The 71,183-nt window shown below is 39.3% G+C and overlaps 5 protein-coding genes across 6 annotated transcripts in view; 1 reads left to right on the top strand and 4 right to left on the bottom strand.

The window, feature by feature from the left end:
• Positions 1 to 20,669: 20,669 nt before the first annotated feature.
• On the top strand, positions 20,670 to 24,653 carry kpna7 (karyopherin alpha 7 (importin alpha 8)). The gene is made up of 12 exons (XM_008414456.2): positions 20,670 to 20,791; positions 20,866 to 21,003; positions 21,078 to 21,160; positions 22,251 to 22,419; positions 22,519 to 22,618; positions 22,702 to 22,784; positions 22,911 to 22,997; positions 23,090 to 23,266; positions 23,401 to 23,634; positions 24,015 to 24,197; positions 24,317 to 24,463; positions 24,537 to 24,653. The coding sequence occupies exons 1-12, from the start codon at positions 20,726 to 20,728 to the stop codon at positions 24,606 to 24,608; spliced, it is 1,539 nt and encodes a 512-aa protein (XP_008412678.1). The 5' UTR covers positions 20,670 to 20,725; the 3' UTR covers positions 24,609 to 24,653.
• A 796-nt stretch (positions 24,654 to 25,449) lies between these two features.
• xpa (xeroderma pigmentosum, complementation group A) lies at positions 25,450 to 28,497 on the bottom strand. Its single transcript, XM_008414574.2, has 5 exons — positions 28,111 to 28,497; positions 27,913 to 28,018; positions 26,915 to 27,080; positions 26,407 to 26,524; positions 25,450 to 26,330 (listed from the first exon to the last, which is right to left on the bottom strand). Exons 1-5 carry the CDS (start codon positions 28,391 to 28,393, stop codon positions 26,176 to 26,178), a joined length of 828 nt encoding a protein of 275 aa, XP_008412796.1. The 5' UTR covers positions 28,394 to 28,497; the 3' UTR covers positions 25,450 to 26,175.
• Positions 28,498 to 31,506: 3,009 nt separating this feature from the next.
• Positions 31,507 to 49,574, bottom strand: slc24a2 (solute carrier family 24 member 2). The gene is made up of 10 exons (XM_008414693.2): positions 49,398 to 49,574; positions 46,474 to 47,624; positions 36,282 to 36,317; positions 36,010 to 36,121; positions 35,836 to 35,919; positions 35,591 to 35,670; positions 35,260 to 35,397; positions 34,060 to 34,149; positions 33,589 to 33,755; positions 31,507 to 33,489 (listed from the first exon to the last, which is right to left on the bottom strand). Exons 2-10 carry the CDS (start codon positions 47,398 to 47,400, stop codon positions 33,240 to 33,242), a joined length of 1,884 nt encoding a protein of 627 aa, XP_008412915.1. The 5' UTR covers positions 47,401 to 47,624; positions 49,398 to 49,574; the 3' UTR covers positions 31,507 to 33,239.
• Positions 49,575 to 55,672: 6,098 nt separating this feature from the next.
• On the bottom strand, positions 55,673 to 59,277 carry nansa (N-acetylneuraminic acid synthase a). The gene is made up of 6 exons (XM_008414801.1): positions 58,998 to 59,277; positions 57,943 to 58,158; positions 57,758 to 57,857; positions 56,811 to 56,965; positions 56,019 to 56,285; positions 55,673 to 55,912 (listed from the first exon to the last, which is right to left on the bottom strand). Exons 1-6 carry the CDS (start codon positions 59,127 to 59,129, stop codon positions 55,703 to 55,705), a joined length of 1,080 nt encoding a protein of 359 aa, XP_008413023.1. The 5' UTR covers positions 59,130 to 59,277; the 3' UTR covers positions 55,673 to 55,702.
• Positions 59,278 to 63,373: 4,096 nt separating this feature from the next.
• Positions 63,374 to 71,183, bottom strand: part of clta (clathrin, light chain A) — a 9,643-nt gene continuing 1,833 nt past the window's right edge. The window contains exons 3-7 of one of the 2 annotated variants that reach the window (XM_008414925.2): positions 71,052 to 71,169; positions 69,948 to 70,059; positions 69,459 to 69,512; positions 66,390 to 66,425; positions 63,374 to 64,457 (exon numbers count right to left, since the gene is read on the bottom strand). In XM_008414925.2, coding sequence (XP_008413147.1) covers positions 64,286 to 64,457; positions 66,390 to 66,425; positions 69,459 to 69,512; positions 69,948 to 70,059; positions 71,052 to 71,169 — 492 coding nt within the window. In that variant the 3' untranslated portion in view covers positions 63,374 to 64,285. The remainder of the gene's footprint in view (positions 64,458 to 66,389; positions 66,426 to 69,458; positions 69,513 to 69,947; positions 70,060 to 71,051; positions 71,170 to 71,183) is intronic. The other variant, XM_008414997.2, reaches the window with a different exon arrangement.

The following is a 71,183-nucleotide window of genomic DNA, read 5'->3' as shown; positions in this document are numbered from 1 at the left end:
GGCATCACACTGAAGCACATAGAAGCATTCACCTGTAATGATCAACTGCATTTGAAGATGGGCTTTTAGACCAACTTTTGTTGTTTTCTTGGGAACTCATAAGTAATTTGGTTAGAAATTTGGTTTCCCAAACGGATTTAATCAACTGATAAAATCACATCTCCGCTAGGGTCCTGTGAGATTGTCAAATATTTTAAAAATATTACAAATAAATTGCAATAAATTCTTTCAAAAGCTGTGATTATTCCACAGATTTCTGTGAGATTATAGGGAAACAGAATCATGAATGGCATGATGTGATTTGAATTTTGTATTTTTGTCTGCTTTCCTGCATTTGGATTCATCCTGCCCCCTGAATCAATACTTTACAGAGCCAACTTTTGATGCAACTTCAGGTGCAAGACTACAGGGTTACATGAGTACTAGATTTACACACCAAAAGACAGAGAGAAAAAAATCACATTCTTCTTTGTAAAATAGAGGGAGATTGGTCAGGTTGGATGGAAAGTGTCGGTGAAGATCAGTTCTCAAATCCTGACAAAGATTCTGACAAAGATTCTTAGACCCAGATTTAGACTGGGCTAATTTAACACATGACATATGCATCTGCTTTTTGAATGTGCAATCAAAGTCTGATGTGGATCAAAAAGGCGAACTCTGGTGCGCCTGAAATCACGGGTCTCTGTTTGGTTGAAGTGAACTCTTGACACGGTTTCAATGTGAATGCCAAGCGGACAGGAGATCACTCCCGAAGTGGGAGGAAAGAGTTGACGAAGATCAGACATTTTAGCTAAAGCTTTTAAAAGAGGGTGTGCTTTAATTCTGCTATAGCTAGGAAAATAACGTGACGAAAGCACCTGTCAGATTGTTTCGGAGCAAACAACCGAGTCAAACCACATCACAAACGAGTAAATAAACCAAATGTCTGTGACTTGTAGCTCCACGCCCTGCTGTTCTTTTCTCTACGCTTCAATGAAAGAGTGTTACCTGACATTTCTGACACGCTGCAGATGGAAGATTCCCACTGCTGCGCATATTTTCAACCCTGTGATCACCATCAGCTCAGCAGCTACAGCTACATGACCCTGAGCAGAAGGCACATCCCAGGTCAGATACTCTAACCACCACTTTCAACTCAGACCACAAATTGCATAAAACAAGACGGTTTGGGCATAATGGAGGACGATTAACACAAGCCACATTAAAACGTTTACATCAAAAGTCCTGTCTCTCATCGTCATGAACATTACTGTTTAAGAAACATTTTACCTGCTCCCAAATTACAAAATGAGCTTGGTGCATTAGAAATAATCATTTTCTGAACACATCCAAAACACTGACACTGTAATTTGCAGCGTGTACAGAATCTTAAAATCAAAGTTTGCTTATGATCGGAAACAGTTTATACTTTAATTAACTCAGATGACTGAATTGTGTTGGCGGTTGCTCTACAGTTTGTATTCACTCCTACTTCTGTTGTAATTTAATCATTAATTTCTAATAATCTGTTCTTTGTGTAACGTTTCTCTTGGCTGCGCTGCTTCCCGTACGTGTCTGCAGGAACTATGGATGTTTCATCCAATCTGGTTTCAGTCTCTACTTGCTAAGCTAATCTGCCAAAATACGTCAAAATCAAAAGTGCGGTCATACTTCAATAAATCTTTTGCAGGGTTTCAGTCACGTGACCAGGATGATGTGCAAAATTCAGATGGAGGTCCAGAAGTGGATTTCTCCGATTCAAAACAAAGCAAAATTGACCACAACCAGTAGCTAATGCCCTAAATGGGCTGGAACAGTGGTATTTCGAAAAAATGTGCATCTATTTAGGATATGAGCTGTATTATCTCGGTAAAAAAGACTTCTCTTATAATCTTGAGGATTTACCCGAATCGAGGCGATCAACATAACTAACTACCTGGAGCTGCAGACCTCATATTATACGATGAGTCAGAAAAAGCTTTCAAAAGCCTGGATAATACAATCATTTAGTTTTTATTATTTTATGAGCTTGAATCTCCTGGTAAATAATTTATTTAGCTTCTGTAAACCTAAATTCATGCTGGAGTTGTATGTTAATGTTGAGTCGCTGTAGGATGCTTTACTCAGGTCCAATGTAAACGATTTGCACTGATCTACAGAAACCCCGTGTTTGTGTCTGTTCGTGACCAGACACGAAGCATGTGGGGGAATAGTAACGGCTCACTGTGGCTGTATGGCTGGATAGGCTATATTTAAATTATTTAGATTTTTCATTTTTACTTTTTTTGGCATGAAAGTCCCAGTGAATAAACATTATATTTTCTGTCTGTGACTCAGCACCTTGCTAGCTGCTAACAACAACATTAGCACTCTTAGGACAACCATGCTAGGGCATAAAAATAATCTTACCTTACATATGAATGCTTGTCTTTCTAAGTAAATGTCTGATGAAATATCTTAAAATTTAACTCCCTTGTGACCAACTACCGTCAAAACACAAAAATAACGCTTATCTTTCTCTCTATTTGAACGGTCGTACAGGACAGACTTTAGACATTTTGATGCTGGATCAACAGAAATAAATAGGCTGCATTTGCTTCCTGCCCTCCATCTGAATTGGGTGACATGCTACGTCATCTGAAACCCAGCAATACAGCAACGATTTTTTATTTATTTTTTAAACCAATCAGCTTTCAAATTTGCCTCATTGGGCCAGTTAGAACGTCCACATTGTCGTCAGAGGTTTTCTGGCCTATGATTGGATGGTCAGAGCAAAGCGAGGACCTGCAAATATTGCTAGGAAAGACCGTCCTTCAAGATCTGCGTTGCTCACATTAATACTTAATTAATTTGTTTTTATTTTATGTCCACAATGTATGGCAGAGAAGAATTAATTTATTTGAAAAAAAACATTTCAAGGTGGACTTTTTTCAGAAGAATTGGACATCGTTAATAAAATAAAGTTAAAGAAGCATTGAACCCTGAACATGACCAATAGTGAAAAGCGGGCCAAACTTTGTACAGAATGTCAGACACTGAGGGTGTTCTTACTTTTCTTGCTTAGTTTTGTTGTTTTATTCTGTTAAATGAGTAGAGCAAGCTTAATGTTTTTGTTAATAAAGTGCAAATGAATCCCTTTATTTAGCCAGAGGATAAAGAAAGCAACATTAGACAACAATATTTTTTAACGTTTCTGAAGAAACAACAGAATTTTTAATTGGGCGACTTTATTTTTTTTTAACTTGACTCACTTTGTTTTTCATTTTTAACTCCCCAGAGTATGTCAAAAACTTCATGTGATCATGAAATACCAATTCTCTTCCTTCCAGAAATAGTCTGCAGTCCCCTAAATAACAGCCAGAGCAGCACTTTCCTTATCGGTGTTAAGCCAACCGGTCTCTGGGGAAACACACGTATAAACACACACATGGTGGAAGTAATTAAAGAAAGTGGAGCTAAATTGAAGTATATTGAACTCATCTCTCACGCGCTTCCCGCTTTGTCGATAGATCACTCGCCAAGCGCTATTGACTGACTCCCACTGCAAAGCCCTCTATGCTCCCTGTCAGATGCTACGATGGGCATGAGATACACAAGATGTTTTAAACTACTAAATCACAGATTTTTTTTTGTTGTTAATTTCATGATTTCCTTTTTTCTGTTACCTGATTTTTTACGTTTTGCTACCAGCTCATCGTTTACCTGTCTCATTCCAAATCCCTTTATCTTCCCTCCTTCTTGCCGCGGTGGATAATGATTTTTGCCAAATGAAAGTCTTGCACTTCTCCGCCCCACTAGATTAGCGGATCAATGTAACTGCATTTGTGTGCTCACTGAAGGAGAGATGCTTCCACATGTTCAGAATGTACAGTCATCATAAAAACCCAATAACACAAGTGTTCCTACAGGGACAGGAGGAAAAAGTGACAGCAGAGATTTTCTCCAAATGGCAAAGGGGAGTAGAAAGTCATGGATTTTTTTTTTCTTTCTGCACGGAGTAATTGGTGTGGATTTTCCTCAGGGTCTTGACATGACAAATGTGTGTCAAACGCATCATTGATGGCGGAGGAGAAGAATGCCTCCGCTGCTCCTTTGAAATGCATTTCCCCTGTGTCTTCAGTCCCAACTGCTTGATGTGAATTCAGTTGAAGATTAATTGATTATCTCAAACGCGTAATCAATTCTAAGTGGGTCGACATGTTTGCCTGCAACTGTGTGAGTGTGCTGTGAAGCTGTTTGCACGCTCACATTTCAGCCTTCTAGTACTTTATAAGGGGATTTAAATGTTTTTAAATGACCCACAACTTTAACCCTGCCAAATATTAACTCCTACGCACCATTGTGTGTATGTTTAATATGTTCTTGTCTTATGCTAGTCGCTTTGTGCAGATTGTCTGGACTCTCGGCTGTTGACAAACAATTGTGTTCTGGATGCATGGACTCTGTTGAAGTTCAAAATTTTACCCAATTGCTAACACTCGGCCATGACATATGTAATGTTCCAGTTCACTGTGAAGCTTACCGGAAATTGCCAACCGTCCTCCACTGCGAAGAGAGAAGTCCTGAACCGAACAAGGCAGCTGCTAATGCTAATTTAATGTTTGGAAATGTGACCAACATGGATTGAACGGATTCTCCTGTCTGCTGATTTGAGACAAACGAGTGAAGGGGAGAAACCCCAGGATGTGTGGTAAGTGACACTTTTTCTGATGGGAATAGCACAGGAAGACAATGGCCAGACAAAAAAAATAGTTCTGTGAAATACATCTATTTCAATACAGCTGAAAAAGTGCAACAACATTTTATAAAAAAATTTAAAAAACAGGTTCCATTATGTGAATTTTTTTTCCCATAATTTCAATTTCCGTAATTCCGTGGTTAATGGAAACTCCTTGCTAAGGCAGGTGAGGCAGTGTTGTATCTCTATTGGGTTATACCAACACTTCGACCACTTCAGTAGCTGCTGTCGCGTTAAAACCCACTTGTGGCTATCAACATAATTAGCTAACAAGAGCTTTTTACTTTACTTTAACTTTACACTCACATTTCAGTCGTCGTTTGATCACCATGTTCTACAACTTCCAAATATCCATCTGTCTTTAAAAGCAGCACCTGACCCGTACCCAGATGCATCAACAAACGCTCGCACACACAGGTCCGGGCCTGCCGCTGACAGGCTTCTGCCCGCTGCAGAGGGCCTATCAAAGCAGCGCGGTTTCCTGCTGTTAGTGTGACAGCTCTTAAGCTTCACACATGAAAGACAGGCAGGGAAGTTTTTTTTTTTTTTACCAAACCCACCTCACCTCAAAGCAACTGTGGGAATGCATGTGCATGTGTGTGGCGGTGTTTATGAGGATGTGTGTGTGACTGTTCTTTTCAGAGAGGTGTAGACAGCGGTCAGGCTGAGAACCTGCCAGGTTTCTAAAAGCAAAACATGACTTCACAACAACAGCGTCCTCGGGGCATCAGCCTGCTGCTCTGTGCTAACACAAGAACGAAAAGGGATTGCTTCTCACACGCTTCTAGACAATCACAGGAGTTCAGACAGTGTGTGTTGTCTTATAGGCTGGTGCCTATCTCCAGCGGTCTCTAGGCGAGGGGCTGGTACACCATGGACATAAACACAATGCTGCACATAAACAATGTAATAATTTGTGTGATGACCGTATTTTCTGCACTATAAGGAGCACCGGATTATAAGGCGCATAGAATAGACGCTACAGTAGAGGCTGGAGTTATGTTATGCGTCCACTAGATGGAGCTGCACTAAAGTGAATGTCAACAAAACAATCCGACTCCGGTCTGCAAGGAGAGCCTTCTGAGACTGGGCCGGGGCGTGGCTGGACGATGGTCACCCTTCTCCGTTCGCGCACATCATGTTCATGGAGAACGTGATGCTAAATGACCTGCAGACGACCTGATTCTAGACGGTTGGTAGGTAGATAGGTCAGTCAAACTTTATTAATAGATTACAAACCAGCGTTCTGACAACTATCCCAGCATGCACCGCGCGCTTCTTCTACTGGCCAAAATGAAGTCGGCGGCTGCTTACCGTAGTTGCTAGACCTGTTGTTGCTCAATATTGGTCCATATATAAAGCGCACCGGATTGTAAGGCACACTGTCGGTTTTTAAGGAAATTGGAAGGTTTTTAGGTGCGCCTTACAGTGCGGGAAATATGGTAATCCAAAAATAATGTCTTAAAGCAGAGGTCCCCAAACTGTGGGGCACCCCCCCTAGTGGGGGCGCCGTGCCATTGCAGGGGGGGGCACGGGAAGCCGTCTGGATGGATGAAAAAGACAAAAACAACGCTGTATGCGCTCGGTTTTTACCTTAGAATGGCCAGCTCTCTGTTATTCCTCTGTCAATTTGATACAGTAGGGGCTTCCACACTTCCCATATCTGTGTCCTCTGTCACTTTTATCAGCAGTTAAAACTGTTTAATCCGTTGTTAATATGTGATAACCTGTTTTTCCGAGCCACCTTTAAACGCAAAATGAGCGCTACGACACTTGCGCTGGGTTTATACCTGTGCGGCAGCGATGGAGACCTGCTACTGCTGTGCAGAGCTACGTAGGAGTGTTTGAATTATGGCAGCAAACCAAGAGACCTTTTCACAGTTTTTCTCCCAAACTAACAGACTGAGGTGAGTAATGCTATTGGATGCAGGTAATGCTAGCTAAAAGATGACTAGCTAATATCAATACATCACCTTAAGCTTAAGTAGCCTGTAGGCTACCGATGTTGTTGTCTATGTCCAGCTACGTACATTCTTTTTTCCCCCAAAAGAAGTCGATTTCCCCCCACCCCGCTCATTCTTAGAGACAGGGAGTCTCTAATAATTCCCCCCCAAACAAATGTCGTTCAACCAGACAGCTATATGTAATCCGTAGGGGATCCCAGAAAATGTTTGGAAACCACTGGGGGGGCCCAGGAGAAAAAGTTTGGGAACCACTGTCTTAAAGGCTGCGTTCACACTGCAGCTCGAACTGACCCAATTCTGATTTTTTGTCAAATCAGATTTTTCTTTTGCCGTGGTCGTTCACATTTCCCAATAAATGCGACCTGTATTTGTTCTCCAGTGTGAACTGTAGAGTAGACGACCTGAAAGTGCCCTGCATGCGCAGTAGAGGGCGCAGTAACGTCAGCATTCTCAGTGTTCTGCCAACTGCCATAAAAAGAAGTGTTCAGTGAAGAAAACATGGAGGCTAACGGTGGAGCATAGCTTACTCATTTGAAGTTGTTGTCCGACCGGAGCAGCATATTAACAATTTAATCCTCATATAGCCGGTCATAGTTGTTCTTTTTCGTTGTTTTTCTTCCCGCTTGTGCATAACAGGACACAGAATAGTGACGTTTGTCGAGTATCAGTGACGTTCAGGTTGGAAAAAGGCGACATGGATGCATTCAGGTCGCATTTGAATCGGATATGTATCAGATACCCAAGTGGCCTGGGTCGCATTCAAAAAGAATCCGACCTGTGTCGTTCAGACTGTCATGAAAAGATCAGATACATGACGTATTAAAAAATCGGAATTGGGTCACTAAAGGCTGCAGTGTGAACGCAGCTTTAGATCATGAATTGGTTTGACTAATTTGAGGTGAATTTACTAAAAAACAGGATTTCACAATAACAGAGGTAGCAACATAGAAATACAGTGCTTCAGTTATATTTATTATATTCATTCCTATTATTCACAACTGTTCTCCCCCCTGATACTAATGTGAACTACTTAGGATTTAGCAGATTCTGTGTGCCCTCCTTACATTTAAGTTGGTAAAATCAATGTAATGTATCTAATTAAGTGCTACATAATTCAAACCAGCACATTTATGGTTTAAAGCAAACCTCTTCTACAATATATATATATATTTGGACTGGAAGTAATATTAATATTTTTGAGCTCCAACTTAAATCTGATAGGGTCTGTGGAAGAATGTCCAGATTACAACGATGCCAAGGAGGCCTTGGAGTTAATCTGCTAGCATAAATAATCAAAAATGCCAGTGGAAACGTAAACATATTTACATGTTCACTCAGTGGCATCAACAAAACACATAACCCATATATTACTTCGATTAATTAGTAGACAAGGGACTATATTTTCCAAGCATATCTATGCGTAGCTAACTTTCTTTAATTGTTTTCAACATTGTTTTTCAGTCTTTGTTTTTGCTCTCTGACACCACAATGCTTTTTTTTTTTTTAAAGAGGGTGAAAAAGAAACATTTGGTAGCTAAAAGATGAATGTGTGCCTCCATTAAAAGGCTTTCTGCACACAAAAATTGTTAAAACATTTTTAAGCTGGCTGCACCAAAAGTCTCTTTACTCCTTGCTAGCCAACATTTTGGACCGACGTTACATATAAAGTCCCAGATATTACACCAACAACAGGAATTAGAAGGTGACCTTAGTCAGAAACTGTAATAGCAATCATCTGGGATTTTTTAGGACTTTTTTGTGGAAGACATCAGGTTTATATGTGTGTATTTGTTTTTATGGTTGCTAAATATATGTTTAATGTCTGTCATTAGACATGTTTGTTGTCTCACTCACGCTCCAATTACCCTAATCAGCTCGTCATCCGCAGAATAACTGACATGGCAATAAAACCTGATTCTAAAATGTTCCTGTTCAGGACACTGACTTCAGTCTTTTTTTTTATTGACCAAACAGATTTTCACCTCACTGTGATCTTTGTTCTCAAGAATCCAGCTACCTCACAACAAAAACATAAAACACTCACACACACACACGTTTCACGTGTTTGATGGTGTCTTATTGTGTCACCAAGTGTTTCTGTTTAAATAGAGAGAGATTTGAAGGAGGAACCCGAGGTGTTTCTAGTGATGACAGTATACATACCTGAGGAGTTACGGCACGGGGGAGATGACACACAGTATGTGGAAAAGTGTCAGAGAGTTTGAATGGGTGCGTATGTGTGTGTATGTATATAGATATATTTTTTAGATATGTTACGTCCCATTATTAGTGGTTAATATTATGTTTATTTATGGGAAATATCTCTGTCATGTTTGGTGGTGTAGTATAACAAACGGCACCACTGAGAAGAATTCATTCAACAAGTCGTGCTTTCTTTAGCGGTAAGTGGAAAATAGTCATCATTTCTCTGAAATGTCTTGTTCCATTTAATAGTCATCACTCGTCCATCCATGATTTTTTGTTGTATATTTAACATCTAATGGATCCTTGAACCCCCCCCCCCATTTTTGGGTGACAACTTTTAGAATCAGGATGAATGTAATGCAGCGGATGAATACGGATGTTGGACTGAATCGGGGAACCTGGACAGAACCTATTCATACACGGGGAAACTACCACCGTGCAGCCCGTGCTTTTTTAGATGGAAGCATAAAACAACTAAAACTACTACTATTAAAACTGAGTAATATTTAGCTAATAATAACTAATAAAAATTAGTAAACACACTTTATAAACTAATTAAAGCTACCTGAATAAGACACAGAGAAAGTCACAGCTAAAATAAAACCAGATAGTGCTGAAAAACCCAAAACTAACTAGACTATCCTCAACTAGCCCCCAACTCTCTGATAAATCTAAGATATCAGACCATGTTAAAGTCTACTGTGGCTGCTGTCCTCTACTGTCTTTATACTGGCGCAGACGTGATGGAGTGATGGCTTTTTTAAAACGCCTCCACAGTGAAACCTTTTCTACCAGGTTATTCTCTTCTTCAGAGATGTCCTGCTCAGCCTGGACAATAACGCCTTGTGTTTCTGATCCTTGAGGAGAGATGGTTTTTATTTCAATTACGTCTCCAGAAAGTTGTACATTGTTGAAGTCTGTTGCACAACCTGTGCAAAATCAACAAAAGTGTTCTGTGAAATTCTCCACAAATCCTGCAATCCCATGAGCACCAAGATTGTCAGCTGCAACGCACTGAACGGTGCCCTTAATGTTTTTTCCAATCTGTGGAACAAAGATCCCTCGAGTTTCTAAGGTAAACAAATCATTAATAAGAGGGTCCAACACGTTCTCATACCCATAGTCTTTAATGTGGCTACTCTTACAGAGGAGAGCCAAATAGATTGATGACAATGAAGAGTGCTGACCTGGTGGTAAGTTGCTTAAAATCCAGTACGTTGCACAAAGCTTGTGTTTCTTTCTTGATGTATCCAGAGGGTTGCATACTTCAAAGTCATCAATGTAAAGGGTCAGACAGATTCTCAGCTCTTCTCCAGATAGGATTTTTTTTTTTTTTTTGAAAAACTCTCCATCCTGAAATGATTTGTATGTCTGTGGTGTGGTATCAGATGAACGGCCACTGTAGTTTTCTATAATGTCATCAATAATCTCATCTTTGCTAAGAAGCTGCTGCATTGATTGCAAAATAGGAATGTACTGGTAGGTATGACTACATTTATTATCTAAAATACACTCAACTGGTTCAACAACTTGGAACCTGTTTATGTAATACTGCTTTTCTTTTGGGTTGTGGGTTAGAGAGGTAAGGTGTGAGCTGGGTTTTTGGGCATGCTTAGGGGAAATATCTGGGTTAGGTGTAAATGCAGTTCCTGAAATGAATGGTAGTCAATATAAAGTCCTTATGGGTAGAAATGCAAACTTGTGTGTTTGTGTAGATATTATAGAGGACTAGAGTCAAGGTGGAAAACTGTTGCTGCCAGTCAGTCTGGAGACGGTCATGAGGCCATTTCCAAACAATTTGCACGAAGCCCGTCATTGTACAATGAGAAAGACCGTCCACTATTTGAAAACGCTTAAGACAGTGGTTAATCTACCCAGGGAATAGTACCTAAAGGTCAGACCATGCCACGCCCAAAATACCTGCAAGGAAAAGAAGGAACTAAAGTTGATCTTACACTCCTCAGAAGGCATGCTAACCCTTGACGAACAAAGGTTGTAGAAACAAATCAAACATAGTTTGTTTGGAAGCATTGTCAGGAGAAAGTCTGTTCTCTCTGGAAAAAGTGGCAGCACTCCTTAGGTTTGCAACATTGTGTCAAAATTAGCCACCAGAATTATGGAACAAGGTCCTTTGGACAAGTGTGACCATGATAGAGATGTTTGACCAAAGACCAAACAAAGCACATTGACACAAATATCAACTGTTAAGCTTTGTGGTGGAGGGCTGATGATCTGGGCTCGTTTTGTAGTCAGTCACTTGACGTGGACGCTCCTCTGCATTCAGGAGTAAAATGCGAGGCCATGGGTGTAAATGGGATAATCGACAGGAAAATGATTTGAAACTCTACAACTGAATGGCTGAAGATGAAAAGAAAAAGTGTTGCCTTGGTGTAATCAAACTGCAGCCCTCAACCTGGTTCAGGTGGAGGCCAACGGACCTCAACAAGCTAAAGCAGTAGCAGAGAAGAATTCGAACGATGTTCTCCGCAACAAAGTGACGCACTAGGGGAGTTGCGCCGCAATTTTCAAGTTATTGCTGCTAAAATTGGCTCTGCAAGCCTTTAAATGACCCTGACTGTACACAGACGAGCAGTTGGCGTAAACACGTATCTGAAAGGCATTAATTGGTTTCCTCTTTCTAGGTCCCATTTCTCCTGCAGAACGGCAGGAATCCCGGCTGATCTGGCGCATCGAGTCAGCACATGCTCGGCCCTCTGAGCATCCACAGCGCGCTCATGATTTATCTCTGAGCGACTTTGTACGTTTTAATCACTCAGAAGGAACTCATGCAGGCACACGTCGAGACTCAATGACAGGTGGGCTTGTGCAAGAGAGAGTGTGTGTGTGTGTGCGTGTGTGTGTGTGTGTCCCACATTGGTGCTTGAAGTCAGACGGTCCAGCACATCCAGGGTCCCCTTTGAAGGTGTGTTCATGTACACAGACACACACACACTGACCAGCTGTTTCTCTCTTCCACCGCGCTTTGATGTCTCAACTTTTTGAGTCGCTCTGTGTCTTCACCTGTTACTGTAGCTCCTTACATTCCCGTCCCCAAATATAACATAACAGCTGATTTGCCACCAATGCAAGATTTTTCTAAAGCCTAAAATCTTTTAAGAATTTTACTGCAAATGCCTTTATGCACCACATATGCAGAGTGTTAAAGCTCTTCTCCGCAAAAGTAGAGGAAATTCTGAAATCCTGGGAAGGACAGAGATGCAAAACCAAACTTCAGTGATCAAGACTGCAGCACATTGCTAACATGTTGATTGACTCTGCAACTGTTGGCCTTCCATGGTTTATATCGGTTTCATGTGGCCTCCCAACATGAAGTAGTACATCACTGCAAAATGGGAAGATGAAATGATTGGTTTACAGATTCCTTATTAACATAAATATAAACAGTGTGGTGTGTATTTGTATTCAGAGTGCGACATGTCATATTTCGGTATTGATCCGGTGTAAAGAGTAATACAGAGTATCAGTATCTGCGATACCGATACTGATGCTCTTGATATGTAATGAATTATCTGGCCTTTAGGTATTTTGTAGTTTTTCCTTTGAACTTAGGACAGAGCAACCCTCCCGACCCCACTAGGGAGAAGGGTGTATAGAAAATGGATGGATTTGGACAAAGTTTATAGGTGTGTCCAAAATACTTTAACAACATATTTTTTAACATTTTCAGTTTATGTGTATTTAATCAAGCACAGCACAGTGAATAATGTTACATGATTAAATAAAAAAACAAAAAAAAACAAGCAGCTGTTGTTTTGTACGAAGGTTTGTTAGCTACATGCTAATTTGCAAACTCAGTCCTTGGTTGGACCTTGATTAAGATGACAAATAAAAGCAAAACACTTGTGTTAATTTTTTCTTAATAAACAAAGTACTAAAAAGTTGATGGAAAGGTGAATGAAGTTGAAAGCAAGACAGTTCTAGAAAACAAAACATGTTAGAAGCTGCAAAAGACGGTTGTGGACAACTCTAAATATTCTCGTGGTAGAATGGCCTAGTCCAACTCCAAACTTAAATAAATCTGGAAATCTGTTTTGCATAAAAAAGTTCTGCTGTTCATCTTTATAATGTTCTATCTTTGGTAATAAATACCGAATCAACACTGAGCTAACTTTGCAACAATGTAAAGCAAACAGCAGCCGTTTGCAAGCTCACGCAGTCACAAACATATCCTCGTGTCACTTAAGTATGATAATTATTGTTTAGATTCGGCTCCGTGTTTCTGTGCCTGCATCACCCTAAGTTGTCTTTTCTTCCACAGATGCTAATGATGTTGTTGTATTGTCGCACACAGACGCGGCGGCTCTGCAGCACGGATCGGTTTCATGAACAAACTCTCGTCTCTGTCAGGAACATGCGCTCAGAAAAGTAGCTGACTGAACTGGGTTCAACCTTTCCCCCACCCACAACATTTTAAGATCAGTGAGTATTTAAAGTATTTGCACAAGGCTGAGGTGGAGTTAAATATGCCAGCTATGTTGGCTCAAACCCTGATCCGCATATTCTTTCTTTTCTCTTTTTTTTTTACTGTAGCACTTGAAATTTCTCTGGATATCCAGCGCGTTTGAAATGCATTTTAAAACGTAGCAGATGCTTTTGATATTATCAAGCTTAACTTTGTGTAATTGTACTGCAGGCGGATTGTTTTGCTAATAATAATACAAATTTTTTACAGAATTAACTTTTTCCAATTTGGCACAGCTTGTGTCAGCATTTTTTATTTTTTTTCCATTTTGCCAAATTTAGAAAAAATATTTGACTCCACACACATTTAATCTGTCTTTGCTTTTTCGTCACATTTAAATCTTTCACAAACAACATAAGACAAAGATAACCTGAGGAAATTTGATAAAGTGGAGTTTTTGGATGAGCATTTTATTTTTTAGCGCCAAAACAAAAACATTAACTTTTACTTTTTTTTGAGCCATTCAGAGATTGATTTGCAGGTGTGATTTGGATCATAAGAAGCAAAATTCATGGTTAAATTCAGTTAATTTATTCAGGTCTCGAAGCAATAAAGCAGCCAAAAAACCACCATGCTACCACTATTATTTTTGATGTAACATAATCTTGATATAATGTTCTTTTACCAAATGCTGTTTGGTAAAATAATATTATATCAGATATCATTAATAATCACACACTTCCCAAAAAGTCCTACTTTTGTCTCATCAAGTTAGAGAAATTTTTCGCAAAATTTTTGTGGGTCATTAAGATGTTTTTTTTCTTTTTTGAGACTGAACTTTGGGTTCTATCAGAACAGAGTGTGTTTCTTATTGTTTAATCCTGAACACATTTAGTTCTCCTCTTCGACGAGTCGTCGGTGCTCTCCGAGAGTAACTTTGGTACAATCTCCCGTCTTTGTGCGGTTCATCGCTGCTCTGTGTTTCCTCTGTCGATAAAGGCTCTCACTTTGAATTATAAAAGTTTAGGGAAAACCTTTACAATCCTGTCCAGACTGATTTATGTCAACAACTTGTTTTTCCAGCAGAGCTGAAGCTGTTAAGCCTGCAAAGGCTGGGCTGACATCATATTAAACCCTGCGGGTGAGATAACTCTCAACACCATAGGTGTATTAAGCCAAAGATTCATTTTGGTTTGTTGTACAAAAACCATTGCAATATTTTGCATAAAAATAACTGGAAGAAATAAAAGTGTCAAAAATGTTATAGTCACTTTTTTACATTAGTATTTAGGGGAATGATCAGTGTTATTACACTGGCTTCTCGGTTGTTGATAGTATTAGTAAACTAAATACATTCCTGCCGCCTCGTGTATTTTTTTGGGAATATGGACTTCTGGTGGGAAAAATGTCCCAGTTGACGACGACAACAGCTCAGGACGTTAGAAAACTGTGTTTTTAAAGCCAACATTTTCCCATGTAGCAATCTTCTTTTAACCATCTTCCCTTTGTCTTGGAGCCATTAAGTCCTTCTAATGTTACCTGGACTGTCTGTGGGCCGGTGAAGCTCCAGAGGTCCAGCCTTTGTCCGGGCCGGGGAGCCGGCTGAACAGAGGAAGCCCGTGTCAGGGGCCTCTCTGCTCAGATACACCTGATACCTGCCTCACGCTCCCCCACACCAGCATCCACTCGCCCTCTAGTGTTCTGTCTGGACCCCCGAAATCCCCCCGCTTCGCTTGTCTGCCTGCCAGCTGGCGTGTTTTTTTTTTGTTGTTTTTTTTTGCGGGAATGAAGGATGTTTTTGTGGACCGTGTCCTCCACTCTGCCCTCTCTCCGTCTCTTTTGTAGAGTCCATGTGGGCTCTTGGCTGTTGTCTGAGCTTCAGATTTGTCTGAACACCTTTGAAACTCCCAGCCCTTTGCATCTCTGCAGCTCCTCTCCCCCTCACCCAGCTCCCCCACCACTTTGATTCCCTGGATCTGGTTGATTCACTGTCAGATAATGACACTCAGCCGCTTCTAGGCCTAAATGTTGCTGAAGGTTCAGATGTCAACCCAGAGCAGGAATTCATTTTGGCTTTTTAAAGTTGAATTTTTTGCATTCTGATGTCTTGCAAAAATATTCATAACCCTTAAACTTCCTAACATTCTGTCATGTAGCAACCCACAGGTGACTTCTTGATTCATAAGTCTCCTAATTGTTACAATAGAGTTGATCTGTGTGTAATAACGTGAGTGTGAATAGAGCTGACCTGAAGTCCCTATAGGTTGGTTAAAAAGATTTATTTCTGTTGTAAAAACAAGTAAAAAATACTGTAAGTTTTTCTAGTTTTCATAAATGGAAATAAGATATCACACACCCATATGCTGCAATGCATTCTGGGTAGAGCAATCTGTAAGTCGCTGTTGACTCAAAACATAATAATGTTGATTCATTTCATTTCTGGGCTAAAAAAAAAAGCTTTTGAACAAAAATATGGAATTTGGAGTTTACTTACTGCATAAATTAAAGCAAAAACATGATTAATAAAAGGGAAATACTTTATGGACTTTTAAAAAAAATGTATTTTAAGAATATTTTTGTGAAAACCACAATTCAGAATGACTCCCAAGCTGCATTTCACACACCCCTTGTTTAGAATAAAGTACGCTCAACAATCTCTCACGTAAAAACCCCGAAACCTCTGATATTTGACAAAATGTGAAAAAAGTTAAAAGCCAGACATGTGAGAGTAAAATAAATTGAGTTTGCTCGCTCTGGAGCCACGGTTTGTCTTTAAACTGCTCTCACTTTTTACTGCGCGTCACCAACGTGCTGAAGTAGCACCGCTGCTCTGCAGGGACACAGGTGGATTAAAAGAGGCTTCACGTTTGCATGCTGATGAGCGTCTGACCGGACAAGCTCAAGGACAACGCACGGAAAACTTCCCGTTCTTTTACAGCTGCAGTTTGGCTCCAGGTCACACATCGGTGTCAGGAGTTATCAGAGTCCATAAAACGTATTTAATAGATTTTGTTTCGCTCTCGGCCCACAGTTTAATCCTGACACATGTCTGATTTTTTTAACAATCATATATATTTCCTTTCTGCTAATGCGCTCTCCTGACATTTAGCATGTTAAGATTTTGGTTCAGTCACCAAAATTTCCACGGAATCTTGTACTTTAAAGGTTTTTTATTTTTCTAAAAGCTGTGACATTTTCATGACCATACCGTGTCTAAAAGTCCTAAGCCCAAATGTTTTAGCACTAAATATTAACAGTGTCTCACTGCCAATTGGAGGTTGCAAATTAACACAGAATCAACAATTTACTCTTATTTTTAGCTGGGATAGACGACCATTAACAAATCCCACCTGTGTGTGTGTGCGTGTGTGTGTGTGTGTGTGTGTGTGTGTGTGTGTGTGTGTGTGTGCGTACGCTGCAGACCTATCTATGAAATTAGAATATTGTTTATCTCAGTAATTATTAACTACAGACAGGCTCATGTTTTCATGCCTTTATTTCAGTTACCTATGAAAACATTTATCACTTTTAACTTTTTCCATCTTTCCGTCACTTTTGCTCATAGATTTTGTCCAATGAATAAAACTAAATGTTTTTTTGTTTAATAAAGCAAAGGATTTTTTTTTGTTGTTGTTGCTGTAATTAAATCATCTCCTTTTCCAGCAAGTAACAAAAAGAAGCAAGTGAACATTTCCTCATGGAGGAGCTGAACATTTTTTTCTACTTTCCCACAAAACTGTAAATTACTTTTTGTGCATTTTCTGCTCTTGACCATCCAACTGTGCGAGCGGATGATGAATGGTTCGTTTCGACCTCCCAGCTGTTGAGACCATTTGTCTAAAGCCACTGTGGCTTTGTCAGCACAAACAAACGACCAATCAGCACACGCAGACGTAACCCAACTGTGAAGCCTCGTCGGCGCTGAGCATGATGGATTGGACCCGTGGTGAGTCTCGTCCCGCTCATCGATGGGCAGGTATTGGAGCGGCATCATGAAATATTAACCAGCTGGAGCTAAATGGTGCTGTAACAAGTAGCCAGAAGGTCAGACAGAGAGAGAGAGATGTTTGAAATGTACCAGGTCAGCATGAGAAGAATCACAGTCTGTCTCAGAGTCCCCAAAAATGTCTCATATCAATGTCATTTTTTTTTCCCAAAAAAATTATTGTTCCAAGTGGAAATTCCCACCATCTTTGATACGTAAAAAGTCAAACAAGGCACAAATTAAAATCTCTCCCTCGTTCTCCTTTTGTCACTCCGGCCCACATCCTGTTGTGGTTCTGCTTCTCTCCTTTGATACCTGAGAGCTGCTGACTCCTGCAGACAGACAAGGCCCACCTTTGTCTTTGCCACACACTGCATCGTCCTTCTCTTTTTCTTCTTGTAAAAAGCAGAGCGAGTTTGTCTGTCCGTGTTCGACACACACACACGCGAGCACGCACACACAGAGTGTACTTCTCTGCATCTAATCTAAGCAGAGGGATGTTTCAAATATCCCATCTGTTTAAAGTGCATTACTGAGGACAAATTCTTGGCAAGAAATCACTGTGTGTGTGTGTGCGTGTGTGTGTGTGTAGGTGTGTGTGTGTGTGTGTGTGTGTGTGTGCGTGTGCGTGCGTGCGTGTGTGTGTGTGTGTGTGTGTGCGTGCGTATGTGCGTGCGTGTGTATATGCGCGTGTGGGTGTGTGTGCATGTGTGTGTATTGAAGCAGTGCTGCAGGATGATCTATACTAATGATTTCCCATGGACACCTCAAGTTGGTCTGAAAACCACAGAGGGGGAGGAAGTGGTGGTGAAGGAAAAGATCAAAGAGAGGGAGAGAGATGTGCATAATTTATTGTCTATAAATCACTTATTAATAACTTAGTGATCAGGGGGAAAAAATCGATGTACAAGTGAATCAATTGTAGAGACCCTAGATCCATAACATAAACGTAACTCAGTGCAAAGGTTCGTATTTGAAAAGATCCAAAAAAAAAAATTTCATATTATGGGATTATTGTGGGCTTTTTTTTTTTTATCAATATTTGTTTCAAATACTAAAGGAATTCTGCAACTGGTCCATATTTAATGTTAGTTTTGCTTTTTTAAATAAATCAGAAAGTGTGGGAACTTTAAATTACGAATGCACAACTCTGTTTCCTCAGAGCGTGCAGCTGGGAGCAGATTGCACAAAAAGATTCAAAACAAATTTCTCAGTCGTCTGCTCTGTCTTTACTCTCCTAGCTCAGTTAAAATTATCTAACTTATTTGCTAAATGCCAGAATAATAAAAGATGTGTTTAACTTTCTCAACATGCACACATAATTGTTAGCATTTAGCAGCATTCCCGTGTAGGAGTTTGGGTCGGGCTTCTGACAATTGTCAGCTGGAATTTTGGATCGATGTTCCATAACGTTGCTTCGTCATGATGCCGTTTATTTTGTCAGGTGCACCAGTCCCTCTTGCCGCCAAACACCTCTCACCACATGATGCTGCCACTCTCATGCTTCACAAGTTGAGATCATGTTCTCAGGCTGGCAGTCGTCCCCCTTTTTCTCCAGGGCGGCCTCGCCTTACCACTGACATGACAAAGGTCTCCTCACAGCAAGTCACAAGAAATGTAGTAAAAACTTAAATATTTGCATTAAATATTGACTTTGATTCAGTCATTTTGATCAAATTATTTGTTATGATAATGAAGGAACCAAATGATCTTGGGACTGATTTTTTTATTTACTTATTGTTTTTGTCCAGGGTTTTTTTCAATATAGCTGAAAGTCAGTCAGATTTGACAGAGGCCATCTGAACATCAATTTTCAGGTCTTGCCACACATTCTCAGTTAGATTTAGATCTGGGCTTTGACTGGGCCATTTTAATGCATGGTCATGCTTGAATCTAAACTATTAAACAGAAGCTCTTGTAGCTTGTTTAGGCTAGCCATCCTGCTGGAAGGTGACATTCCAGTCTTTCTCCTGTTTCCCAGCTGGAGAACAGCATCCCCACAGCATGATGCTGGTGTTTTCAGGATCATGTGCAGTGTTAGTATTCTAACTCAGGTAACGTTATTTTGCACCGTATTTCCTCTGCATGTTTGATTTGACACTCTTGAGGAAAATTGCAGAGCGTACTTTTGTAGTTTTCCCGGCCGTTGATCTTCATGATGTTTGTTCACTAATGTTATCTTACACACTAATGTGGGTGAAGCATAACAAAATAAAAAACAAAATTCACACAGCATAAATACTTTTCAAATTTTGACTTAACAAGTTTTGCTGTTTTGCTTGCCTTAGAGTGAATTGTTGTGTTTTTTCCTTACCCGCTTCTTTAAGAGACATGAATGAATTAAACTCACTTCTATATTTGAACACATTTCCATTGATTTAAGTGGAACAGAATAGAAGTTTTATTCACAAGATTGAATTAAATCTTTTACTCTGTTATCAAAAATGTGGATCTGCTGAAAGGCGCAACTTCAGACGCAAGCTGATGCTCTGCTGCCATCTGCTGGTCAAGATGGACCAAAGCATTTCCGGGCTGAGGTTGTCCAATCAACTTTATGAATCTTGTATGATTGAACTATCCAGTTTGAACCACTGATATAAATTAATTTAAATATTAAAATGCTACAATTCAACAAATAATACAAGCGGGGAATAATACAGGAATCATTTTTTATATCTACTCGAGTAATTTCAATACCTAAAGCATTTTTTCACTAATTTACTTATTGTGAACTGAATGTAATAAATAATTGCAGCATTTTTAGATTGATTAGCTTGCATAGATATTTGGATAAATGTTGTTGCGTGTAGTAATAATATTACAACTGTAATAAATACATTATAGAGTCCTCAACCCAAATTCGAAGTTTGTTGAAATACAAACTTAATTTTTTAAAAATTAGTTTAAACAATGAAAAAAAAATCACATGGTTTGTCAAAAAGAAAACGTTTAAGTTAACCTGCACATCAAATCACCTGCAGACCAATCACCTTCTGTAGAGCAGCGTTAGCGCCACCCACTGACTATGACTGGCAGATAAAATAATTTGATGATTTTCAACACACTACTATGAAGTTAAATACTTAGGCCTACATATACTTTCCCCTTATACTGAAAAATATTATTTTTGTCATTTGTATTTAATAATTAAAAATTAAACAATGCATTTAAACTTTAAATGACTTTAGATTTATGTATTTATTTAGCGCAGATAACGTAAGTTTTATTTATATTAATACTTAGATTTTAATGACCTATTCGCTGAATTGTGGTACATTTGGGTTACCATATCCTACAGATACGCATGAATGACAATTAGCTAGTGTTAATTGGACTCACCTGCTGCGGTGCTGCTAGCTATAACTTCTTGCCTCAAAATGCTGAAGTTTGTAGACTGACCGGGGTCCAACACTGCTGACGCAGCCGCCAACATGTCCACCAAGGACGTCGTGAACAAGCGTGTCTCCAGGTTTAAAAACAAGGGGAAAGACCTGGCAGTAAGTTATTAGTGGCTTCTCAAATTGGTGAGTTTTGGAGCAACTTAAATAAATAAAACCGTAACCTGTTGTAGAAACTCCGGGAGAAACGGGTGTCTGAGTGTCTGGAGCTGCGCAAAGCTCAGAAGAACGAGAGTTTCCTCAAGAGGAGGAACATTATACTGTCTTCTCTCCCCAGCGAGGAGGCCCTCTCACCTGAACACAATGACACGGTCAGCTGGCTGCACGGAGTCTTAAACTACGTCTTAAACCAGTAGTAGGATTTCTAATAACTTTGTTTCTGCAGCTGAGCTTCAAAATCGAGGATATTATCAGAGACGTCAACAGCAAGGATCGGGAGGCCCAGACCAGAGGATCTCAGGCAGCCAGGTGGGTGGATTGTGTTCCCACTCATCGATCAAACATGAACATGTTTTGATCTAGCTTAAAAGCTGAAAGTTTGCATTTGTCTCTTATAGTTGTGTTAAAGCAGAAAGATTGGGCAGCTGGGCTAGATTATTTTTTAAAAAGTGCAATTATGATACGACTATTCCCATGACTATTGCTGTGTATTATCCTCGTTCCCTCTCCATCCTTACAGTATCACTTTTTTGTTTGTTTTTTGGGGGATGGGGGCTTTAAGCACATGCCCACATCTATACCAGGCTTTGATGCATGGCGCTTGAAGTATAATGGAATACAAAGTCCAAGCAATCCTGTACTTCAGATTGCATGTGTGGTTCTTTAGTCTGTGGTTAAATAATGTAATTATGAAGATTTGAACTTGATGGGTCTTCAAACCCAGACCTTGTGCCCTGCAGATTATAGATGTGTTCCRCATGTGCATTGGATGCGGTCTTGTTCTCTAAAATCCTCTTGGGATTATTTTGCGTGCTCAAACATGGACCATTTAAAAGTTGCAGTACACTGACCCTTRAGGCATGAATTTGAAGATCCCCRCTCTAGTTCGTTTCTTGCATGCCAGAGCTGTAAGGCAAACCTCAACAACAGTGAACCAAAGATCACACGGGCAGCCAAAGCTTTCAACCTACTTTGAAAGATAACTGTGGTTCTGGCAGGTGTTGGAAGTACACAGCATCTAAATTTGTCTGGAATTGGATAGCTATTCATAAAGAGTGCCTGTGCTATTGATGGTGCCAGGGTTTATTGGAGCATGAAGAAATGGAAAGTGGTGTGGTCTGCTGAATCACATTTTCAACATGTGGTTGGCATAATGTATGAGYCGCTTTCCTTAAACACATGGATCCACGATGGACTCTGGGGAAGTCAATGTGCTGCACTATTCTGCTGGTAAACTTTGGGTCTTAAAACCACGTGACTGTTGCATGTATCCCATGCTTGAGCAGTATTGATCATGTACACCAAACATCCCCTGGCTTGAATCTGAAAATCTCTGGGCTGTTTGACTAGGAAGTCAAACTTGATGCAGTTTCAAGAACTTTGTTTGCTCTTTCCTCAGGAAGCTGCTCTCTAAGGGCCATGATCCTCCACTCAAGGAGATCGTTGACGCTGGTCTGCTGTCACAGTTTGTGTCCTTCTTGTCTATGGACGATGAGCCGACTCTGCAATTCGAAGCAGCATGGGCTCTCACTAACATCGCCTCTGGAAATTCTTGGCATACCCACCAGGTGTCTACGCCAGCACATGAGGCGACACAARATTAATAAAATGCTAACCACTGGTTATGATGGRCCTATGAAACTGCTTCATAAAATGTTCTTCTGCAGGTGGTCCAACATGGTGCGGTACCAGCTTTCATCGACTTGCTGGCCTCGCCAATGTTGCACATCAGTGAGCAGGCTGTGTGGGCTTTAGGAAACATTGCAGGTCAGAATCTTTTGCCTTACTTAATTGACTCCTGAAGGAATTCAGAAAACATGTCCAACTATTTTTACTTTGACACTTTACAGGTGATGGTCCAGGTTATCGTGACATCCTCATTGAGTGCAAAGTCATCCCTGCCTTGCTGGCTCGCATTTCCCCAGATACACCGGTGAGTTACTCTTAAGCACTTGATGCTTAAGAGTAACTTTTTTTGTCAACCTGCTTGGACTTGTGTGACTCACAATTGATTACATGGTGAGGGATCCCTAAAGGTCTTATCTGTCCATATCTGCAGGTTGGCTACCTGCGGAACCTAACTTGGACCTTGTCCAACTTGTGCCGAAACAAGATGCCATGTCCCCCTTTGTCTGCAGTTCAGCAGGTGTTTAAAAACCAGTCTGGATTGGAATTGGCTTCCATTGTAGTCCCTCTCTAAATGGGGGGAGGGGAATTAACAACCTGCATTTTCTGCAGATGCTTCCTTCTCTGATCCAGCTGCTTCATCTCAGTGACAAGAACATCTTGTCTGATGCATGCTGGGCAATCTCTTACCTCTCAGATGGCAGTAATGACCGCATTGATGTAGTTGTGAAGACTGGCATTGTCCCACGGTTGGTGGAGCTCATGAACAAAAAGGAGCTCTTTATTTTGGTAAACTGAAACTTTTTTTTTTTTTTTACATGTATAAATGTTTATACTTGCAAGACATGATTCTGCTTTAACCCCAGACTCTTAACTTTGGAAATGTGCTGGACTGCAATCTGTGGTACTCAATTGACTTGTAGACTCCAGCTCTGCGTGCCATCGGGAACATAGTGAGTGGCTCTGACCTGCATACCCAGATGACGATAGATGCTGGCGTTCTCAATGTTTTACCAAAGTTGTTGAGGCATCCAAAACCTACAGTGCAGAAAGAGGCAGCATGGGCTCTGTCAAACATCGCTGCAGGACCTTGCAAGCAAATCCAGCAGCTCATCACTTGCGGATTGCTTCCGCCTCTTGTGGAAGTGCTCAGAAATGTACGTCTACACAACTATTGCTGTAATGATTATAAAAATTTCAGATTTTTTTTACCCTTAAAATAGCAACTGTAAGAAAAAAAAAATTGTTATACCTCCAGATCGGGGTTTTTTTTGTGTAGCAATGCTGACCCCTGCTGGCAAATTACTGATACTTGGTAAAGAATGGCAGGTGGTGAACACAACTTTTTTTTTTTTTTTTTTTTTTTTTTAAGCAGAACTCCATATTAAAGCTGTATGAACCATTGTTTAAGTTAACTAGCTTTTCTTGTGCCACACTAGAAATTTTCAGACTTGGTTTATCCTAACCCTCTTACTAAATGGTATAACTTACAAATGGGAATGACTGCTTCTGTAATTTATCTAAAATTGAACTGAAGGGAGACTTCAAGACTCAGAAGGAAGCAGTTTGGGCAGTGACAAACTTCACCAGTGGGGGCACTGTAGAGCAGGTGGTCGGTCTGGTGCAAAGTGGAGCTCTGGAAGCGATAATCAACCTGCTGCAGGTCAAGGATGCCAAAGTCATCCTGATTATACTGGAAGCAATCAACAACATGTTCATCGTAAGTAGGAACACCTACATTACAGAAGTAACTTTATTTTTTTTTATTTTAAACTGACTTACAAACTTTCACCAGAAACAAATCTTATAATCCACTTTCTAATTGTACTGTAACTTCAGGCTGCAGAGAAACTCGGAGAAACCGAAAAGCTTAGTCTGTTAATCGAAGAGCTGGGAGGACTGGAACAGATTGAGATGCTGCAGAACCATGAAAATGGGATAGTGTACCAAGCTGCACATGACCTCATTGAGAAGTACTTCAATGATGTAAGTCTCTACACACTGAACTGGGAAATTCTGCTAGTCTTTAATGACTAAAATTTATTTTGTTTGGTTTCAGGGTGACGTTGATTCAACTCRGACTGGATTTGAGTTTAAGGCTCCTGATGTCCAGAAAACCTTTGAATTTTAAATTGGAACCATTTTGCTAATCATAAATAAACTTGTGTACAATATGGATGGTGGTTCTGATTCTGTAAATGCCCATAAGCATGACCTGCTACAACTAGATGACTTGAACACTGGTGTGAATTGTATCAGCTACAGTAAATATACTGTGAACTAAAGTGGTTCAGGRAAGCCAGGGTACAGCTGCAGCTTGAAACACATTTCAATAGAGAAACTGTCAAAATGACAAGTTTTTTTTTTTTTTTTATCATGTTTTGTTGGTCTGAACCATTTTCTAATGATGCAAATGGTCACTGAATATTTCATACTTTTGCTATTGTGGCCAGATGCAAAACCTGYTAAAAATTAAATGCTAATGTCCATAAAGCTAATCAGCAGAGGGAAGCGGTACATTCAAATCGACTTGCATATTTCCCTTGAAATGTAGAGTTTCATAACTTAACTTTTCTATTGTTCTAGAAATTTGTAGTCCATTTCCAAAAACKTCCTTGATTTGGTGAAGTTTAATGACTGGCTGTGCTCAGCTTTTGTGTAGTCACTGGATGCTTGTGGCAAAATTTACTGGGATTTAGAAAAATGGCTAAAACACCYAATTTCAAAAGCACATTTTTACAATTTACATTCAACTTCCCTGCAGGGTAGAAGCAGTCTGATTTGAGTGCCCCCCACYGCTTACTGCAAATATTTTAGAATGAAAATGGTCTAAACTACAAAGTTATACAGGCAGAAGGAACCTGGAAAAGTTCTGCTGGGGAAAATCCCAGTTGTCAAAGTGGTGCACTCAAAAGGTTAACCTTTATACAAATGTTTGTCCTGAGTCTAGGACAGTAAATTTCACAACCAGAGGATGTTCAAACTCTTTAATTGTAATCACCTCATTCTGCCCTTAACTTAAACTGCAGGAATAAGTCAGTGGATCTATGCAACAAACYTTATTTTATGCCATCACTTGATAAAATCATTACATTTAAAACATACCTTTTACATAAACTTTTATTGCAAAAAATTAAAAGGTTTTCTTTCCAACAATACATTTTCCAATGTGGATGTCTGACAGAATCGCAAATGAATCTTAAGATTCACAACTACATTTTTCACAAATTTTATGACAGGAGTGCAAAAATAATGCATGATTTAACATTTAATGTAGTTTCTGAAGCAGCACTTGGCTCAGTGGTAGAGCAGGGGGCAACAAATGCAGGCTGCAGCCCTCAAAGGATGTTTGATTCCCAACCCACAGCAGTTTGGTTAAAATTTTAGGGTTATGAATGCTTTYGCAAGGCACTACAGAGGTCRGTGACATTTTCTAAAACTACCAGCAAACCCATGCTGGAAGCTTCTAAATGTCTTGAGGCTTAAAAATACAGAATTTTCTGATGCACATGTAATCTTTCCACTTTTGCAAGCTTTGTTTCAAAAACTTCCAATTGATRYACATAATCCAGCTTATACAAACTWGTCATATTTCCRTTTAAGRTCTCATTGAAAGAAGCGTCACCGTTCCCTGAAGAAGCCCCACTTATCTTGGTCCATTTGAGTTTAACATTTTCTCTGTGCAAATGTAGATGTGCTTACATCTTCTCATAGGTGAGTTCATGTCCACAGGTGGTGCAGGTTTTCTTGTAGAGGTCCTCGTCTGGGTCCACCACCTCCTCTGGTCCGTACTCGTGCTGGTGGGCGCTGGTGTTTTTGGTCCACGTGCTGCTCCTCACCGCCCTGCGCAGCTCTGACACACAAACACGTTTTAACATCATGAGTCGGCTCTGCTGGCGAAGGACTTGTGCGCCAAACAGGAAACCAACCTCTGACTTTCTTGTTAAAGCGCTTTTGTTTTTGGACCTCTTTGTTCTCCTCCCTCGTCTCTCTGGCCTCTTCCAGCGCCTCCTCTGAGCCCCACACCTCCATGCATCTTTTTTCTACCTGAGGCACACAATTATTTCAGACATTTATTTCTACATTCCAACACATAATTCATGTCAAAACATCCAGAGTTGTCCATTTTTGGCTCCTAAACATAGAATCTATGGAGGATATTTTTTTTACAGCTGTATGGCTTTAAGTATTTTCATAAAAATGACATACTGGAGTTTGTAATTTGCATGAAAGTAAAAGCTTTAAATTTGCAAAATGTCTAGGAGTGCTGTTAAATTAGCCAAGTCTTAAATATATCAGTGTGATGACTAGAGTTAGAATTGCTGATCAAAACCACCTCAGAAGATTTCAAGAAAGTTTGGTTGCTTGTAGGCAAAGGATAATGACATGAAAAGCAGTACAGTGTAAATTAAAATGGGGACAATACACGCATCTCACCTGCAGCAGAAGGTAGAGCTTCATGTCTCCCCAGCATGGGTTGTGAGGGTTTTTCTTCAGTATGAACCTAAGAGGGGGCTCTCTCTTGTCGAGGTCGACGTCCTTCAGCAGGTAGCGCTGCTTGGCCTCAGTTCTGGAGATCAGCTTGTGCTTCTCCTCGTTGTCTCTGAAGAGAACAAAGACTTTCAGTCATTTTGAACCATCAACTCTTCAGAGCAGCTGGAGAGATTTTGAGGCACTTGGCTATCAGCATAATGCAAGTTCAGTAAGCAGGTATAGATTAAATGCACGGTTTCTGCATGCTTCCCCAGCACCAAATATATATATTTTTTAAAACCATTATGAATTAAATTAAGGTTTCTACAACTGTGACCAGCCAACTAGCCATAAATTTGTATTTACCAATAGAAGACGCAAAAAAGAAAAAGCTAGCTAGCAGGGGTATTGGCACCGAGTTAGCGGTAGCCTCAACAGTACGCAATGAAGATGTATGAGTGCGACTCAAACGTTTGCCTGACAGAAAAGTCCCTTGAGAAAAAATAATGCATTTAATATACAAGATGAAGTCCTGTCAAGACAAAATATAACACCTATGATGTATAGAAGGCTAACTTACTTTTTAAAACTTAAGACATTTTAAGACCTTCATTTTAGACACAAGACTACAGATTTTAAAGGATCCGCGGACACGCTGAAATCTTTACAGATCAGATATAATTTTAATTTAATCATAAATCCAGATGTTTGAGAACATTAATGAAAAATACAGCACCGCGAAGATCTAGGAACACATCGGGAAGATGAAAAGTTTAAAGGCAGTTTGATTATAAAATAATATCCCAAACTAAGCTTAATACTGTCCAATTCATCACCTGGAAATGTAGAGTAAGGCACAACTGCAAACATACATAGACAAGGTCATTCAGCTGAACTGAGCATTAATCAAAGAAGCAGCCCAGAGGTTCATGGTGACTTTGTAGGAGCTGCAGAGATCAGACCTGCATTTGTCGCACACAGACAAGTCAAAGCTGTTGCTGAGGAAAGAGTCCATGAAGGGTTTCTGACAGTCATCACACAGCAGATAGTCTGGTTCAATCACCGGAGCTGAGGACACAACCACAAGAGATGTCAGGGAAACGCGCTTCAACACACACACACACACACTATATATAGTCACAGTCTGCACTAAAACACACCTGGCTGATGCACCACCTTCTTAGTTTTCCGCTCTTCCTCGCCGCCCTCCTCCTCCTCGATAAAGAAACCAGCGCCAGAGTCGATCGTCTTGGAAACTTTGGCCGAGGTTGCCCCCTCCACGGCGGACAGCGGGCGGCTCGCCAGCCGCGCTTGGCGGAGCATCAACGCCTGCTGACGGTTTCTCTCTATCTTAGCCCGCATGGCGGCAGAAAGCTCCGGTTTGGGGTTCTGGTCTGGCGGAGGAGCGGCAGCATCAGCTCCCTCTGATTCGGACCGGTCCATAATGCTCTCATAAAGAGGACTCGGCTTTGTTTCAGCGCTGCATCGGACTGTTGTTATGAAACTGACAGCTGAAGGCTTCCGTTGTTGTTTCTCGTCGTTTTAGTAATTGGCGCAATGCTGCCACCTGTCGGATTGGAGTGAGAAGAGCCAAAAGGAGGGAAAACAGAACATTTCTTTTATTGGCATTACTCACGACATAAACCATAGTATGTAAGTAAGTAGCTGGAATTACTCAGCTACAAGTTTTTAGGGGAAAAAATATATATATTTACGAGTAGTTATACTGAACTTGAGTAATATTTGTATGAAGTATTTGCTACATTTATTTGAGTAAAATTTCTGGATACTCTACTCACCGAGTACCTTTCCTGAATGAAGAAAAACATTTTTGCAAAAAATAAAAATAAAATAAAAAATTTGCAGCGGATACAGAAATGGGTACAGTTTAAATTAAAGTGATTGTTCTTGTTTGTTGTCGCTGTTTTCTACGTGTTTAACATGATGTGCTACTTAGCACTGCAGTTCTTTTTGCATCACCTAGTGTATTAGCTTGAGTTTAGGGTTTGTTTGTAATTGTAAACTGTTATTTGTATAAAAGTTTTCATTTTTAAATTAAAATTTTTGGTACTTTTAAGTGCCTTGTTGCTGAAATGTGAAAAACTTGATTGATTTATCTGTCACTCAGTAGTTGTGAGAAGTCTTTATGCGAAATGCTCTTTTACTCATACTTGAGTAATTTCTTGGACAGTTACGTTTTACTCTTACTTTAGTAAAAAATATGTTGGGATAAAGAACATCTCTACCGGCTATGTACAACTAAAATTCGACGATACGTGAAGGGTAAAACTCGCTACATTTACCTCGTTATGTGAGACGGGGTTTTGGCGCCCCCTCTGGTGCTGCCCCCCTATGCGTTGCATACCCACTTTTTGCGCCACTGGTCACGACAAGTCTCTATCAACGTCATTGTCTTGTCTTGTTTCTCGTTTGGATTTAGGTCTAAACTTTCACTCGGCTGATCTAACACATTAATGTGATCTGACTGAAACCGCTGCATTGTTGATCTTAGGGGTCATTTTGCTCTTGGAAGGCAAACCCTCTGACCTCTTCTGACCTGATCTCACTGCTAGTTTTCCATAAAAGCCCAATATAAAGCCTGACATCCACAGCTAATTGCAATGTTTGTCAAATGGAACAAATAACTCGCATGGTAACGCAGACTCTGTGTCCATGGGAAGGCAAGGAACACAGCACGTCCTTAGATGTCACAGAACAGGCAAGTGGACAAAAAGGCGCACAGGTGAGTGCTCTGGCTGTCCTCAGACGTCCAGTTAATCTCTGTCCCATCGCGCTGATTATGGCGGCAAGCCACATATAACTCTGTAAGGAGCTTGCGTCAAAGTAAAGCTCTGCACAAAACTGATAGATGACACTGCAGATCTGACTGGAGACATGAGGAAGCTTAATTTGTGCTCTCTGTGTATTTAATAACCAATACAGTCTTAATAGTTTCACAGGTTCCAGCTGTGAATTTTAGACAATTTCACACAATAAACAAAAAATAAATAATTGTTGTTTCAGGTTTTTTTTTTATTTATTATTATTTATGACATCTTTTACAGATATAAATAATACATATGTTTTTACAGCAGGATTCAAGTAGTACATAAATAAGATCCCATATTTTCAAACAGATGATCCGTTTTAATCCATTAAAACTGCAGATTTTGGGGATATTTTTAATGCACTCGTTCAGTGAATAGTTTCCAAAATCTAAACCAAATATAATAAAGACATGGGGAAAAAAAACACAAACCTACTGCATATGCAAGCTAGATGAGAACCGGATGTCATGGGTACAACTACATGTATTAAATTAAGCTCATGTACCGCAGTTTACATATGAAACACAACTTTACTAAAATTGACCTAAAATCAAAAAAATTCATGTTTTTTTTCAGTGTGTGAAAATATAAATAATATTTGGGTAAAATATAAATATAAAATGTCCTATTTTTATTTATTCCTTAAAAGAAAAATACAATTCTGGTGTTAATGGTGAAATATTCAATAATGAAAAAGCAAGACAAATGCAAGTGCATACCAAAAGTCCTTCCCTTGTTCCAGCACAGAGAAATGAAAACCCAAGACGTGCGTTACTGAAAAAGGTTCTGAGCCCGGTCTCCACCGTGTAGCTTTGAAAACATAGAGAACATTAAAATAAATTGGTTTGAGATGCTGCAGAAAAATAAACCAAACAAAAAAAGAAAAAATATATCTCCTTATATCTAAAGGAGACATTTTTGCAAAAAAATAAATAAATTTGCAGCTGTAAAATTTGAGTCTAAGTAACCATGGCGATTTCCTAGACTCAAATCGCCATGGTTACCTGTTTTGTTTGTTTGTTTGTTTTTGGCCAATTACTTACCAAAAAAAAAATTTTGGAGAGGAGGCCTGTCACAATAATCAATATATCATTTTTTTTTTTTTTGCATGGCATGATAAAAAGTTAAAACAAATTCAATAATTTCCAATTTCACGATTTATTGTTGTTTTTTTTCTACCAAAAACTGGGTGATAAAAGTCTTTAATCTGGAGTTTTGGTCTCAACCAAACCTTTTTTTTTTTTTTTTACAATAATTTTGTTTCCTGATTCTGCATAACTAATTTTATTAGTTGTTTCTGTTGTTTTGTTGATTTATTTCTGATATTTAAAATGTCTTCAAGTTCCAGTGTTAAATGTTAATTGGAATTTAAAGTTTACAGATCTTTGAGAATGTGTTATTATGCCATTATTATCATTGTATTACAAGCAAATTGTGTCAAAACAACATTATCATTTATCGCAATAACTTCTGGAAAGATTAATCATCCAGAAACATTAGTTATTGCGACAGGCCTAGACTGGAGATTTGGTAATAATTTCTATCAGAAACAGCAGAAAACAACTTCTCTTGCTTCTCAAGGCCTGACGTGGAAACGCTGCTGAACAATTCATTGAATCAAGTGCTTTTGTGTCGTTATGTTCAGTTTCTCATGCTTTTGTTGGCACTTCAGAAAACCTCATGAAGACGCTAAACACATCCACGAATCCCAATAAAAGAGAGGTAATGCAAATACAGAAAGGGATTATTTTATTGTAGAACATCAACATCGTTTCCATTTATAGAACGTCATTACATGGTTAACGTATTTGCAGTAGTTGCTGATAATAATTTTTTAAAAGCGTTTAAACGTCTGCATACATTGAAAAAGAAAAGAAAAAAGGATGAAAAAGACTGAGATTTTCTATATGTACACATGAACCCAGATTCCAGGCTTTAAACCGACCGACTGGAGACGTTCCCCGACTCAAAGTGCATACAAGAACACTACTTCCTCTTTTGCATGGCAGTAAGAGTCACGGTCTTACAGAAAATCAACAACATTTGAGTAAAATTACAGTACGTGCAATCTGTTGTACATCAGAAAATCATGGTGAAAATCAGCGTTACCTGCTGGTAAGAAACGTTTTATTTCTTTTTTTAAATTTTTTTTATTAATCCCTAATCTGAAGGAAGGTATTAAAAAGTTCAACAAGAACGACATAACAGAGGGGGCTAATCTTTTTGTCCGTCACTCGGCGACAGTTTTCGCCCCTCGTTCTGCACCCAGTGACCATTTGTTTAGAGATTAAAACTGTAATTTAAAGACTTTTACTGGGACCACAGTAAAACATTTCAGTCCGGGTTTGGCCAGTCGATGTATCGAGGTTTTCATGCTTGTTTCAGTCTGATGACAAAAAAAAAACATAATTTTGGTTGGGGTTTTTTTTTTCTTTACAAATAGATGACATGTTTCATAGCTCAGGTTTGATAAATGTTTTGTATGTTGAGCAAGAGATGTCCAAATTTCCTAAGAAAAAAAAAAGAGTGAAAGTTCCCTTTAATTTAGCTCAAATTAGAAAAGTATGACTCCAGTACCAACTTCAGCGTCTTTACCCTCCAGCAGTGTGCAATCTGTTTTGTGGTCAAGCTGCCCCCTAACAGAATGCCACCCTGGGCAGTCAGCACATTAAAAAAAACAAAAAAACATCTTTGCCACCAAGTGCTTTCCAAACAGTAAAATCAGCATATTAACATGTTCCCCTTTCTAAAGCGGTGCACATAAAGGCAGCCAGAAGAAGCAAATWATGTTCATACTTTTTAGCACACGTGAGAACCCAGTTATGATTGAACTTTTTACATTTTATGAATGGGATGGACATGAAGAGCTGTCTGAAAATCCTGTCAAGTCATTGACAATATTCTTCTTTCTATCATATTGCAAAGTAAAATCTGAAGCGTTGCATACCGTTAACATCTCGAAGCCTACGAAGCTGCTATCAAAATTAAAAGTTTACCTTGGCTTCTCTTTTGTTTCGTTCTTTCCACGACGGCTCCCTTGATCTGGAAGCCAAAGCTCCTCAACAACAACAACATCATCATCATGTCTCTTTGTGTGTCCACGTCAAGTTTATATTCTGAATCTTCCCTCTGAGACGTTCAGTCTTTGTCCTTTGTTCAACAAGAAAAGTTCCTCCCGTCTTCCAGCTTCCGTTTACTCTCCAGTTTTTTTGTTTCAGCGTTTCTCAGACAGTGACGTCTAGTCACATGGTGCAAAGAGAGTCTCCTGATTGGGCGACCTAAGCAACGGGCCTTCAACTCCTGCTTGATCCGCACCAACAGCTTGTAAATGTGTGTGTGTGTGTGTGTGTGCGTGCGTGTGTGTGTACAGTACAGTGTGAGACATAAAACAGGCAGTTTGTCATTGCACTGTTAAAGAGCAAATTTCAACTTTATGTTCTTTTTTTTCAATTATTATTTCTTTAGACGGTGACTGGGCACATGATGACTTTGTCCTCCAACATGACGCTGACGATCAGGAAGACAAAGTAGAGCAGGAACATGAGGAAGCCCAGAAACTTGCTCATTTTCCACTTGCAAGCCGCGATGGAAACGATGACGAAGAGGAGCATGAGGAAGAGGAGGACGATGGCACAGAACAGGCCGTTGCTGCTCACCTCCACGGGCTTGAAGTCGTTGATGATGTTGTAAAGGAGCCACGGGAACGGCAGGCTGCCGGAGGAGGGAAGAAGCAGAGAGGTGGTCAGGTTTTCACAGATGTCTTATGGAGACGTTATCGGTCAACGTGGAGGGGGGTGGTAGGAATGTTACCCGACGGTGATGTCGAAGATGTTGGAGCCCACGGAGCTGGACACGGCCATGTCGCCCAGGCCTTTTCGCGCCACAATCACACTGGTGATCAGGTCGGGGATGGATGTTCCCGCTGCTAGGATGGTCAAACCCATGATTTCCTCTGTGATCCAAAAAGTCTCTCCAACCTTAAATAAAGCAACGATTTAAGAGTTTAATTCCTCAAGGTTTCTGTCTTAGACAGTTTGTACTGGTGGCATTTTAAAAAGTTTAGAGGACTCAACCAGTAGATGTGTGCGATACGGCATATTTTGTTATTGATCCGATAACAAGTAAATACAGGGTTCAGATCACCAATATCAATACCGATATTACCGGGTTATTGATTAGGATTAGTTGTCACAGTCCTGATAATTGTACTTATCCAGATTGTGAGAAGTCAGAATAGAGACGTATGTGTGAGATTAATGAAGTCTGATGTTTGTCAGGTACCTGGTGAGCCCACCACACCATCAGGTAGGAGAAGAACGCGATCCAACAGATGGAGCCGATGAACGTGACTGGAAAGAACCTTTCAGACGTCTGGGGAAAAAACAAAACATCCAACTAAACATCTTCATCAAATTTTCAAGCTTCAGACCTGGTAACGGCCTCACTTGAGACACTTTGAATGATTGATGGCGACTGAGACTTGTAGAGTATTTGAAAGATAAAAGCTAAAACAAAGCATTTTTTTAACCAATAACCAAATAGAAATTATGCAAATGTTGACATCTTCATCATACCATAACCATAATCGTACCATAACCATCATTTGCTTATTTTATGAATGGATGAATGGATTTACTGTTGTAAATCGCTACAACAGTAAACATTTGGTCAAACCACCTGAACATCATCATGTTCAAAATCAGAGCTTGGTCATACAACACTGGAAAATGGACATTAAAATATTCCACTGTTACGTGTTTCCGGTTACAGCAAAGTCACTTTTATTGTCATAATGACAAGACGCTTGAATAATCCTCAAGAAAATTGTGTCATTTATTGCACAAATCCAAGTTAGCACCAGGCCTGTCACCACAACGATCATTGTTGAGATAAACAATGATGTTGTTTTGAGACCATCTTCAAGAAATATATCGATAACAGTTTAATAATACAAGTTTAACTTCTCACAGACCAATAAACTTTAGTTTTGGAAGGAATACTTAGCACTTGAACTGGGAGATATTTCAAATATCCCAAACAAAACACAACAATAAAAAAAAACAAATAAAACGTAAATAAAAAACATTTACAGCCAAAAGCACAAAAAAATGGATTACAATAGTTTCTAGCTGTATCTTTAGATACATTTAGCATTTTTTGGTTTTTATTGTTTTGTTTTTTTCTTCCCTGTTTTGTGCAACGATCTCTTCTTCTCTGGTGGTTTTGGACAATTCTCCTGATTCGGTCCAGACAGATTCGATACTCCATCTCACACCCAGCAGCAGCAGCCACTGAATCCACACCTGATTTGTAAATGTGGAATCTCGACATACCATTTGACTTTTTTTTTTATTGTTCTTCTGTAATTAATTTATCACAAACCCCTGAACAAATAAGAATTTTGCCAGCAAGCTTAATTTGCATTGAGGATAATGTCAGTACAGTCTGTTATAACTTCAACCAGAACCTTGTTTCCCTCACCTCTCTCCTGACGTCGGGCAGCGTGAGCCACAGGGGGAAGACGATGGGCAGGATGAGCAGGTAGGTGATCTGTTTCCTCAGGGTGTCGGGCCAGGCCAGGCTCAGAGGCTGGTCCTCATCCTCCTCTTCCTCACCCTCCTGAAGACAGGTTAAATATTTGACACTTAATATCGCTGAACAACAGCGTTTCAGTGCCGTTGAACCTGCAGTTGCAAACYATTTTAAGTTGTAGCTTATTAGCAGGAATATGTTGATTTTTTTTGCAGGGATTTTGTTTATTTTTTGCGTCAAGAATGTCGTGAACTGAAGGTTGTGGACAGAAAAATCGTACCTGATCTCCTCCTGCAACTCCGTTCATGGGCGGCGTGACCTCAACGGCGACCTTTGAACTGTTTGGGAGCTTTTTATCGACTTTCAGGGCAAAAACAAAACAAAACATGACAAATAGTGAGAGCTTGTTGAAAAAGCAGAGAAAAGAGAGACCGCTACGTCGTCCTAAATAATTTTTTCCCAGCAACGTGAGTCTGGACAAAGCGATGAGTCAGCAGGTGTATGATTTTTGTTGTCATTCCTCACCTACACCGTTGGCGGTGTTGCCTTCTTCTTTACACTTCTGTTTGGCCATTTTGTGGAGGATGGAAGCCTTCTCCTTAAACCGTCCTGCAACAAACCACAAATCTGTGAACGTTGAGACACAGGACAGGTGCAGCGAGTTAGGCAAAATGTCTGTGTTTTCTCTCCGAGTCGCACCTTCGTTACTGAGGGGGTCGAGTGTGTGTATCATGAGCTGGAAGATGCTGTTCCTCATCAGGGAGTTGTGCAGAGATGCACAGCTGCCTTCCCTCTGCAGCCGGGGTTTGGCCTGTGAGATCAAGATGAAACCACAAGACGCAGGATATCACTAAGGTGCATACTTTTCTATTATTTATAGAACAAAAAAACCCACCAACTTTGGTTGGCACATTTGTGTAACTTTGACACAAATGAATAGTTTTGCTTTAAAACACTTTAGACAAACTCACCGTCAACTTGTTCTCATCATCTCCTGATGAATTTGCCTTCAGGATAAAAAGGGGAAAAAAATGGATGAATACATTAAAATAATTCTTAAATCTAACTCATTAAGTTTACAGAGGATTAAGAAAAACACACTATCTTGAGTTTGAAGACTTCACTTCAGTATACTTTGTATACTTTGTAAGGTCGTCTTGTTGTGCACTGAGGAAGTAAATAAGTAAAATATAGATAATTTACGTGATACATGAGACGTGAATGCTAAAACATCAGATTATAGATTCAAATTTTTTTAGATACCATAAGTGAACTTAGGTGGCAAAAAAATTACCTGAAACAGTTTGCGCAACATTTAAAATCAGTTTGATAATTTTAGGGATGAAAGGTTAAATAGCAGGTTATGGATTTAGTTGCATAACTCTGTAGGCTTTCATTTATTGGTTTGTTTTCTGTTGTTGTTGTTGTTGTTGTTGTTGCAGCTGAGTTTTATCGTAAAAACACAAAGGAAAAAGAAATCACTGATCAGGAAGCAACAAAAAGTCCAACATTTGCAGCAGAAAAGACTTTAACAAAGTACCAATATTTGTTGGAATAAAAAAAAAAAAAACAAGACTTCATCCCCTCTTCACAACTCTAGATAAAAATGGAAACTGTTGATGATCATAACAACAAAATGAAAATACCAAAGTATCATCATCATGTTTAATTTATTTCATTGCAGATATTGTAGACCCTGTAGATACTTTGTTTCTGGATAGTTTCTGCATTTCGGACCTTCAGCACAAACAATAAATAAACTTCAGATGAAGGATGTTAAAGACAAAATGAATCATGTTACCAGCTTTAATGAAATATTTCAAAAGATAAAATAAAGTAAAAGTGTCAGTTTAAGGGGAAAAATGTTTGTAAGTTTCTTTTTGTGAACTATTGAGAAGGAAATAAAGATAAAATGTAAAAAAGATACAAAGTCATCACAACAATCAAACCTCTTTTTATGATTGCTGGCCATCTTTCTGCCCGTTTCTGATGGTATTTTGGATATTTGTGTTTGGAGAAGTAGGAAGGCCTCCTTACCATCACCCTAATCTTTATCTCCCTCCACAGATTATCTATCAGATTCGAATCAAGAATCTGGCTGGGTCAGTCCGAGGCATCAGTATTACATCCAGTCAGAAGATATGTGCTGGTAAAGCTAAAGAATTGCCACTTGGCATAAAATTTAAAAGAGAGGTTGAAAATATGCTTGTTATGAAAGATTAAAAGCTCAAAAAACTGAGTTAGTTTAAGATGGTAGAATATAATTTAAACTCTAACTAACTTTAGCCTCCTGAAAACTTAGTCTCTTCATTACTAATAAAATAAAATGCTAATTTTTAAAATGTTATTTGTACAGCAGACAACATATTAAATCCTTGTAAAACCACATTTTAAAATATCTGTAGTGCCTCTTTTTTGTTGACTCACTATTTGATTTTAAAACAATAGCAACACAAATGTCACAACTGATCAAAAAACAAAACAAAAACAAACAAATCAAAGACACTGTGGTGGTGAGTTGTAGCCAATAGGCTTGAAGGGGGCCCGTAGATCAAACGATGCCCAGGGCCCTACACATGTTTGGGTTGGCCCTGCAAAGCATGAGGGTCAACGTTTTGAAGGCCTTCACTGATTCTAAATCTGATAATAAATTGGTAAGCTGTAACATTGTTTAAAATCAGATCTCCACCGACAAAGTCTGAGCATGTTAATCCTCATTTTAAATCAAGAAATTTGATTGCTGTATTTTTAACTTAAAGTGAACAAAATGCTGACATTTTTAAGAAATCTGTGCTACATTTAACATCGAATCCATTCCTGGGAAACAAAAATAATACAAAGTTCTATGTTTCTAAAATTATGGAAGTATAATTTGAAAAAAACCCTGATGCATTAGCCTCATATTACACGCCCTGTCACCAAGACAGAATATGCAGACCTGTACACATTTAGTGAAAGATTTATGTTAACTGCACTAAAGCTGACAGTGGAAAAAAATATTATTTATTTAACCTGGAAACTCAAACTCTTTTGAAAAGAACATTTTGGCTATTTCTGCAGACTGACACAATCTTTAATAAATAAATAAAAATAAAAGCTTCATTGAGCCACAGCACAAATAAAGAAGGGCCGCATCATTCAGAACAAAGATGCTGTTTTATAATTCCACTAAGACTGACATCCTGGATTCATAATTCAGGAAAAATATATCTCCATTTTTATTATAGATGTACTTATGCAAAAACTGTTATGGGTTTAAGTCGATGGTTCATTTAAAAGTAGAAGGAAACGAACGTCACATTCATCTCTTCCTGTTCAAAGTGGAAATTTATAAAGTTGTGATGTTCTTGTTTGAACATGACAGAATAATTATTCTGCACCATCACGTCAATAAATCGTCTCTTGGTATTTGCTTTTATATGATTTAGAAAACTAACAACAAATGTCAGTTCAGGAAAAATGAATTCAGAAAATTCTTTCAACAGTGAAGATTTCAACATTTAATGTTAGACTCCAGAGTCGCTGCTGTTTGCTTGTCTCACCAGACTCACTCAAGTTAAATCCCTTAAGATTCTCTCCCACCAAACCAAACATCAAAATCCAATATGGCTGCCATGCACATAAAAAGAGACAACTGCTGTAAAATGCTGGAGCTGCTCCACCGCGCTGCTTCTAGCAGATCTACATCCTACAGTAAAACTGAGATAAAGTTTTGTTTTTTGATGTGTGTTGCAAATGCTAAATTTCAAATTGTCTTGTATTGCCATCTTGATAACTGAGGAGGTCACATTTACAAATTCAACAACTTTCCTGCTTGGGTATGACATCATTCTGATATTCAGAATGTTGTCTGAAACCTTATTTTTGATAACTGAAGGATGAATGATAAATAAATTCAGATATCATCAGAAGTAAAATAAATCTGGTCAGATTTACAAAGAGTTGGCATCATAAAAATGTGCTGACTGGTTCTCCAAAGATCTACTGTTGCTGCTAATATGCAATGCTAATTAATAATAATAAAAAAATATCTAAATCCATTAGCAGATAGGAGGTGCATTTAGTGAGAACCATCCTGAAGGCCTTCACAGGCCTTGTGAAACAACTTAATGTTATGTTTGTCCAATTGCTCAAACAACATGATAATAAATAATAATAATAATAATAATAATAATAATAATAATAATAATAATAATAATAATAATAATAATAATAATAATAATAATAATAATTAATAATAATAATAATAGTTTATTCATGTCTGTCTTTTCCGAATACACAGAGGAGCCAGAAATTCACAAGAATAAGAAGAATAAGATAGGAGCTAAACTTTAAAGAAGCAATGTGTATGATTTTTTGACATTTAGTTTATTTGTGTTTTTATAAGGCCACACTTCTTTGTATCTAAAAACTGGATTTGTTCCCATTTTTTGTCACAAATCAAAGTAAAATACAAACATCCTTCCTGACAAAACAGCTCAGCTCTGAACAGATGTGAACCTGTTCAGAGAATCACATCTGTTCTCCTCCAAACAGTAAAAGTGCAGGAAATGATCTCAGATTCTGGCCTGGGATGACGGATCGTACTGACCTGCACCAATAATCTAGTCTCCCTATTTTCAGGACCGAACTGGAACGGCTACTCCCCGTCAACTGAACAAGCAACAAAGCAATAGAAAACTTGTTCAGAGCACAACTGACAGATAAGACACTTATCTGTTTTAACTGGTGTTTTTAATGCCCAGCTTAAAACTACCTCTGTCTGTGAACTTTAAAGTCTTTCCACATATTGTCATTTAGAGTCAGTAACTGGTCTCCAACTGAGCCGTGTAGACACATGAATATTTTTATTTTAGGGTAGCTAAAGGCTCTGACAGCTTGTTTTTTCCAGCTGGAAGGCGAACCTTGGATCAGTTTCAACTGTTTTGCAGCCTTTAACAGGTTTTCTTCCAGGTTAGTCTACATTTATGTCCTTTCTCCCATCAAGACATTTTCTATAAAGCGCAGAGTGAACAACAGCCGATTAAATCTGAAGACAGAGCAGCTCCATTTATACTCATATTTAACACATGTGGATGAATTTCAGGGATTTTTTTGACATTGATTATGATACATTTTATTAGGGTATGAGAGTAAAGGGGGCTGAATAGAAATGCGTGGTTCCACTTTCCAAGAAGTAAAAAAAAAAAAAAAAAGTTCAACTCCATTTATCATTTCCTTTCAACTTCACCATTATATGGGGCTTTGTGCTGGTCCTTCACATAAAGAAACAATCCATCATTGAACATGAAAACTGGTCAATTGGATCAAATTCATGAAGACTATATTTATGTTCAAGACAAGAAACAATTTACTTCTAGGCAATATCTAAAAAGTGTTTAGAGGATTTTCAAGCTTGTTAGTTTAAAAGGAATTTGTGTCTCTGTTTGTGGGGCAGATCTATGGAATAGTTTGGTTGACGGATGGAAGCAAAGACAAAATATAAGTTTTTAAAAGACGATCATAAAAATGACATTTTTGCCGAGACATACAAATTCAGTTTGGTTTTTATTACAAACCTTTGCTGCAATTGGAAATTTGATATGCCTTTGTTTACGTTTTATTCTTGAAATTGTTTGTCTTGTTAAACCTGTATTTTTATCCTGGTGTCTTTTAACTTATGTTTGCCACAATTCAATAAACTCCATGCACCGAGATTAAATTCCATATAAAAATATTAAAACACAACCTTAAAATTCCAGCATTTGAGGGAAATAAATACATGAAAAATTTTCTAAACAAAAAACGCCCTGATCTCCGTCATTCCGCCGAGGCGCCATCAGATCTACTTTCTCTCTCTCTCTCTCTCTCTCTCTCTCTCTCTCTCTCTCTCTCTCTCTCTCTCTCTCTCTCTGTCTCTCTCTCTCTCTGCGTCTCTTCTTCGCCGTCCACCTGACTGTCGAGCTGTGCGACTTATCCAGGATTAATCCGCGGGGATCGCCACTTTTAGATTGCTGATTTTCGAGCCTGCGTGTGAACTCCATCAGTAACCACCAACCAAGCTGAGACACAACTTACCTTCATCCGCTGCCAATTCATTTTTTAAAAAAGTATTTACAGTAAAAAATAAATAAATAAATAAATAAAATCCCCCTTAAGTCAGAGGCATTAGGTGCTCCTTTTGGACTTTAAGTCCAGCTATAGCTACAAATACTAAACCCAGAGGTTTGGTAGAGTTCCCAATAAATAAGAGTAGCACTACTTCAGCAAACTGTTACTAAAGTAAAAAGTTGAGGTCCAATAAATTACTCAAATAAGAGTAAAAACGTATTTGCTAACAAGTTTACTCAAGTACTGAGTAACTGGTCAAAATGATCAATCATTTAATGTTTAAGAATTACATAATCGACGGATTAAAATATTAGGGTAAGTGGAAATTGTGGTACTTCAGGGCCGAAAATGACAATAATTCATATCAGTAACAAAAAAATAACAAACTCAGGCAAAAGATAAAACTGTGCAAATCAGTTTCTTTCAACAACAACAACAAAAACAAACAAAACTTTGTGGTTAATTTTTTGATTGTATTTCACTCAGTTGGTAGATAATCCAGAAATTGTACTCAATTACGAGTAAAAATACTTCATAATAAAAATTATCAAACCCCAGCGTAGCAAAAAAAACCTCCTAAAAGTACATTTAAAAGAAAATTGTTACTCAGGTAAATGTATTCGAGTAAATGCAACAACTCTCGATTTAAACCCAAACTGGGTTTATCGAAAGACAACACAAACTCTACGCCTCTAGCTGAAACTCATATTTCTTGTCTTCTTGAACGACTCGTCGTCCGTGGACGGTGACTGACTGTTGTCGTCACTGCCGGTAAGCGCTTGATCAGGGGATCAGAGAGGATTGCTGACTCTACCGCCATCAGAGAGCAAACCCGCAGATCTCTCCCAATTTGCTTCTGGAGCAACAAACCCAGCTGACATCAGTAAACCCCCATCAGACACCGGCGACGATGAAAAGATGAGACGCACTCTGCTGCCTCGAGTTGGACACAAGCAGCAGGCAGACATTTTCTCTCAGTGGATCTCATGATTCCTTCTCCCCGAGGGAGCATCTGGCTATTATTAGTGGCTCTAATGGGATTGGGAAGAATTAACCTGGGGGATTATTTAGCCGCTACTGACACATGAGGGCAAGGCATCTGGACATCAAGTGCCGGGACGGGAGGAGAAAAGCTGCTGACGGGAGACACAGCTGATCACCAGAAGGACAGAAATGTCAGAGAGGCAGACTTTTCTCAGGCATTTTTTTATTTATTTATTTTTTAATTATTATTTTATCAGTTCAGAAATAAAGAGTTTCCTGCCCAAAAGACTCTGAACCACACATTTAGAAAGTCGAAAAATGTTCTGGTTCTATTCTTTGTTGCCTCAATGTTTCAATAATGTTGCCCTTTAAGAACATTTGACCACAATCACGTAAATAATTTAGAGGTTTTATTGACATTAATGGCTGCATTCCCTTTTTATAACTCAAACGTGTTCTCGTGCATTATTAGACTGGAATCTGATTTAATTTAGTCTGAACACAAGCAGATCTCCTAAAGTAGTGAGGGACGGACAGATCCTGCTGGACCCAAGATCAGCCGTCCACCTGTGGTATTTTACATCCTTTAAGCCGTTCATTAACTTTAACTTATTTTACCTCAATCGCAGGCGTGGTGGCTGTTAAAAGTCACGTTTTGTAGCAAAAGTTGTTTATGTTAAGTGTGTTTTGTATCAACGTTACACTGGGAAAACCAAGTGTTGCATTTTTGTCTTTTTCCGGACACCTGGATATGGCTAATGTGACCATGAGGTTCACTTTCACTTTGATTTTGACGACCAAAATAAATAAACAAACAAGCTCACACATGCAATCTATTAAAAATGATGGCATATATAAAAAAAATAATTAAATAAATTAATTCACTAGTTGTGCTTGTGTGTGGAACATTCTCCCAGGAAGTCATGTGTAAATCCTAAGCTTTCCAAACTAAATGATTTGCTCCGTTCTTGATTAACGCTCACAGCTGCAAACCGCCCACAGTTTTCTGTAGGAATTGTCATATTTCACAGCATCCAGAAAACAAATAAACGTGGAAGTTCTGAAATTTTCATGCAATATTTAAATTTTTTAGCTTTTTTTTTTTTTTTTTTGCGAATGTTATATCACAATAATATAATGCAGTTACACAATGAAATGTAGTAAAATTGGGGGGGGGGGGAAATAAACTCCTCATCACACAACACCGACAAAACAACAAACATACTGACTACAAAAACTTAAATTAGTGTCTTAAAAAAAAATGACGTCTGAAATTAAAGAGCATAAAAGCATAATAAAGTGACAGGAGAAACATCTGAGGTATTTTAGCGTTTGTTTAATGTGCCGGTGGCAGCTGAAAAAAAAACAAAACAGTTTCTGTGCTCTGACAGATCTGCGTCGTCTTCAGCGGGGGGCTTAAAGACATTTTGTTCTCCAGAAGGGGTCAGCTGCCAGTCGATGACCTTGTGAACTTTATTTCACAGGATTTTTCTCTCCAGATGCGCAGCCTGAATATCTCACCCAGATCCAGAAATAACTTTATAAACGTAACAAGGTTTAACTCCTGAATTAAACGAGTTGTAGTAAATCATACATTTCTTTGCAACAAGTGTGAATATTTTTAGAATGTTCTGCTATAGCCTTCAATGCAACTTATTAGGTAAAACCCCCAAAATGTGGCCTCTCTTTTTTTCTTTTCTAAAAAAAAAATAGCTTTGGGAGATTTAAAACACAAAAAGATATTTATGTGACGCTTGGAAAAATAATCCTCATGTTCGCTCATGTTTTTGACTTAAAAATCAATTAATGGAAAGCCAAAGTGAGCATATTTTTCCAATTCTGAGTGTGTCAGTGAGAGCTCCTTAGCTTCATCACCGGGGACTGAAACTGGAGCTGATGCAAATAAAATATGAAAATTCACACAATGTCAACAAAAATAACAAAAACTATTTATTCTTCATTGCTTTACCTGTGTAAAAGAGGAGGACAGATATCAAAATAGCAACTCTGAAACCAAATACAAATTATTCCTGTTTAAGTATAAGCTACTTTTAGAACGCTAGCACAGCTAAACACTACAGGAAGTTGGAAAATAATTGTTTAAAAACAAAACATTATGTTTAAATTTCTTTTTCTTAAGATGCTAAAAAGTCTCATTCTAAAACTCCCAAGTGCTTCCGCTTTAAAAGTTGATGTTTACGGTTTATTTTGTTAACAAAGAATAATTAATGCATTATACATCGTTCATCTAAATCATAACCTAAACTAACTCTTCCTTAGTTGTTGCCGTTTTATGTAAAAGTTGGCGTAAGCAGAGCAGCACAGGTATTTGTTGCAGGACGTTACAAAACCAACTCCCATCAACTAATGCTTCAAACACTGCGAGGGTTGTTCCTAATCAGTTTTTTTTTGTTGTTGTTGAAAATATTGTCTCAGAATCTTCATGTGATATAATTAATAGTCGTCATAGTTCAGCTATAAACAGAAAGTGGTTGCAGAAAATAAAAAGCCAAAAGCACAGACGGTGGCTGGCTCCGTGCTCGAAATCAAATCTGTTTTTCTTTGTGTCTCCGCTGACAAAGTGACGCAGATGATCGTGTTTCTTTTATATTTATAAATATATACACCATGTTCTCTTTTACTTTGCACGGTTTGTATTCCAGCCCAAAAGTTCCCAGAATCTTAATCTGATTTACTTGAAGACGTTGACCCAGAACTGTTACATCACTCCTTTGCTTAAGAGCCTTATTGGACTCTGGTCTGAACAAGGTCAGAAAAAAGAAGAGACTGAAGAGAAGGTCTAGATGTACTGGCTTAGTCAGCATGAAAAAGTCACAGCTCTGTTCTGTTATGCCTATTTACAGCCACACAGATTCTAAATAAAATATCAATACCAACAGATTCCAGTCCTTTGCTCATTTTCTCTTAGATTTCCAGAACAGAAATGATGCGATTCTGACACGTTGGGTTTTCACCGTGGTCCTACTTAATAGGACATGTGAATCACATTAATGTAATAACTGTCTTGTATTTTCATTGATGGTGTTTCATGTTCCATTTATCCATCCATTCATCCATCCATCCATTTTCTTACACCCTTGTCCCTCAGTGGGGTCGGGAGGGTTGCTGGTGCCTATCTCCAGCTAACGTTCCGGCCGAGAATGTTTCATTTAATATTTAATTTAAATATTAAATGAATAACCGACCCTTTGGTCAACATCAGATGTTTCACATAAATAAAGTGTGATTCATGCATAATCTCAGACAAGTTATCATTGTTGATAAAAAAAAGAAATGTAATGTGAAAAGAATAATATTGCTAATCAGATGTTTTTTTGCAGGAATTTGATAGATGGATGTATGAATGGATGGATGCAGGGGTGTCACTAGGTTTAAAGACATAGGGGGCCTAGGCCCTCAGGAGATGCATAAGATGTGAGAAAGATAGCGGGCGATGTTGCTTTTCCACTTTTAAAATAGTGTTTAGGGTAATACAAACAATTTGTAATACAAAATATGAGCATTTACAGTTAATCGCTATTTTGTAGCAAAAAATAATCATAATTTTCTGTGACTTTACACCTAAAAACTGTTAAGTACTCTTTGAAGGACATTTGTGCAAACGTTCCTACTTGCATTACCTTCTGAACAATTCTTGCCATATTTTATATCGATTACCCAGATTATTACAACACAAAGTAAAGGGAAACTGTCAAATTAGTGACCATATTTGACTTAAAAATGTGATTATTTAGTGATCCTGGACGCATTATATTGAATTTGTCGGTAGTTTCTTATATTGTTAAAAACAACAACAAAAAAACAACAAATTATTTAGAGCAATTTAAGAATATTTTAGGGAAGCTTTGGCCACCCTAAAACAGGCCTGGGCCCCTGGATGGATGGATGGATGGATGGATGGATGGATGGATGGATGGATGGATGGATGGATGGATGGATGGATGGATGGATGGATGGATGGATGNATGGATGGATGGATGGATGGATGGATGGATGGATGGATGGATGGATGGATGGATGGATGGATGGATGGATGGATGGATGGATGGATGGATGGATGAGACTCACCTTTGGAGCGGCTTCCAGCTCGTCCACCTGGTTGCTCCCCAGCCTGGTTTTGATGAGGTTCTCCAACTGAGAATTGTACTTCATGAACGTCACGTAGCAGGTGTAGCACGTCAACAGACTGATACTTTCCAACACCGTGATTTGGTTATCCAGGAAAAAGTAGATGAGCAGGAGCAGCCCGATGATGTAAAACGAGACGTCTCTGAACAGAGGCCACCAGGTGAGGTTGAGCACCTCCTTGGAGAAAAGGGCGCACATTCCGATCACAAACAGGATGTTGAACACGGCCGAGCCCACGATGGTGCCTATGCCCACGTTGCTGTGGGAGACGAAGACTCCTATGACGGAGGTGAAGAGCTCTGGGGCCGAGCCGCCCGCCGCCATGAAGGTGGCCCCGGCCACGTCGTCCGAGATCTCCAGCTTCTCTGTTATGACGGTGAGTGCGGGGACGAAGAACTCATCGCAAACGATGGCTAAGGCTATGAACATGTACAACATTCCAAACATGTGAAGAACCACGTAGCCCTGGCGCCTGTCCTCCACGCTGAAGTAGTCTGTTGGGTAGTCTCCTTGGTTCATATCCAGGTGGGAAGAAGACTTCATGGCCACTGGCGTGTCCTCCGGGGCGACCGACACGTTCTGGCGCTGCAGAAGAGTTCTTTGGGGCACTGCTGCTTCGGCTGGGGACTCGGCAACTGATTCTCTCGGCTCAGTGGTCACGGCTGTGGCCAACGACAAGGCACTCAGTGAACAAACTGTGCAGACTGCCACCAGGCTGACGACGAAGCCGAGAATCCGTCCGGGCCGCAGCTTTCTCTTGACGGCCTGGTGGTGGAACCGGGTGTTGACGCAGTGGGGATCCAGGAAAGGATCGGAGCAGGAGAAAGCTATCATCTCTTGACTTCTTATGGGTAGCGTGAAATCCATGGTGCAGGCTGGCAGACAGAGCTGGGGTGTCTGGAATTCCCGCCACCAAAAGAAAAGAAAAAACTGGGCTGGTGGTGCTGGCGCCTAAGGTCGAGGCTGGGGGTTCGGCAGGCAGCAGCGGTTCACCGGTTGGTTTGCATGCTGCTCCCCGGTCTAAACACCCTGGAGGTCCTCTGGTCTTATTCCGGGATCGAGCACATTCAAAGGCTTCCTCATATTACTACCTGCAAAGCAAAGACATTTATCATTATTATTTGTTATTTCCTTTGTTTAACCAGGTTAAAAAAAAAACATTGAGATCTAGATCTCATTCTTAAGTGGGATCTGGGCAGAAATCTGCAACACACAACAATCAGGTTACACAAAAGTGAAACAAACTAAAACACAAGTTCAAATAAAAATTACAAAACAACTTCTGGTTGATGGAATCACATAACATGTGCCAAGGGGAATAATATCTAAAAATTACTCTGAGGAAACATCAAACCAATCGGTAAATATGAATAAAATGCCTGTTTTCTTTTCATTTTCTTCTGCATCTCTTTGCAGGACTGATCGCTGACCGAGCTGCCTTTGCTTTCACTCGCCTGGTCATCAGCAGTTTGACGTTGAGCTGTCATTTCAGTGCAATTTGTAGCTCAAAATTTCCAATGATATGCAAAATGCATCAGTGTAAGTCATTGCAGCTCAACAGCGAAGATTATATCTGTCATTAAATTGCATAAGATGTGCGATTTCTAACAAAATCTAAACTTTGCTGTGATGTGATTGGTTCCCAAATGAGATGATGCCAACAAGGATAAAAATTTGCTTCCCTTCAGCTTTCAGTAAAGTGTGCTGTCTTTTAATGGTTAGCTGTGATTAATGAACACATCAGCAGAAAACAATTGTCAGAATTGCTGTTTTAAAAGCAAAATCTAAGTGGATGATCTGCACATTTCTATCTATAGTTAAATATACTCTTATAAAATAGAAATAATGCAGTTAACAGCGTCACCGGCTGGTTGCTGGAGCTTAGAGGAGCTACTCTGTCTTCTTGCAAAAGGGAGAAATAAACTGCTGCTGATGTCGTCTTACACATAATGAGACAACATCAACATCTGGTGAAATTTTAAAGAATTTCATGTAACGTGGGCAGCAGCAAAGAGCTCCRTCTCCAGAAAAGTCAATACAACGCTCTCAAACTTAAAGCTAGAGAGGCCCTTGCATCATAATCGTCTTAATTTTAAAATACAATCGTAAAAAATCTGGGAAAACATCTAGAAAACATGGCAGCGTCTTGGCATGAATCTCTTCTCATGGAGCCTCCGACCCTTGTGGCGGCGTTACTAACTTTAACACAGCCACCGTTATTGTTTTGGGTGTTTAGGCCTCATAAGAGATGCAGCTCATAGATTCGCCCAGCAGCAGGGGGGTCACTTCTGCATCCTTGGTCATGGAGCACCAAAGAAAATCATACGAACAAACCTAAGATCGTGCAAATCGCAGGATGTTACAAACTGCACGTGTTATTAGCAACCATTCTTGTAAAGTGACAAAGCTTTCTTGCATTGAGAACCTTCGCTGGGGAGCTGTCCTTTAACTGTAGATTGCACATTAGTTAAAGCTCATTAAGACACAGTTTAATCCCTGAGAAGATATACTTAGATAAGCCTGAGGCTGTGCTCACTGGTGCTGATGCACAAAGTCAAGGAGCAGACATCAATAAAATTAACTGCGTGCAAGAATAAGAAGAGCTAAAGCTCATTCGTGCATTGTTTTGAAGTTCTTCAGGAGCAACATTTGGAAAACTCTCAACTTTATCTGGGATGATTAAAGTTCTACATAATTTCAAGCTGCAGTGCAATTTTATTTTTTTTAGTAACTAGATACATTTTATAAAAAAGGTTTTAGAGTCTTCTCATAATATAACTTTAATGCAGGAGCAACCCTTTGTTAAATCCACAAATGAACCATTTGAAGCATTGCAAATGAAGAAAAAAACGCATTTCACCTACCACTCTCGGATAGTCCCCGGTCTGCAGGAAGGACTCCAGCAGGTGCTGCTCAGTCAAATCCAGTGCTTTTTTGTTTTGTTTATTTTAATGATATTCTTGTAAATTGACTCCCAAAGCAGATCAACCCCAAATGTCAAGTGCTCAAACTGAAGGTCCCAACACTTAATCCATCGTGGATTTTCATCTGTGAGCAGAGGTGGAGCTCCAAAGACAGCGGCTCAGAGCAAGACACACCCTCCTTCAGCGTTCCTCCTCTTTGACTGTAACCGCCATCAGTCTCCTATTTATCCTTGATCCAAGAGAAGCAGCTGGTCTTGCTGAACACGTTTTGATTCTTTTTGGAACTGTGACATGTCATCTTAGTAAGACATGGTGCAAGTAAAACAAAGAAACTACACCAAACACCTTTTGAGGAACACGCCTCAGGTCTGGAGAGTTTGAACTTCAAAAGCCAAACATTTCTTTCTTAAGCAAATCAAAATTTAGTCTTGCTTATGTTCATTCAGACAGAACCGTGCTTGTGCTACATGTTGGCTATAAATATCAAGCTTCTGGGAGTGACATCACCCTTCCCCTGTCTCTTATATCCTTCTGGTCTGTAATTGGCTCTGAGTACAACACCTGCTCCCTGCAGACAATCCAACATGATGTGTTGCACAACAGTTCTGACACATTCTGATATGACCAGCAAATTATTTTAAACTCCCATGTGACCTTGTCATTTCCAATTATAACCTCATTAAAAATATAATTTATAAGCAGCACCTCAGTAAATTATGTAATTTTTTCCCTATTGTCAGAAAATAATTTTATGAGCTTCAGTTATTGTCCAGAAACGTCCATCCTTTCAGGGTCGGAGGGCAGTCGGTGGCTGTTGTCACTGGGTGAGAGGCGAGAAACACCCTGGGCAGGCCTCCAGTCCAGCACAGGACTTCATTTATTTCTGCACCAACTGCTTAAAATGTTGTTGCTGTTGCAGAAGAGTTGGCTTTTTTTTTAGCAAGTATCAATATTTTGCATCAACTTTTTTTAAATTCTCACAAGACTAAAACCCATATGAGGCTGTGAAGTAGACTGTCAACCAATCTCCTGCACCACCATCTTCTGGTTAGGAAACATTGCCCAGGACTTATGGGAGCTGAAAGATGCCAAAGAATCATATCATTGGCAAAAAGGCAAAGACGAGACCCACAGGGTTTCCCAACCAGACATGCTTCTCCCAGACCCTCAGGTTGCAAGCCTTTTCCAGATCCACAAATCACATGTGGATTGGACAACTAACTTCAATTATCCTTATGAACCTGATGAAGGTAAAGACTGGTTGCACTGTTTCAAAGACAGAACAAAATCACCAGATAATAGTGAGTGTGTTTAAGATGTTGAACAAACCTTAACTTAATGCAGATTCTTTAAAAGAAAAGTGGCCCTTTAGTGTAAGACCACAAATCAATCAGATACCAACTGCAGCATCAAGCAAATATGGCAATAGTTGTGAACTGTGCTTACTTGAGGCGTGTCCAACTCCCACTGACTTGATATAACAATAAGCAAAAGAAAATCTCTTTGAAACCCAAAATGACAGATAGCTCTATTCACATATCTTTACCAAAGGTGGCAATAAACAGAGCATTGTCTTGACCAAAAGCAATAGAAAACTCGATTGTGGCAGCCCCAACTGCTGGTGACATCCAGCTTGTGTGGCACAAACCCTCAACTTTTCTTCTCCTCACCTTGTAGGGGGCCTTTGTTTGGCAGAGGGAGGCAAGTCAAGCACCAGGATCCCTGGTTTGACTGTCAGAAAGCATCAACAAACTCTCACAAAGGCCTGAACCCAGAAGAGAGTTAAAATATTTTAATCACTCTTAGTATTTGTCACTGAAAAAACAGACCGGGTTGACCACTCTTGACTTCATTCTAGTCATTGTCTTGAACAAATAAAGACTGTAAACTATTAGGAATGTGACCTTTGTAAATACAATTTACAAGCTAGTAAATGATTGTAAGAACTTGGAAAACCAGGTTTTCCATATTAAGTCCTCTTGTTTCATGGCGCATCACTTTAGCACAGCCGATGGTCTGTGACGAGTTTCTGACATCAACTAACTGAGAAAGATATGGACTAGGGTTTTAAAAATTGAGCACAAGTGTTCCTGAAAACCAAATAATTTACCAATACATTATATTTCTGGGTGTTAGTGTCTGTCTTCAATGGTCGACATGTGAGAGGAGCACCCAGAGCAGTTCGCCAATCAGGACAACAAAAACGGGCAAAACTGGTAATCGTGAATGCAAACACTCATCAAATGGCCACATTTTGGATGATCGTAGTAAGCCAGGCCACCTGAACACAGCACACGTATTCACTGGGAGAAAATGCAAACTCCACCTGTGGGAGTGATTCAAAATCCTGAGCCTTCTTGCTGCCAAGGATCAACGCTAACAGCACCTCCATGTCATCCAACACTGAAAAGCTTCACCACTCTCTAGTTAGTTTTCTCCAACAAATTTCTCTTCTAACTTCTTAAGTTTCCTTCCTGCTGGCTAGAGTCTGGGAGATTACCTCACAACGATGGAAAACCACAAAAGCCCTTTTACCCTTCCTCTCTCTGTAGTTCATTTTTCACTTGTGAAATAACGAGACATGACCTGAGGACACACTTGGTTGGGGACTGTAGAGTTTAACCTTAGCCATGATGAATGTAGGTTGTAATCTGCTATGTTAAGCACCATGTACTGTTCTGAACAGGCTAAACTAGTTACACAATCAAACAAGCTGACCTTAACCTCATACTGGTTATGGTCGAGGTGCATCTGAGGCAAACTTCAAGTTACTAAAGCAGAAGAAACCTTCACAAGAGCCCCACTATCTATCTCGTATACTTTTGTTATGTCAACAAACACTCTAGTAGTCAAACTCAAGTGGCTTTAAGAGGATCTCAGTTTTCTGCACAAAATACAGAATTATTGACGTTTTAAGAGGTGGGTAGGATCATACTGTGAATCTGTAATTGTGCATGGGGTTTCCCATTATCAGACTCTCTGGTTTAGTTCTGTTAAAAAAAAAGTCAATTGAGCCAGACGAGGTTTTATTTGGACTCCCAAAAAGAGAAAGTCAGAGTGAAAGATGTTCCTTCACAAGCTGGGATCAGCAGCAGCTTACCGAGCAAAGCTTCTGCTTTAAATAGCTGCTAAGTTATATGGAGAAAGGGAGGGACCTTATTTCTGCGAGGAGGGGTAGCTGAGGTAATCAGATAGATCAATATAATGGGTCTTTATCTCCTCTCATGAGAGCTAACTAACTGTTAAATGAGCTCATCCCACTTATATTACTATGACTCTGATTACAAAGAACCCACAGGTTTTTAATGTCAAGGGTTTTTCTCTCAAGTTCTTGCTTTGCACAAGTTTTGTGAACTAAAGGATGTTTAGGTGCAACATCACAGACAGAAAGACAGTGACCAAGCTCTCAAAACAAACCCCTGACTCTGTTCTACTTCCTGCAAACAGGTCTTAGAAAATGCCTCAGCAGAAGGCAACGGGACTTCCTTTGTCGGTTCTTAAAGAGATTTGACCTCTCATCTGATAGGCTTCATCTCACATGTTGCTCCGGTAAGTAAGCGACTCACAGATGGCGATGACCTAAATAATTCTCAGGATGAAGGGGTTGATCAGTGACAACACATGTGACTTCAACAATACCTTCAAGTCAAGCACCTCGTGACTCTGCAGTATTGCGTGGACATTGGGGGCAGTTCCTCTGGATTGGCGGACCGGGGTAGTGGTGGTCCTCCAATAAGGCGTACTACAGAGTGCGTTCTAGCTGGTAAGGTTTATCAGTGATTTTGGAGAAGAGGGTCTGTCGGATAGATGAACCTCTGATTCAGGAAGAGCAGTGTGGTTTTTGTCGTGGAACACTGGACCCGCAGGACGCTGGAGAAGATGTCTAACTGGATCCCTCAGGGAATGCTGTGGGGGTTTCTCTGGGAGTATGTGGTATCAAGCCCTTTGATCAGGGTTGTTAGGCCCTGTACGACCTGTGTCAGAGCTTGGTCTGCATTGCTTGCAGTAAGTTGGGACTAGTTTTCAGCGAGAGTAGTACCCAAATATTGCCCTTTGTCACTGATGCAGCCAAAGTGTTGAAGGAATAAGCTTTGGTGGCATCAAGATCGCATCTCTGCTCTGCGCAGATGATGTGGCCCTATTAGTTTCATCACTTCATGATCTAGAGCAGTGTTTTCCAACCCTGGTCCTCAAGGCACACTGACCTGCATGTTTTAGATGTTGCCCTGCTTCAGCACACATGATTTCAATTGATGGCTGATTAAAAGGGTTTTGCTGAATTGCAGTCATCTGAATGGGGTGTGTTGAAGCAGGGGAACATCTAAAGCATGCAGGTCAGTGTGCCTTGAGGACCAGGGTTGGGAAACACTGATCTAGAGCTTTCGCTGGAGCAGTTCGCAGCCAAGTGTGAAGGAGCTGGGATGAGGATCAGTGCATCTAAATTTGAGGCCAAGGTGACTCCGAGTAGAGCCCCTGCTCCTTCACTTCGAGAGGAGCCAGTTGAGGTGTCTCGGACACCTGGTTAGGATGTCTCCTGGGTGGCCTCCCTGGTGAGGTGCTCCAGGAACGTCCTACCTGGAGGAGACCCAGAGGAAGACCCAGGACACGCTGGAGGGACTTTATGTTTCTCAGCTCGCCAGGGATCGCCTTGGGAATTGGCTGAGGAGAGGGAAGTCTAGGCCTCCTTTCTTAGGGTGCTGCCTAACCCAACAATGAATGAATGAATGAATGAATGAATGGATGGATGGATGGATGGATGGATGGATGGATAGTATGTTGTACACATGTATTCCGGTCTCTGAGTCAGAATATTGTAGAACCACCATTTATTTCACTGCAATTACAAAGTCTTTTAGGGTATCTCCCTACCAGCTTGTCACATTTAGGAATTGAAATATCCAGTGAGATTCAATAAAAAATTAATATGTATTCTTTGATTTAGCCAGAAACTCCTGGTGATTTTACTCTTGAGTCTTGGGTGATGAGTTCTTATCGAAGAACAAATATTCTTATCGATAGAAACAAGATGCTTACAGAGCAATTAGCTCCTGTTCTATGATTTATCAATCAGTGAAAATAAGTCACATATTAGTAAATAGATGTTTTAAGGAAAGAAAGACAAGATTAATTTACCTTTTAATTTATGCAGTAGAGGGATTTAAAATATCACGAATCTACACTACATCTGATACCTTTCATTCTACAGTGAAACTACTGTGATGTGGTTGGAAGTAAAGCATGACTTGTTACTTCTGTCATTTTTAATGGGTTTATTATATTCATTAATGCAAAGTTGAAAGTTTAAATATTAAGTGTTAAAATGTGGAAAATGTTTCACATATTTTGAAAGGGTTTTGCAAAATATGAAAGATGGAAAAAGGAAGATTTAGCCCTGCAGGGTAGCAAATTCAGATGTTACAGTAGCACACAAGCCAATTAAGTGTTAGATTTATTATAGCACATATGTTAAAGATAAAATATGCTTTGGATGCTAAAAATCTAAATTGAGCATTTATATTATTACCAGACTTATGAGCAAAATACTAATGTGAAACGAACAACATATTTGCCAAGATTTTATTAGGTTTTTTCTATAAGACACAATTCAGACACAAATGCATCAAAAACACCTGGACTACAGTTTTTGGCAAAGGGAAATTATACTTTGACAGATTTATAACAGGAGTACCAGAGACACACACACAAGGAAAAAGAATAACAGTAAAAAAAAAGAAAAAGAAAAATAATCAGCTCTATGTTTATTTAATAGTTACGCCCTAAAAAGCTGCATGGACAGTACAGCCTGAGATCAGAGCCTGTTTGCCTGCTGGGCAAACAGGCTCTGATCTCAGCAGTCTGAATGAAATGATCAAAGTGTCCAACATGACTTTCTTCTTGCAGTGGAGGGTTAAGGTTCAGTGCAAAGAATGTTTTTCATAACAGCTCCACCTGGTGGTTGGCAGCTTCTGAAGGCACCGACCAGAAATGAAAATAGCCAGAAAATGTCTCATGTTAAGGCCACTTTCTGAAAAAAATATTTTTTAATCATCCATCAAAAGATTTAAGTCATTTCACTCCACTTAAATCCATCATTTGGCAAATTTCTGATTATCTACGAAGTAAAATCACCCTCATACTTATTGTGTGAACATCCAAATTATCCCATTAAGAATAATAAAAAAAAAAAAAAAAAAAAARAAAWARGKSCYTTTTTATTTMAAMCCAGTTTCAACCATCTGCTGTGATCAACACTTGGCCTTCTTGCCGTAGCTGTCCACCACCTCCGGCAGGACACTGTTGTCCTCCTCCACCTCCTCCGTCACAGTCTTCCCAACCAGCTGGAAGATGTCCTCTGCCGGGACGCCCATGGGCTCCGCCACTTTCACCGCCAGCATGTCCAGCGTCAGGACCGTTCCCTTGGGGATCTTCACCTTGGCCACCACGGATTTGCCCAGCTGGAGGACAAGTAACGACAGGGAGCAACGTTATTACAGATAATGAAAACGTTCTTTGCTGCCAAATTTTTGCGCGTCTCCTCGCGGAGGAGAAGGTCACGCTGACCTTGTCGTGACACGCCTTCTCGCAGGGCAACATCTGCTTGACGCCACTTCCCAGCGCCCGCTCCACCAGACGGACGGAGCGGACCAGCTCCGCCAGCTCAGAGGGGACCAGCGAGGCCTCGTGGTCGCTCCCCTTCCACGTCTTGTCCAAGGTTATGTGACGCTCAATGACCTTCGCTCCCAGAGCCACAGCTGCCACCGAGATGCTGATTCCAGACTCGTGACCGGAATACCCGATGGGAATATCGGGAAACTCCTTCTGGTATTCCTACAGTGAAAAACAGAAACATTGTTGATGACGTTTATTGCGTCTTCCCTTCTTCTGATATGCCTGTTGCTTTTTTCCAGACTCTCCTATACAGCTTCTCGCAAAAGAATCCATATGTAAACATTTTAGGACTTTTTTCCTGGTTGCAAACTTTCATCCATTTCACTGACTTTTTACATGATAAACTAACAAAAAAAGCCCTATAATATGGATATTATGCCACACTTTTCTGATTTTTTGTTTTTAGTAAAAACTAATAATTTAGAATCAAAGTATCATTTACCTTCTACTTGACAATTATGCACAACTTTGTGTTACTTCACACAAACACTGACTAACTACAAACACACTGAAGTCTGTGGTTGTAACGCAGCACAGCAAAACCTCATCCTTCCCAAAGGAAAAAAACCAAGCAATTTTTTACAGTTAAACATTTGTTTCACATCATCTGCATCTCCCCACACAAATTTCACAAGTGGACACATATGGAAAAATACTTATGTATAAATATATATATTCATTCACCGCGATGACTCTGAGGTTGACATCTTCAGCCTCCAGAGGATACGCACTGGTGCACTGCAGGATGGCAAAGTTCTGGTTGTGCTGCTTCACCGTCTTGTAGACGCGACGCATCGTCTCCATCGACTGCATCCCACTGGACACCACCATGGGACGGCCTGATGCAAACCACAGGACAACATCCTTAGAAATGGTTCATGTGGCTCCTAAAGGCTGCTTAGATCCAGGACTTTGATTTCACCAAGATACAAATATGTAGCAATAAGAAACACCAGAATCTTAAAAGTGTTTGCTTTCTTTTAATATAAGAAAATCAAATTGTTATTTTTATTTCTATTAGAAGAAGAAGAAAAAAAAACAAGAGTTCCTCTGTGTTGCCTAGTGTGTACAATATAGCCTACATGTTTCATGAGAATGAGAAGAAACATATTGTGTCTTTGTTAAAAAAACAAAATCTATTCAGCTAAAATTTGTTTAACTTATGGGTATTTTAATGACTAAAGAGGTTGGAGCTTAGTGGCTCAGACAAACACATTTCCCACAACCTTTTTATGCTTCCTAAAAGCAAAAATATTAAGAAATGAGAAATAAATCAAGACTATTTTATCTGCATAAAATGGTCATAAAAAGAACACGACAAAGTGCTGAGAGAAACAGAACAAAATGAAACATTTATGTAAATGTCATCTGTTTACACCTTTTTTTCTGCTCATTAGGAACTCTGTTTTTTTTAACGGTTAGCCCTTTATAAAACAAGCACTACAAGCTACTAGATGTAGTCTTAGTAAATTAGTAAACTATAGTTCTGTGAGTTTTCAGGTCAGCTTGGTTTCGTTTGTTATACATTGCTAAGAAACAACAGCTTTCAACATTTCTCAAAACCCGAGCAACGTTTCTCTCCCATCACACCCAAAGCCTCAGCCTGAGGCAGCAGCAGGTGACAGCCTCACCCTTCTTGGCCGTTTTCTCCAGATAAGGAAAGTTGTTGGTGTCTCCGGATCCAACTTTGAAGAAAGGCACGTTGAGCTCGTGGAGAAACTCTACTGCCATCTAAAGGACGCAGACCAGAACTGCAGTTAAATCCCCCGACCAGATCAAATCAGAAAGTAACCCTCCGAACTCAAACCCGTCTTACCTCATCCATCCCCGAGGCCGTGAAGAAGATCCCCACCTCTGCAGCGTATTTCTGCAGCTCCCTGTACTGATCATGATTGAACTCCAGGTGGCGCTTGTGCTCGCCGTAGGTTTTGCCCCAGGAGTTCTTGGAGGTGTACGGACGCTCCAGGGCTTGTTTATTGAATTTGTACTCCAGCTCGCTCTTCTGGAATTTGGCGCAGTCAGCACCGCAGTCCTGAGGAGGCGAATATGTGAAAATGCATCAGATATCTTTACTTTGAACCAAACAAAAAAGTTTGTATATTTTTATGTAAAAAGTTATATATATTTTTTTAAAGAGCATAGATTATTGGAGGTATTTTGGCAACAGTTGTAGTTGGGAAGGTGAAATACACATACTAGTACTGGGGATCCAACAAATATCAACTTCAATACTTTTCAAAAGTGGAAAATGTACGCATTAAATAAAATGGACTTAAATATTCATATGTCAATTATTTAAGTGCGGCACTAGAAATACTCTTTAAACCACTATTCAATAATTTATATAATTGCGACCACTTCTACTAGTACTAGGAATACTATTTGCATAKGCCGTCTAATCCATCATAAATTAATTTCAGAATTAATTTCACCAAATGGAATTATGGAGCTCGAKCAAAGAGAAAGAAAGACAGAACTGGTTTAACTAGCACAAAACACACAGCAGTGATGTGTGACGGCTCTTTATGATCACCACACCTGAACATGACCAACCTGTCAGTGGCCTGACAGGTGCAGCATGTCAGGAAGGTCAGACACAGTTTGAAACCGCAGGATTCCTCTGTGTGATAACTTCATTATTGCGGCTAAAAGTAAACCAGCCAGATTATTAAATCCGGCTGGTTTATACGCCGTTTCTATCAGTTTAGCAAATATCTCCAATTCATAAAAATCGGTAATGCTKTACTCCACTTTTCCCCATTGATTCCATTATTAGATCAGCTAAAAACCGACGTGCGGAACAGCTGATAGTAATCAGCGCACACCTGCCTGAACTCAAATCCTTCAACAATAAAGCAAACTTTCATTCACCTTTGCCATTTTAATCATCTTCTTGGCGATCTCGAGGTCTCCCTGGTGGTTCTGTCCAATCTCAGCTATAATGAAACACGGATGTTTTCCTCCGATGGGTCGTCCGGGACACAGCTCAAACTCCAGAGGCATCTTGGTGGCGCTGAGGGAAACGAAAGGCGGCCGCTGGATAGAGACAGTTTCTAAAAGAAAAGCGCRGAGAGCAGGACGTGCTTTCAGTTGGCAGYGCAGCCTAACCGGACCGAGAGAAGAGCTTCACGTTCAGGAACTACTTCCGCCTTTGTAGCGCGTACGTGTTCCACGTAGGCGCCGGAATGGTTTTCAAAGTAAAAGCACGTTTGTTTGTTTTTTTTACTATTATTTTATCTTTAAGCAAACTATGACAATGAAGATAAGTGCTGATTGTCTCAAATATTAATATTATCGTTTAAATATTGAAAATATAAAAGAGAAGCAGAAATGGGGGAATTTTTTTTATTGCTGCAAATGAATGAATGAATGAATGAATGAATGAATGAATGAATGAATGAATGAATGGTTGCTAGGTCAAAAGCAAAATGAGCAAAACATGACTTCATTTGGTATTCTGTTKAAAATAATTAAAACGTAATACTACTGACAAAAATGAACAAAAAATGTTAGTTTTTTTCTTTGTTTCCTCTTTTTTGTTGTTCCTGATTACTTGACCTAAAAGTATTCTTCACAAAGTTCATGTTTTAGTCGTTTCAATGTTCTTAGCAGAAACCAACCAATGTTTGAGTTTTGTACTATTAATTTGAGAAAAGGGTGGCGGGGGAGGGGAGCTTAGTTAAAAAAAAAAACCTGTACAAATTAAATTTGCATGTCTTTTGCAGTTTGCTGGCTACACTGTAATTTTACTATGATAAAATTAAAATTATACTTATTCAGTGTTCACTATAATGTTCTGTATTTTAAATCAATCAGTCAAGTCTGTTTGTATATCACATCTCAACAACGAGGCAGTTCAAAGTGCTTGACATCATAAAAACGCAAAACAAAAAGTCACAAAAGCATCATACAGACACCAATTTGAGGGCAAACGTTACATTTTATCCAGTGCCATCATCAAAAACATCAACACACTTAATATCTGTTGGTCAATGTTGCCTTTATTATGGTTCAAAGGAAACTCTAAATAGGTGGGTTATAGCCTTGATTTAAAGAAACTCGGTGCTTCGACTGCTCTAGTTCTGATTTTAAAATAAAACAAACAAAAAAAACAACAACTAGGTTTTTGACTTGCTTTTTTCCCCCAACATTGGTGTCTAATGAGAAGTCCTTCCTATGTCTTGTGGCTCAGTGGAAGAACAGCTGCATCACATGCTAAGGTTACACTAGTTGCAGCTGTTCAGGGTTTAATTCCTTTACACAATGCCTTCCCCCTTTTTTTCTGTCATTCCTGTGTCACTGCTGATGTAATAAAGACTACTAGTGCACAAAATAACTTATTTTGTTTTGTTTTCTCATATATTAGATTATAGATTTGTGTCTCTTTTGCATGTTGTTCATATTTGTTTTGCTTGTCAAAAAGTCTGCACCCACCTGCTAAACATGTACAGTTTAACATAACTCCAATTAAAACAAACAAAGGACACAGTGTCATTACTTTTCTGTCACTATGCATGACTTCTGCATTATCTTGTACATTTAGAATAAGTACAAACACTCTGTCTTCTGCACAGGAGCAAAGGACTGCACAGGATTCAAAGCTTCCTTTAGGAGTCTATGAATGCACCAGTCAGCCATAATAAAAGCAGCCATCAACACTTGACACATTAATGCAACAGAAGCAACACATCAGTGGAAGTGCAGGACAATAAATGACCGAAGAGAAAAAGTTAGTCTATCTAAAATGAAACTGGTCTTGACTGCTTGTGAAACCTGCTTGTGTTTTTAAATACTTATTTTGTTTTTCTCTGCCGATTCTGAATAAGTTAGCTTATCCTTTCATCAATATTTGTGCCAGTCTTTCAGACAACAAATGCCAGATCTGAATGAAATACTAGTTTTCACTGAAAACTATAAAAAGCTAGAATGTGTTTTTGATCAAATTGTATGATTTTTTTCTCTCTGTCTCTCATCTACTTTATCTATTTTCTTGCCCCTCAAGGTCCTTGTATTTTGGCTACTATGGTATCAATAGCACAACAGACCAGTGCTATAGTGTGGGAAAACTACAGAAAGGTCAAAAACTTTGCTCTGCAACATAATAAGCCACACATTTCTTTGAACTTGCTCTAAGAGTAGTAAGTTATCAGTCAGACAGATCAGTGCTGTTCAAACTATTGTGCAAAAATAATTAGAGGAGAGATCTTGTCTTGATTCAGCCAAACTTGAAAATGACATCTGGTGATTATGAAACATGGAAGAAAGAAAGTCTACCAGACAAAACATACCTTGTTTAAGGCACAGCAGAACCGGAATGAGTTGAAGTAAATGTATTAAATCCAAAACAATGGCGTCACATTATGTTATATTCACTGGACCGTCAGGCAATTTCGTAAACCACATCAGATCAATTTTATCTACCCGGATATGCAGCTCTGTGAAAAAGTGTTTGGCCGACCAGAGTCATCCAGAAGACCACAAGAACTCAGAACGAGCATAAGCTCAATGCTTATGGCCCAACCAGAAGAAAGAGACTTGGCAGAAATGGCATCAAGATAAGAAAGTACATTATTATCCGGTGGCAGATTCAAGAATCCTATGGCATTCATAAAAGTTACACACACACACATGACCAAGAGATCAAAATACACACTATAAAAAGATAAGAAAGACGGCAAGGTCACCGTGAGTGCAACAAGGTAGTGGCTGCAAAACATAAAAATGGCTACGCAGAATAAACGCGGGTAAAAAAATACAGAAACGACTACTGAATATATTAACATAGGCAATGGGTCACAGATGTAATGCAACTGATAGATTCTAAAGAGAAAGCTTAATGTTGTCTGTTACAGAAAAAATAAACATTAGGTTTCTCTGTGACATTATACAACCGCATGGCACGGAAGACTTCAGTTAGAAATTGTTTTCCTCTTCACAGTTATCGTGTTAAGCAATTTTAACACATGGGTTGTGTTAAACTATTAGCAGTCAATGTGTCGAATTGAACACATCAAATAGTCAACAGGTAGTGCTTCATTCTTACCACCAGGTGGCATAAGAGGTTTCAGTGTTGAGCTACGTTTGCCAAGCAATGGCGATGAAAGCGACTTTGAACATGACGTTATCATGCCTGGAGCCAGAAAACGAGCTGGACTGAACATTTCAGAAACTCCTTACCTCCTGAAGTTTCACTCAAAATTGATTTGACATGTAATACCATCCCAAATAACCACTTCAAAGAAGCATCAGACTCTGAAGCATTTGGGCTTCAAGGATGACGGCATCAAGATTCAATGATTACATGTCGACTTGTCAGAAAGCTGCAAAGATTGAATTGAATCGATGCAAAGATGCAACGATTAGCATCCAAGGTAAGTAATGGTGAACAAACACACCCCTGAGGTTCTCCTATACATAGCATAGACACAGAAGTAAAACTGACTTATTTTAAAGGGCACTCCATCAGCAAGTGAACAACTTTTGTAAGAAGTGCATGTGGCTGTGTCAAATTAAAAACACCAGTTCACGATGACTATGGAAGACAGGAAAAAGAAAATATTTCCATTACTTGACAAAAACACGTTTAAGGAAAAGAAAAAAAAACGAAGTATATACATTTCTTGTTGAAAACACGTGTATGGAAAAGGAAAAACAAAAGATATAGATTTCCGCTTTATATCATATTTGGGTGGATGCCCTGGTCCAGGAAGTGGGTGAGCACGAGAGTCCTGCCCAAAATGGTGGACAACTATGGGAAGACAGCCAAGTATTGATGAGTTTGATTTTTTTTTTTTTTTTAAGTCACTTAGTTTGGCATTTTCTTCACATCTTTTGGATAGGGTCCAAAGTTACTGTGGATTTTCATAATTTTCTTCTGTGTGGGATTTGTCAAATTTGACATGAATAGTCAGCATTTGGAAAATGTTCAGAGTAAAACAAGTTGTCAAATCAGCTTTGATAAATGATTTTCTGCCTCTCTTCTATACTTAAAAACAAACAAAAAAAAAAATGCTTAAAATATTTTTCAAGATGAATCCAGAACCTTGGTCATAGTTTATGTTTGACAAACTTTTACGAGTTTGCTTTGTAGTCTACAAAGTACTTTGTCAATTGTTTAAGAGTAAGAGTGATAAATCCGATGCCATCAGCATTTTGTCATATTAAGAATACTACACATATGATATTGAGACATTTGGAACCGAGCTCTAGTCTCCATATAAAAGCAGAAAAATGACAGGACAGCAAAATTATCTTCCTTCTTTTACTTGTACTGAAATCAAATGGACAATGAATACAACATGGTCAAGGAACTAGCTAGTATCTAGTCTTTAAAATCACAACGGTCTAATTTCAGTGACATAAATGTTTATATACTGTATATATTGCCTTCTGTATATGTACATAAGTACACTCAAAGTACATACACACACTGTTAGGGTTTGAACACCCATACAAACAGGTCACACGTTTTGTAATGATTGGACTTCCATCACTTCTGACTGGATGAGGGGGAAAAAAAAAGTTTCCAAAAAAAAAATAAAAAAAATGCATAGATTGGAAATTTGAACACGATATGCCACAATGAAGCACTACACACAGTAAAGTACACTGGATTTGGAGCTTGGTCCCCCCCCAAAAAAAAGAAATACAAAACAGACACCAATACTTCACTAAAAGGAGAACAGGAAGTGATATGTTGGAGGGCAAACGATGGAGATTATACAACAGCATTCTGATATTGTTTGGAGGCGACGGAGGATGTAGTGTAGCTGTAAGCCTTAAAAAATACAAACATCAATCTTTCCCTTTTAGTGTCCCAACTCACCACCCTTACAGTTTTACGAAGGACCACAGACCAAACACTTTGGTCAAATCCAACGAGACTTTAACATGGGGCCACAAAACATGAGGTCTCGACTAGTCTGAGGCGGAAAGACGGAAAGCTTTCAAAGGGGGGCGGAGAAAGGATAATCTCTACAGGCCTGCGTGAAAATGGAAACCCGGGCTGTCCCCCTTCACCTTAGATAAAAGTTGTGGATTCAGTAGTTGGTTCGTTGGTGTGTGAGGTGGAAAAAAAAAAAACACAAAAAAACCCAAAACAAAACAAAAAGAAAAGAAAAACATAACATGGAATGGACTTCCCCGGATCTCTCTGGTCTCTAACGGACCAGCGGGGACTGCTTTAGGGAGATGAGGACGGAGCGCATGCGGGACACGTCTTTGGCCTGCTTGCTGGACTTGGGGTTGAAGTCGCAGAGCCGAGCCACCCGCTCCCACTCTGTGCCGGGGTTGTTCTCGTCCAGATCTGAAATCATGGCTTCCTCGGCCGCCCTGACGAGAGGAGGAGGAGGAAGGGGAAAAAACGGGTCGGTCAGTGGAGGAAGAAATGAAAAATCCATAAAAACGACAAACATGAGAAAGTCTCTGCAGAGAGCCAACACAGGTTTATGCTGGGTCACCTTCATGTAAGGAGTGCACCGATTGGCCTGTCCTAATAAGCAATAAATCAATCAGCTGGTAAATTAAAACAAACTCAATTTCCATTTGTAGGATTTATCATTTCTCTTTTTAGCTACCAAAAACTAGATGACAAGTTTTCAGTCTGGAGCTTTGGTCACAACGGATCCTACTTTTGAAGGACAATTTTGCCCACAGAGACTTCATAATTCATTTTATTTGTTCTCTCTTTATTTATTTATTTATTCTGGATATTAAAAATGTTTTTCAGTTTCAGCGCTAAATGTTCACTGGAATTTAAAGCTTATTGACCTTTGAGATTGTGTTCCTGCATCATTATGCCATTAATAGTAATTGCAATAAGCAATAATATTGTTTTGAGACCAGTTGTTATTGCAATAACTTCAGGGACAATTTTATCGCCCAGGAACATTAGTTATCATGACAGGTCTATGCACTGACTGCTTTTTTCTGATTGATTGTTGAGCTTTAAAAAGTCTCAGTTGCCAACTCCGATTTTGGCCAATACTTTTTTTTTTCCCTTTAAAAAGTTGGATTATTGTTTAACCACGCACATGCACACTAGAGTCTCTGGCAGCAGTTCAAAAGGGAACAGTGGCTGATTTTTAGAAATTTGCAGAGGTAGTCAAGTATCGACTGATCACCAATCACCCAAAATTATCTGGGCCGATTTATCATCCAACTGGCTCATCAGTGAACCCAGGCTTCATTCTGCTTTGGCTCCTCACTTTTGACATTTAGCTCAAATCTTCTAGATCCGACAGGAGGATTTTTCGACTTTTGGCTGGGTTGGACTGTTCGCTCTGCAGAGTCTGCCTCAGCACAGGTTAGTCCCATCATAAATATCAAGTTTAATTACACCCACAGCTTTATTGTCGGCGACACAGCCGCGCCCTCGCTCACACATAACACCGCAATTACCTGATTTGTCAGACGAGCCACAACAGCAAGCAGAGGTACGTCAATACCACCGATAAAAGAAAAAACATCAAAAAGGAAAAACAAACTTAGCCAAAATAAATGAAAGGCTGAAGAAGGGTTTTAGCTGGTTAAACACAATTAACTCCTACAAATACACTAAAGCTTGCCTTGTGGGTGCACATTTGCCAAAAATCTCACCCAGGTAAAAAACATTCATTAAATATATGACCAATAGCAGAAAGCTTTGGCCTTTTTTTTGTGCCTTTTTTTTTTAACCGAGCCACTGCGACTTAGCCATGCGCTGTGCTGCGGCAAAGGAGCAGAATGGTTTCCTTTCATCTTGTGTGTGAAAAAACTAAACGGACATATCTGAAAACAGACCGAAAAGTGTAAAAAAATTATATATATTATATATATATATAAAAATAAAGTTAATCACCAAGACCTTTTGAGATCCAATCCAGGCTATGAAAAAGAAAAAGTCCCAACACCCACCCACATTATACCACCCTCAGAGTTAATCTTTATTTACACGGATGTACTCGGAGTTCCCACACTGTCCGTAAACACAAATTCAGCTAAAAAATAAAAAATAAATAAAAATAAAGTAAACACAGTGCAATGGGGATGAAAAACTAACCAACATTCACCATCACAACCATTTACCAATCACAAGGGACTAGAAGGACAACGACATCAAAGAAGGGACAATACAGCAATCAGTGGAGTAAAACAACGAAGCAACTAAACTGAACAAATAAAGAAAAAAAAAAACCCAGAAAGAAACAAACGGTCACAAGATGGATTCCGTCCTCAAAAATATCAAATACTTAGCGTTTCTGGGGTTTCGTTTGTTTACTTAACTGGTCTAGGCGGTAGCAAGGATGGTTAATGTGTGTGCTTTAAGGTGCAGAGGAAAAGAAAACAGGGAGAAACAGTTTCACCAGTCAGAATTCAAAAGAGAGAGAGAGAAAGGGAGAGAAGAGGAGGAAGAGGGGCGAGTGAAATAAAAGACAACAAAAATGAGCTCATTGCAGATGTGGAAGCCAAACATGCCAAAGCGACAGTTTTCTTTATTCTTCCTACAGAAATCATTTCTGTGCAGCTTTTGGTCCAGTAAGCAAACAACTCTTTGCCAATGAATTGAAATAGAAGGAGCATTTTATCCACCGAATCAGCCTCAGAGCTCTGAGGTCGAGTCCAAACCAAAGGCTGCRCATGTCRATGGCATATCAACCCGTTTCACAGCAGATACTTTGAGCTGGGAGTATTAAAGTGGGCTGCATCCCACCTCAGCACCCCCACATGCTGATCTGATGTGCAAAACAAACCTTCCATAAAGTGGTAATCAGCCCCCTCTAATACTAGAGATGCACCAATCAGAAATGTGTGGCTCATTTTGAATTTTTTTTTTCCCTAAAACTTTGACATCCTGAGGCTGACTTCAGTGCATTTTGATTTTTCTTCACAAAACTAAAAAACTGTACAAAAACATTTATACATACTGCGGACAAGACGAAAATACTTCTTTGTCTCCAAATATGTTCTACCCAGAACTCAAGTGACCTAGTTTGAGCTTCAAATTATGTAAAAACATTTTTTAAACCCCCCCCAAAAAAACATCCTTTTGCTATTCAATGAATCAAAATAAGTTGGCAGAATTTTTAGCAACAGATGCATCCTTTGCTACAAATAATCAAGCGTTCACTAAAGGAATACTGTGTTGTTGAATCTTAAGACAATACCATTTTTATTTTTCTCATTTTAAAAGAATGTGTTTATTTAAATCTTTTAATGCATTTCTAAAATTGTGTAAATAAAAAAGCTTAGTAGCCAAATGTCTGCAGAATGTGCCAATTTATTTCAAAAATAATTGATAACTAATCACAAGTTGCAGCCCTAAACAGGCGGTTAAAAGCTCAAAACATTTCTTTAGTAAGCTCCCTAACCCCAACACTCTCCTCAAAGCGTCACTCTCTCAACCTCAAGACACGTCTCCACACGTTTAAAAAGTTCTTTTTTCCCCCCTAAATATTCAATCTTTCTGACATCTTTTTTTCAACTTTACACCAGAAGTGTAGTTGTCAGTGTGAACTCACTGATCAGAAATAGTTTGGATCTTTGAGTCACTACCGGCCTTTTCTCAGGTTTGGGCTCATCGAGATGAAAATTGATCAAATCCAGCCACCAATCAATTTCTCGGTGCATCTCGAAATAAGACGACTTCAGCTTTCCCATTTCACCTCCAATTATCTGCCATGAAATTCGACTATCAGCAACACATTTCTAACAAAGCATGAGAGCCGTCTTGTTTGAAGCAGTTGTCCGTTTGTCAGAAGCAAAGTCATCTTGAAGGTGAGGGAAGTTTAATCTAAAACATTATAAAGCTACATCACAATAAATTAAGTTTAAAAATACACCAAATGGTGAACAAATTGATCTACAACATCTCAGACTGATTAATGCAAACGCACAGCTGCTTCAAGCGAATGCTTAAGCACCCTACTCCTCTGTAAATTTACATCAAAGAGAACATTTTAAAACAAACATGAAAACACTTCATTTTGGAACAAGAACAGAAGCAAATTATTGTTGGAAAGGTTTCATACATCCTGATGCAACTTCAGGAGGAAACGGCACAGGTGTGAGTGATGCACAGAGAATGAAAACAAGCAGTTTTGGAAGAATGGAGACGATCTGGATGAGTGTGACTGACGACTTGTGAAGCGTGTTTTAATGTTGAAGTGGACCGAAACTAAAAGGGCCGATATGCTAAAGTTACAGGAAGGGCAACAAAAATAGATGAAGTTTTCCTTCTAATTGGCAAACTAGCCAAAAACTTTAATCTCGACTTTTGACTTGTTTATTCCAACCTCTGAACAGTTTGAGCATGTTCTCATCAAGGCTGAAATGATTCATCAAATTAAATCGATGAAATAATCGTCAACTAATTTAGTAATGGATTAATCGTTAACCGGAGTACACAGACTCTAAAAATGGCCATTTGCTGAATTTGCAGTCAATAAGCCAAAACTGTGCAAAAGATAAAATACATTTTGTATTTGCAATGAGAATTTTTTTTGGTCTGTAAATCCGTTTTACCCAGAACTTCTCAATCGCATTTTTAGCTTCACCTGGTTCAGATTCCGTACAAATATTAAAAATAAAAATCTCCTATTAAGCACCTTTTGTTATCCAATTAATAAAAAAATAATGATGTGCAATAATCTGCAGATTAGCCATCATTCTTTTGGCTGCAAATGAACACAGTAAGGAAATGCTACTGTACACATTGCATTTTAGAAAACAGAATTTTATTTTCATATTTAAAAACGTAACCGATTTGGTTATTTGCATCTTTTAATTTATCTCTAATATTGACCAGAAAGTCTTAAGTTTTTAAATGAAAAACCTACAGAAGGTGCTAATTTTTCAAATCACTTGAGCGTCAGAATAATCGATTGCTAAAATAATTGTCGGTTGCAGCCCTAGTACTTATTCAAATTCTATTCCCACTGCGATCAATTCAAACAGAAAAAGTGAAACATTTTCAGTTTCATCAACCTTTTGGCAATTGCTGGGAGTGACAACAAAGTTAATTAGGAGTCAATTTCAGGATCCTCTTTGGACAAATTAATCAATTGGTCTACCTCTGGTGTAACAACATGCAAGTGAGTGGTTTAGCAATTTACTAAATATTTAATATCAATCGTTCCAATAAACATCGTGAAAGGCATCCACTCAGATGACATGCAGACGAATGGGTCTGTAAACATCACTGGACGTAGTATTTACGAAGGAAGAAATCTAAAACTTAAACTGGATTTAAAAGAAACACGGCATGAGATACATGGAATGTGTGCTGTGGAGAAAACGATATGAGAGGGAAATAAACAGGTGTTAAGAAGGAGGATGTTAGTTGGAGCAACATACACATAACCAATGAGGTCAGAGAAGGGCTGCTTGTAGAAGTCTTCGTCCAGCACTCTGGACAAACATCCGCCCAACGACAGAGCAGCGAGAAGGCAGGAGAGGAGAGAGAAAACAGTAAGAGGGAGGAGGGGATAGAAAAAAAACACAGATGTCATCATCGGTTAGCAGTCAGATATAAAGTCCAACCATCAGCTTTTTTTGATCTTAAAAAATGAAGAGTTTCACCAGCTCAAAGAGGAAGAGAGGCTCACGGGTGACTGTCGTTTCCGAGGACACAGCAGAGCAGCACACATTCAGTAACATGAGTGGGAAACTAACTAGCTATATCCCATTGAGTCAAGTCTTAATCTAAATACGCTTCATTTGGGTTTAATCTAAACAGTAAAACATATTCTACGCGTTTTCCACGCTGCAGTGAGATCTGAGGGTCTCCCCAAGCATAAACCCGCATCGGGTTGCCATTTTGGAATCCGGCCACGAAGCCGCTACCTGTTGTTGGATTTAGTTTTCTCCAGCTGCTCGTTCTGCCTGGCATGCCAGTCCTCCAGCTCCAACTTGGCCTTCTCCTTCCACTCGGACTCCTGCTTGCGAGAGTTGGCATCTGTGGAGGGAATGCGGCGAGGCACAGGAGGGGACAGGCAGAAGAAGAATGAAAAATTAGACAAAAGCATATTAAACTCAGACTAGTGCTGAAAAAATGTCGGCGTATGGAATTTATCGATTTTCGACGCCGCAAATACGGGAGTCGCTTAAATTCGGGGAGTTTGTAAGTCGATATCTGTGAGGACATTTGTTTCAGAAGAGGAAATGTTGCCGTTTTGATTTTGATAATTTGTATTTAAAAAAAACCCCTGAAAGAATAACCAGCTTATCCACMGACACCGTTTTTTGCCATTGAAAGGAATTTCAATGTTTTATTTCTGTATCAATTGTCTTTTTTGTTAGTTCTTTTCAGCATCATAAGGAAGAGCAGGAGGAAAAGACAGGAAAGGATGGAAGGTGAAAAAAAAAAACAATGAAAAATGAACAGGAAGAATGAACATAAGGAAAATCAGAAGGAAAGAAGAAAATGTAAGAAAGGATGGTGCAGAAAAAGAAAAAGGATAGAAGAGGCTATTCCTTATCCCTTATTCAAAGTTTATTTTCCAGACTGCACAGAAACCCTGAGCCAAGCCTTTTCGAGCATTCCTACCATGTAACTAATTTTTGACAAGTTTGACATTAAAAAACAAAAATGTTACATTAGCACAGACTTGATTTCAGTGAGAAACCGCACTGGATGTGTCAATTTTATTCAACATAGGAAAACGGAAAAACATCGACTGGTTCGCCATTTAAATCATGCTGCAAATTCTGTGCAGGAAGTCAGTGCAACTATGAATAAATATGACTGACATGAACATGATAACAGATAGATATGTGGCTACGTGAATCATAAATGGACTACAGCTTTTAAGAGATGGTCAACAAATCAGGGAAATTAAGTGGCCGTTTCTCTGTGCAGATCTTTGGGTTTTTACTTGTCGCAGCACAGAAAGCAGTGATCGGTCGTTCATGAGCTGCTTCAGAACAGAGTCATCTCTGTGAACCTACCTAGCACCTCCAGCCTCTCTTGTTGTTCCTCCCTCCACTTCCGGAGACTTTCAGGTTCAGCCTGCAGCCGGTCGGCGTTGGAAATGGCTGCATAGGCATCTGATGGGCCGTTGCTTTCCTTCAAAACAAAAC

Source organism: Poecilia reticulata, linkage group LG1, assembly GCF_000633615.1.
Source record: "Poecilia reticulata strain Guanapo linkage group LG1, Guppy_female_1.0+MT, whole genome shotgun sequence".
Lineage (NCBI taxonomy): Eukaryota > Metazoa > Chordata > Actinopteri > Cyprinodontiformes > Poeciliidae > Poecilia > Poecilia reticulata.
The sequence above is the reverse complement of the archived record's forward strand: the minus strand, read 5'-3'. Positions and strand labels throughout refer to the sequence as shown.

Bases quoted from the DNA above. Each gene is read 5' to 3' on its own strand.
- xpa (XM_008414574.2), bottom strand. From the start codon at position 28,393: ATGGACCGGTCCGAATCAGAGGGAGCTGATGCTGCCGCTCCTCCGCCA. The intron at 26,525-26,914 runs GTGAGATGCGTG...TGTGTGCCTCAG, and splicing joins AGCTCTACCTTCTGCTGCAG to GTAGAAAAAAGATGCATGGA. The intron at 26,331-26,406 runs GTTGGTTTCCTG...TTTGTGTGTCAG, and splicing joins CTTTAACAAGAAAGTCAGAG to AGCTGCGCAGGGCGGTGAGG.
- slc24a2 (XM_008414693.2), bottom strand. From the start codon at position 47,400: ATGGATTTCACGCTACCCATAAGAAGTCAAGAGATGATAGCTTTCTCC. The intron at 35,920-36,009 runs GTGCGACTCGGA...GGTTTGTTGCAG, and splicing joins CGACCCCCTCAGTAACGAAG to GACGGTTTAAGGAGAAGGCT. The intron at 35,398-35,590 runs GTACGATTTTTC...ACCTGTCTTCAG, and splicing joins GAGTTGCAGGAGGAGATCAG to GAGGGTGAGGAAGAGGAGGA.
- nansa (XM_008414801.1), bottom strand. From the start codon at position 59,129: ATGCCTCTGGAGTTTGAGCTGTGTCCCGGACGACCCATCGGAGGAAAA. The intron at 58,159-58,997 runs GTGAATGAAAGT...TCGCCTCCTCAG, and splicing joins AGATGATTAAAATGGCAAAG to GACTGCGGTGCTGACTGCGC. The intron at 56,286-56,810 runs GTGAATGAATAT...TTTTCACTGTAG, and splicing joins TCAACCTCAGAGTCATCGCG to GAATACCAGAAGGAGTTTCC.